Source organism: Corylus avellana, chromosome 10, assembly GCF_965113065.1.
Source record: "Corylus avellana chromosome 10, dhCorAvel1.hap1.2, whole genome shotgun sequence".
NCBI classification, from domain to species: Eukaryota; Viridiplantae; Streptophyta; class Magnoliopsida; order Fagales; family Betulaceae; genus Corylus; species Corylus avellana.
This window is the reverse complement of record NC_142499.1, coordinates 14,808,908-14,880,843: the sequence shown is the minus strand read 5'-3', so window position 1 is coordinate 14,880,843 and position 71,936 is coordinate 14,808,908. Positions and strand designations below refer to the sequence as shown.

At 35.5% G+C, this 71,936-nt stretch overlaps 5 protein-coding genes and 1 pseudogene across 7 annotated transcripts; 1 reads left to right on the top strand and 5 right to left on the bottom strand.

Moving 5' to 3' along the window:
* Window positions 1–24,914: 24,914 nt before the first annotated feature.
* LOC132162568 (putative transcriptional regulator SLK3) lies at window positions 24,915–31,340 on the bottom strand. Its single transcript, XM_088510940.1, is given in 10 exon segments — window positions 24,915–25,736; window positions 25,982–26,736; window positions 27,747–27,816; window positions 27,900–27,993; window positions 28,910–29,010; window positions 29,183–29,251; window positions 29,375–29,586; window positions 29,676–29,724; window positions 30,070–30,201; window positions 30,320–31,340. Coding segments are annotated over 10 exon segments (2,637 nt in total). The 5' UTR covers window positions 31,250–31,340; the 3' UTR covers window positions 24,915–25,511.
* A 4,281-nt stretch (window positions 31,341–35,621) lies between these two features.
* Window positions 35,622–42,042, bottom strand: LOC132191867 (uncharacterized). Of its 2 annotated transcripts, XM_088511111.1 has the most exons (12): window positions 41,754–42,042; window positions 39,307–39,445; window positions 39,039–39,178; window positions 38,865–38,931; window positions 38,490–38,542; window positions 37,709–37,763; window positions 37,536–37,610; window positions 37,276–37,302; window positions 37,106–37,180; window positions 36,839–36,956; window positions 36,058–36,104; window positions 35,622–35,915 (listed from the first exon to the last, which is right to left on the bottom strand). In XM_088511111.1, the coding sequence occupies exons 2-12, from the start codon at window positions 39,394–39,396 to the stop codon at window positions 35,811–35,813; spliced, it is 852 nt and encodes a 283-aa protein (XP_088367237.1). In that variant the 5' UTR covers window positions 39,397–39,445; window positions 41,754–42,042; the 3' UTR covers window positions 35,622–35,810. The 2 variants fall into 2 exon arrangements, with proteins under 2 accessions (XP_088367237.1, XP_088367238.1); XM_088511112.1 differs by lacking the exon at window positions 39,307–39,445.
* Window positions 42,043–44,257: 2,215 nt separating this feature from the next.
* Window positions 44,258–46,208, top strand: LOC148583389 (uncharacterized). Its single transcript, XM_088511399.1, has 2 exons — window positions 44,258–44,308; window positions 45,849–46,208. Exons 1-2 carry the CDS (start codon window positions 44,258–44,260, stop codon window positions 46,206–46,208), a joined length of 411 nt encoding a protein of 136 aa, XP_088367525.1.
* Window positions 46,209–48,301: 2,093 nt separating this feature from the next.
* On the bottom strand, window positions 48,302–51,019 carry LOC148583388 (uncharacterized). The gene is made up of 5 exons (XM_088511398.1): window positions 50,630–51,019; window positions 49,953–50,529; window positions 49,565–49,580; window positions 48,625–48,728; window positions 48,302–48,513 (listed from the first exon to the last, which is right to left on the bottom strand). The coding sequence occupies exons 1-5, from the start codon at window positions 51,017–51,019 to the stop codon at window positions 48,302–48,304; spliced, it is 1,299 nt and encodes a 432-aa protein (XP_088367524.1).
* A 220-nt stretch (window positions 51,020–51,239) lies between these two features.
* On the bottom strand, window positions 51,240–58,229 carry LOC132162349 (protein DETOXIFICATION 49-like; annotated as a pseudogene).
* Window positions 58,016–66,894, bottom strand: LOC132162567 (ankyrin repeat family protein / regulator of chromosome condensation (RCC1) family protein). Of its 2 annotated transcripts, XM_059572815.2 has the most exons (12): window positions 66,720–66,894; window positions 65,499–65,607; window positions 64,992–65,284; window positions 64,003–64,180; window positions 63,669–63,897; window positions 63,019–63,158; window positions 62,512–62,801; window positions 62,083–62,295; window positions 61,493–61,984; window positions 60,303–60,968; window positions 58,933–59,463; window positions 58,016–58,689 (listed from the first exon to the last, which is right to left on the bottom strand). In XM_059572815.2, the coding sequence occupies exons 3-12, from the start codon at window positions 65,265–65,267 to the stop codon at window positions 58,465–58,467; spliced, it is 3,240 nt and encodes a 1,079-aa protein (XP_059428798.2). In that variant the 5' UTR covers window positions 65,268–65,284; window positions 65,499–65,607; window positions 66,720–66,894; the 3' UTR covers window positions 58,016–58,464. The 2 variants fall into 2 exon arrangements, with proteins under 2 accessions (XP_059428798.2, XP_059428800.2); XM_059572817.2 differs by having other exon boundaries at window positions 63,669–63,888; window positions 64,992–65,607.
* Between the last annotated feature and the right edge of the window lie 5,042 nt (window positions 66,895–71,936).

Here is a 71,936-nt window from a genome sequence, read left to right as displayed (position 1 = left end):
GCCTTAAGCCTCATTCGCTTGTATTTTAGAGCCTAGCAAACCTTTTGTTAGATAAGGCTTAGTATCTTACTTGTAAGGGTCCTCTAGTATTACGTATAACGGTGTGTTATATTCTGTTAGAGCAGGATTTAGTGATGTCAAAGGATTCAAGCGAGCGTACGAGGTAAGTAAACACTTACGAGCTCTTTCCTTAAAACGTGGGATTTGTAAGTTGACTGACCACGAGTATGATATGGGCATGTCTACTTTTTGTAATAACTTGGTAATTGTTTTATCAACTGATTAATGAGATGCATCATATGACATAGTACACTGGTACGTGCGGTATAATGCCCATAGGCTTACTATATAGACTTCATTTTATGGTCAAATATGTGTATTGTTATGTAGGCTTTGGATCCAATGGTTTCGTGACCAAGCACAGCCATTTCCTTATGGTTGGTCACTATAGGATAGACATTATTAGTCATGTGGGCCACCCGAGATCGGACTCGGTCGTGCCACTAATGGGATGTACGGTAGCGTACAGTGGCTAGGGCACTGGCATTGTATTACAGGTCCCTCAGGATAGCGCTAACCCTATTGAGAATGAGTAATATCTCAGATAGACCATACATGAGAGTTATGACCTATAAAGCACTAGTCTTTCTGCATTAAAATACTTGGGTGATTGCTACTGGAAGTACACCGCTATTTTATTAACCAAAAAGTATATTTTTATGGTGTATTAACGAAGACAACATCTCCTTTTAATATTTACTAAAACTGCACATTTATTTCTGCTTAAATGGGTTCAATCATACATAATTGTGATGTTTACTTACTAATTCATTAGACTTACTCTGTTATTACCTTTTTAGGAAGTCTATTACTAGAACTCAAGAGTGGTACGATTGCCACTACGGACCTTGCTTTAGAATCTGCATGCTGCTATCAGGTTTGTTTTACATTGTTATTAGTCGCTCCATGCCTTTTATTTCGAGGAATATACTTGTCCTTTGATGATTTAATAGTTTCTCACTTTTTATTTCACCTTTCTATGCATTAACTTTGATATTGCTTAGAGGGGCGATTCCTCATTTAGCCACAAGTTGGTTTAATTGGGGTAATTGCCAGTAACCCTACCAGGTTAGCTAAGGCTATTTTTTGGGGCGTTACACGGCTGGGGTTTGGGATTTTCCGGGTTAGGACTTAAGGATGCGGGTAGGGTTTCTATCCCATGTAGAATCGGGTCTAGTGTTTTTGGGCCACTCGGTATGGGTTTATTTTAACCCAAGCCTGATTCAGTTAGAAAAAAAAAATGGTTTATTAATTGGTCTAACCCGATTGGGCCAACCCAATACCAAAACCAAATGCTGACCCAATAAGGAAGCCCGACCCGATAACCCATCTTCTATTTTTTTTTAAAAAAAAGGGAGAAACATTTTGGACTAATGTGGGTTTAGAACTTGGGTCCTCAAGGTACAAAGATCCAAGGCCACCTTTATTTACCATTAGGCCATGCATTTTCATATGCTTTTATATTGCAATTGAATATATCTTAAATTGTTTAGCATTGAAATTATTATTTCGTTAATGCATGGACTTAAGATTAAATATGTTCCTTTTATTTATATTATTTAAATATAAATTGTTTAATGTTTAGATTGAAAAATAATTAACTAAGCCACATATGTTGGTGAATGTTTATTGTACTATCCAAAATTGCAATGTCTAGGAAATTTCTGGCAAGGAAAAGTCATGAGATTTAAGTGTGTCATTGTGCGCCCCCTCACTTACGTGGGAATAATCCGGTTGTACTTTGGAAAATACTGTTTACCCACTTTTATGTTGGTTTTGTCTTTATTCTTGGGAACTTTAATTTGGCATCTATACAGTTATTAGATGTTAATGAAATCGTGATTATTATAATAATTTTGGGAGAGCTATAGCATCCCTATTTTGTGTGTGTGTGTGTGTGTGTGTGTACTTCATAAAGAAAATTAACATCATGTTGTAATTAATTCATAAATTTAATTACCAATCCCCACAGGAACCTTTTTATTTTTATTACTTAATTTGAATAAGATAGTAAATTTAACATTGAAAATAAAATTTCTCTTAGGCCGACAGGTACGGAAAATTTTATTTATTAATGTTTAAATTTATTAGTCATATTAATAAAGAGTAAATTTCATTCGTTATGCAACCTTTGCCCACAGATAGGTTGAAATTTACTATTAAATTAGCATTGGTTAATTTAAATAAAGTTATTTCATAGTATTAAAGTATATTTTTTTTTCTTGGTTATTAGATGCATTCCTACTATTTTAATTGGTGGTATTTTATGTTTCAATACTTCCAAGTGATAATTTTTTCTGACTAAAAGGAAAATTTGTTTTTTACTTTGGGGTGTTTGGAGACTGAATTGGCGTTTTGCATGAACGAATCACCTTCTCCCACGGAATCAAGTATGCCACATGAGATTATTAAACATGAATGGTTGTAGTGATTTAAGTCGCTTAAGTTTCAACGTTCATGAAATATCATATTAAGAAAGGCATTAGAGTTTTATTCCTTAATGTTATAGTGCCAAAGAAAGGTCGTTGAGGAACATTTAGTAAGTTCCAATAAGACTTGGCCAACACCCAAATAGAAAAGTTTTAAAGCAAAACCTTTTACAGTTTCAAAATGTGCCTAAGCACATTATAGAAATGAAGGGCGTAACAGCTCATTTTAAAGACCCCAGTGGTTGAGTTTTTTGAGTCATTTTGGTCAATTTTATTTTTTTCATCTAAATATGGTATCTTTTCAAATATCTTGTGGCACACATAAGGATAACTGATCAATAAAGAAACTTATGATCATGAGTGTTCAAGAAGATGAGAGACTAAGAAATGAGAATTCAGAAGGTACTCATGTTAAGGGAAAGACCTTGATAGGCAATCATGTTCAATAGTTAATGAATGAGAACATGGTGCCAATAAAGTGTTTTGGTAATTAAGATACTTGTTTATCTTACAATAAGGAAAATTATGGGCATATAAAGAATGCTTGTATAAAGTATCATAAATGACTTGAAATAAAGGTAATCTCATACATCTACTGTGTCATGAATCTCTTTTATTGACTCTCCTAAATACTGTGTGGATTGAATTTGGTTTAGCGATCCATGTTGTTAATATAATGCAGGGTTTTCTAAATAATACTTGTTTACAATTGGAGGTTGTTGGAACCTATAGATTAATTTTTTTTTAAAAAAAAAAAAATCAATTATGTTATTAATAATGTTTTATATATTCCACAATTTTTTGAAATTTTGTTTCTATTTTAATTTATTAAATCAAGTTTGAACATTATTGAAATTTTTTGGGTGGAATATTAAATTGATGGTTTATTTAAAATTGATCTAGATCCCAATTTTTGAAAAATTAATCCCTGCATATAAATATTGACTAAAGGAGAGTCTTATGAATTAGAAAATCCTCTATGTTATGGCATTGGAGATTGAAATATATCTCTATGAAGAATAAAAGGTCGATAAATGATAGAGTTTTTAAAACTCTTGAATTTTACTATCTTTGGTATTTATGTGGACTGCATTAAGGAAAAGCAGACCAACTATACCAGTAAAGGTGCCAACAAAAAGGTTTTTGAGATTCTTGAGATCATGTACAAGTATAGACCTTTTCCATACTTCCTGCCTAGATGGTTAGAGATATGCTATCTCTTTCGGTAATAACCAGATAAGGTTTATCTCTATCTTTTAAATCATAAGGTTGGGGCATTAAATGCTTTCAGTACCTATAAGGTAAAAGTAGAGAAACAAAGCAAAAGGAAGTCAAGATCGTAAAATCTGATAGAGGCAGATAGTATGTAGGTACATGGAAAGGGGACATGCAAGGTAATACTACTATTCTATTCTCCAAATGGAGTGAAGCCTTGAGAACCGTTGTATATACATTTAACTGGGCTTCATTCAGAGTTGTCCCTAAGACACCTAAATTAAGGGCTTGTTTGAGATTGCGTTTGAGGGGCTTAAAAATGCTTTTAACACTCAAAAAGTCTATTTGAAGAAAAAAGTATTCGTTTGGTAAAAAAAATTAAAAGCACTTTTAAGGGTCCAAAACGCATAAAAATTGCCAAAACGCACTTTTGGCAAAAGCATTTTTTGACTGAAAATCTCTATTTTTCAAACACAATCCCAAACAAACTCTAAGGAATGAATGGAACCAAGTTAAAATTGTTTACACATATAGGGTTGGCTTGCTAAAGTGAGAATTTATAAGCCACACCTAAGGAAATTAGATTCAAGGACAACTAGTGGAATTTTATAGGCTATGCAGTAAACTCCAAGGAGTTTAGTTTTTGCTGTCGTTCATTCAATCCTAGAATTGTTGAGTTTAAAAATGCAAAATTTCTAGAGGATGCTGAACCTAGTGGGAGTGCTTATTCTCAAAGGATTGAATTAGAGGAAGCACAAGAGTTGACTGAAACCCCTTCACATGAAGGGTGTTTGATTGTGATTAGGGAAAATAAAATTGATTATCTTGAACCACAATCGGTTTCAGAACAGTCAACTCATGAGAAATAAGTTCAGAATGAACCTACTCAAACTTTGTCAAATGTAAAGGAAGTAGGATTAGAAGATTCTCTAGAATAAGGTGACCAACAATCCCTAGTGATTATGTTGTATACTTTTAGGAGTCTAATTTTTATGTCGGACATAAAGATGATCCAAAAATTGTTTTCACAAAGCCATAAGTGGAGATAACTGTTGTGCAAATTTATTTAACTCGTAAGTGCACGAATCGATTGTAGTTTAATGGATTGCAAGTGTGAGGTTGAACCCACAAAGAATTGTATTTTTGAAAGATTAACTTATATCTAAACTAATTTTACCCTAATCTAGTTCCAAAATGGTTTTGATTTTGATTTTGAAAATTAAAAGACTAAACATAAAGTAAATAAAGTAAGTAAATCAATAGATAAAGGCACTAAGGATGCGAAATCTACACTCACCAAATCATAACAACATGTTTTATATTTATTAATATCAATCTGAAGTTCTCACAATTTAAATCCTATGTATGTTTTACTATGCTTGAAAGAATTAATCAAAACCATCTCATGTATCCATTCATTGACCAAATCACAAAAGGAATCCAAATTTAATTGAAACACCAGATGTATCCGTAGAACAAATCACAAGGGATATCCAATTTTTATGAGTTAAAATCCAAGTAATCAATCATATGAAATTATATCAAATCATCACATGTATCCTTGAATCACAAGAGATATCCAAGAATCACTTCACACAATTGATTAGAAGTAAAACAATTGAAATAATAAACTCAATAAAATCGGATAAATAAAGACTTACATAAAAGTGATGATGTTCTTCATCTGTGAGGCTTCATCCCCAACCTTAGTTGAGAATTTAGCTCCACATGATTATGAAACTAAAACCTAAACCTAAACCTAAAGAAAAACTAAACTAAAAGAAAAGCTGTGGATTACATTCTCTCTCCAAAATTGTATCCCAAAACTTGTCTCTGAAATTGTATATTTTTTCTTGAATGCAAAGAAGTCTATTTATAGGCTTAGGAAAGTCCTAGAAGCCTTATTAAACCTAGATAATTTGGAGGTCTATCTCCCAGTCAAAAGAGAAGTCTAAAATCGGAATAGGATTTGTCCAGATTTGTGTCAATTATTGCGAGGCAATTTTGGCATGGTAACTGTCCGAATTAGGAATATCCTATTTCACAATGAACTGTATTATCTTGAGTTAGCTTTCCAATGCTGTGTGAATAACTTAAATCAGATATTTGAGCGGAAAGTTATGGTCAAAATATTGAGATGTGTGCAAAATCTAAATTTGAATCCAATCCAAAATTTTATCCAATCTGAGCTTTAATCCAATCTGATTTTTTATCCAATTTAACCTTTTTCTTGGATTTGGTTAAACTTAACAACCACATCATCTAGGTCTTCTCAAAGTTTGCTTTCTTCCAAACTTTCATTTTTCTCTTTAAAGCTGTAGTTTTTCTTCAATGACCTACAACATACTAAAAACACAAAACTAACACAAAAGATTAAATAACGACACAACTAAAGGATTAACTAATGTAAATAAATGGGTCTAAATATGGAATATTTGGCACTTATCCAACACCTCCAAACTTACATTTTGCTAGTCCCTTAGCAAAACAAAATGAAACAAAAAATAAAAGCAAAAAACATAAATCCTCTTTCGTGGGAGAGACGATGGCATTTTGCATATACAACAAGCCTTTTAAACCTCTACGCATCCCTAGTGGACGAGTGAAGTTTCGTGAGGGCTTAACATGAATGATACCCACAAACATTGTGCACTATGTTGTTAACAAGAAAGAATTTTCACATAAACCATGGTTCTTATTCATGAGCAAACTTAAAAAGACAAACATCTTCACAGTCAATAGGAAATTCAAAATCAATTCACTCATAAATGGACAATTTAGACCTCATATGTTCTGAAAAGTGTAAAGTGTAATTAGCATACAATCATGAAGCTTTCAGTTTAAACTCAAGACAAGTTCTATAAAATTTGTAAAAATCTCTATCAAATGAAACAACCAAGGCAAGATATGCATTTTTTTTTTTTTTTTAACAAGCTCTGCAATGTCTAACTCCCTTAAGCTTTCTAATTGACCCATTTAACAAGTGTTAGGCCAATGACTCCAAAGCCAGGTGGCTTTAGGGCACTAGATGTAGAACATCCCTAAGGGCTTATTAACTTAAGTCAAAAAGGCTACGAAGCCAGACTAGCCATATCATAAATCAACACTGAACTTCACACCTTTTGACGAACACTCAATGCTTAATAAGGCAAGAGGTCTAGTTGCTTAGCAGAAAACTCATCATGATCTTTCTTTTCTTTGTCCTTCTCTTATTTATTTATTTTGTATCTTGCACGCCAATGGTTATTCATCAATAGGTCATCCAACAAATCTCAAAGAGAACAAGCTTAAGCTCAAACATCATACCTCACAGAAAACATGCTAATGAACTCATAAAAATTTATCTCAATACAAGTGAAATCTCTTTCACCCAAAAATAAGTCAAAGGACTCAGACTTCTAATGACATAATGATGTGTTCAGCCCTTTAAGCAAGCTAATGAAATGTAAACCACAGTCACAGTTTAATTCAAACTTGACAAAAACATAGCATAATTTTAAAAAAATATATATATTTTTTTTAACACAAAATGACAAATAAAAATAAACAAATAAGAATAAAAATAAACAATAAGAAAAATAAACAAATAAAAAATAAATAAACAATAAGAAAAAATAAACAAATTAGAACAAAAATAAATAGACAAAGTGTTCTTCTATACCCACGAACTTGAATTGCACATTGTCCTCAATGTATAGTATAGAAATACATTACTGGAAATAAGGAAATATCAAGGTGTGAAAAAGGGGCAGGGCATCCTCCAAACTCAAACACCAAAACACATGTCAACAAAAACTAATAGCAATATTTTTTTCCACAGAAACTAACATAAAGAGATTAATTGCTGTTAGAAACAAAAACAAATAAAAAGAAATGCAATATAATGAAGTCGCATATCAGAACAAATTCTCTCTAGGGCTCTCTGAAACCTAGAGGAGAAGAAAACTTTTCTTCCACCACAAATTTTTCAGTCTGTGTGTGGGAAGGCTAACTATCAAACCTTTTTTGTCTGATCTGCTTTGGAGTCATTGGTGATAGGGATGGTTGATGAGTTGGAGGCGCTTTGGGTAAGGTTCTTGTTGACGGAAAAGGAGCAAGATGGGCTTAAGGTGGTAGAAGAGGATGTGGAAGGGATCACAGCTAAACGTACCCATTGTTTGGTTGGAAAACTTATCTCTAATAGGTTCGTTGGGAAGAGAACCATAAAGGCTAAGTTAATAAGAGGATGGAGACCGACAGTGTCTTTAGAGTTCAAGGTTCTTGGTGAAAATATGTTTTTATTGGAGTTTGAACACGAGTGGGATAAGATCCTAGTAATGGAGGGACGTCCATGGATTTTTTAAGGCCAATTATTTTCGGTGGCGGAATATGACGGGATTACGCCGCCGAGTGAGATGAATTTTGATGCCGGGGGATGTGTGAATGAGGTATTACGGTGGAAACATGGAAAGCCAAAGGAACATGAGTACGAGCCGTGGTTGAGAGCGGGTTCTCCTAAAAGGCGAGCGGAGCCAAGAAGGGGAGGTTACAGTGAATATGATTTTTTCCAGGAAGATGACTGCTCTCACGGCTCAGCACCGGAGACAAGGCCAGCTGGTTTCCGGCCGGCGAGGGGTACAACCATGGATAGTAATGGCCAACATACAAGGAAAGAGACTCAGTGCGGGAAAAGAGGGATTTCATTAAACTCCGCAAAAATTTTTGGGGCTGTTTCAGGCGGTTTTCCTAGTGAGTCATTCGATACTTTAATGTGAGATTCACCAGTAATGGTAAATGAGGGTGATCAAGGAGATACAAGGAGTGTGTCCGTTACTTCCAAAATTGGAAACAACGTTGGACATGATGGAGAGAATAACGGGGGATATGCGCACATGGGGGAGCAGCTGCGTCAATCTGGGGAGGGAGTAAAGGAGTATAACGACAACTCAGGGAGCAAGATTCACCAAGCCGCGTCAGTCCCAAAACACGTGGGTGCTATTTCCTCTCCAACGAAGGAAACTTTTGGGCCTCAAGATCACATGGGTAGTGAATACCCATCAATGAGGGACGGTACTGGGCCAATTGCTACGAGTGGTGGGTCACTGCGTTCGTGGAAAAAAAGAGCCTGAAAGAAGAAGGGGATACTAAAAGGAATGAGAACTTGCTACTTTTAGGGAAAAGACATGCAGAGGTTGTTGTGTGTACAGAGAAGAAGAAAAAAGAAAGAAAAAAAATGGGAAGAAGGTGGTGGAGCATGAAAGGAGTACTGAGAATTTGTTGGCGGTGGCTGGTGCACAACCCCGCCAAGAGCCATGAGTATTCTTAGTTGGAATTGCCGAGGGCTTGGGAACCTCCGGATAGTTCGTGACCTTTGACGTTTGGTAAAGGAAAAGAAACCCAATTTGATTTTCCTTATGGAAACCAAACTAACAGCTTCTCGGGTGGAACGGGTGAAGTATCAATTGGGTTTTCAAAGTGTTTTTGTGGTCGATTGTGTAGGGAAGAGTGGTGGCTTATCTCTCTTTTGGAATGATGATGGAACGGTGGAAATCCAAAATTATTGTTGACGCCATATTAATGCAAAAATAAAGGGTGAGGATGGGACACAAAAATGGACTCTAACTGGATTTTATGGTAACCCCAAAGCGTCAAAAAGAAAAGAATCATGGGATCTCCTTATGCACCTCGATTCATTGTCTTGTAATGCATGGATGTGTGTGGAGGATTTTAACGAAATTTTAGGAGATTCGGAGAAGTTTGGTGCGAACAAACGGCCTAGATGGCAGATAAGGGCATTCCAACAAACCATGGACCGATGCCAACTTCATGATTTGGGTCCTGTGGGCCAAAATTTACTTGGAGTAACAAGAGGGAGGATGGACATTTTATTATGGAGAGACTAGATAGATCTATTGCAAATCAAGCTTGGATGACTTTTTCCAAAATTATGGTGTAGTGGTATTGGCAAATTGAACTTCAGATCATGCTCCAATTTATGTGCAATTTCATACAACAATGCGTGGCCAAAGACGAGTGAATAAGCGATTTTTCTATGAAGCTGGGTGGGGAAAACAAAGTAGCCACAACAACATAATAAAATCGGTAAGGAAGGAAAAAAATTTGTCTCCAACCTGTGGCAGTCTTTCTCGGCTAAGGTGGAAATGTGCAAAAAGGTGATTAAAAAGTGGCAAATCAAGGAGAAAGGACAGGCCAAACAACAAATTCAAAAGAAAACGGAGCAGTTGAAGATATTGCAAATGGTTGAGACTCAACCGGATGGGGAGAAAATTACCATGTTGCAGCAAGAGGTGAATGATCTAATTGAAAAGGAGGAGATGCATTGGCAATAGTGGGCTAAGGAACATTGGCTACAAAATGGAGATAAAAATATGAAGTTTTTTCATGCTAGAGTAAACCAAAGGCGTCGAGCAAACAAGATCGTACGTATTGAAAATGAAGAGGGGATTTTATGCTCAACACCTAAGGATATTACCAGTGCTTTCATGGGTTATTTTCAAAATATTTTTCCTTCATCTAGTCCGAGTGGTTTAAGGGAGTGCTTAATTGGATTGGAAAGGAGAGTCACTCAGACCATGAATGAACAGTTGGAGAGGGAGATCACAGTGGAGGAAATTTGCTGCGCCATCACACAGATGGATGGCCAAAAAGTTTCGGGATCGGACAACTTGCCGGCTTGTTTTTACCATGATAATTGGTCCATCATTGGGGAGGAGGTATGTAATGTTGTTAAAAAAATTTTCAATTTGGGTAACCTTAGTGATGATGTTAATTTTACCCATATTGCATTGATTCCTAAGAAGAATAATCCCTCAAAGGTCTCTGATTTTAGACCTATTAGTCTTTGTAACGTTTTATATAAAATTATTTTAAAGACCATGGCAAACAGATTGAAGATGATTCTCCATGAAATTATTTCTCCCAACCAAAGCGCGTTTATTCCAGGAAGACTCATTTCGGATAAGGTGCTGGCGGCGTATGAAACCATGCACTCCATGCACTCTGGGATGTGGGGGAAAGTCGGATATATGGCACTTAAATTAGATATGAGCAAGGCCTACGATCGGTTGGAGTGATGTTTTTTTGAAGGGGGTTATGGAAAAAATGGGTTTTGGTGAGAAGTGGATTGGTCTTGTTATGAAGTGCATTTCCACGGTGAGGTATTCAATCATCATTAATGGGAATCCTGAAGGTAGCATTCAGCCCACAAGGAGTATCCGACAAGGGGACCCCCTTTCCCCGTACCTGTTTATTTTGTGTGCTGAGGCTTTAAGTTCCCAACTTATGCATGCCGAACAATCTAGAAGTCTCCGAGGAGTCCCAACATCACCAAGTGGCCCACGGTTAAACCACTTATTTTTTGCGGAAGACAGCCTGATTTTTTGTAAAGCCACGACACATGATTGGCAACGCTTAACAGTTATTTTGGAAGGATATGAAAAAGGGTCAGGCCAACGACTGAATAGAGATAAAACGTCAATATTTTTCAGCCGTATACCCGAAGGGAGGTAAAAGAGCTCATTACTCATTTGTCAAGGGTGCCAGTCACACAAAGGTATGACAAATATTTGGAGCTCCCAGCTCTAGTGGGGAAGTCTCGCATTAGAGAATTTCAGAATCTCTCAGAAAGAGTAAGAAAAAAGGTTATGGATTGGAAGGCGAAGTTACTCTCACAAGCGGGAAAATAGATATTAATAAAAGCCATGGTCCAAGCTATTCACACATATAGCATGAGTATCTTTTTGCTCCCAAAAGCTCTATATAAAGAAATCAATGGCATCATGCAGAAATTCTGGTGGGGGAATAAGGAGAATGAAAAGAAAATACATTGGATGAGTTGGGAGAAAATGGGGCGAGCAAAGTCCCAAGGGGGTTTGGGTTTCCGAGATCTCCACGCTTTCAATAAAGCACTTCTTGCAAAACAATTATGGCGATTATTAAATCAGCCCGACAGTTTGGCCTCTAAAATTATTAAGGCCAAATATTTTCCAAGGGGTACTCTAAGGAAGGCAAAAGTGGTGAGTAGACCGTCTTTGGCTTGGAGGAGCATTCTTGCGGCTAAGGATCTGTTTTTTGTAGGGTTGATTTGGCGTATAGGGAATGGAAATTCAGTGTCTATTTGGGGGGATAAATGGATCCCAAACCCCTCTTCTTATACTATACAGTCTCCCTGTCAAATACTACAAAGAGAAGCAAAGGTTAGTGAGTTGATTGAACCAGCTTCTTCAAGGTGGAATATTCCTCTTATTAGGGAGATATTTTGGGAAGAAGAAGCTGATTTGATATGAGGGCTACCGTTGAGCAGATATAACAAGCAAGATAGGTTGATATAGAAATTTACAAGCTCTGGAGAACTTTCGGTTAGAAGTGCATATCACCTAGAGCTTGAGAGAAATGTAGTAAACTGCGGTGGAGGATCCAAACAATCGGGTTATAATGCCATCTAGAAGAATATATGGGACTTAAGGCTGCCCAATGCCACTAAAGTCTTCGTATGGAGGGCTTGTAGTAATATTCTCCCCTCTAAAGCAAACCTTAAACATTGAGGGGTGTTGGAGGATGCAACTTGCATTTTCTGCACTAGAGAAGTTGAAACGATTGCCCATACACTCTGGCACTGTCCAGCGGCTCAAGATGTTTGGAGCATAAGTGTACGTTCTCTGCAAAAAAGCGTTTGTCATGAGGAGGGGTTTTTGGAAATTTTTGAGTTTCTATCTCACAGGTGTAATACGGAGGAGATGGGAATTTTTGCTTGCACCGCTCGGGCTATCTGGAATAGGAGGAACGAAGTCACCCATGGCAGCATATTCAAACACCCAGTGAAGACAGCCCAGGACGCTGTGGCACAATGGAAATCATGGGACAAATCTTTTGAGCAACATGAGGATGTAGGCGTAACGGAACCAAGCGTAATCGCTCCTCAACTTCAGTGGAAAGCACCACCATATGTCACGTACAAGGCTAATTGGGATGTGTTGGTGAAATCTGATTCAAGGAGATTTGGAGTGGGTATCATCGTTCGGGATTTTATGGGGCAGGTATGTGCAGCCTCCTGTTCAGTGATAGATGGACGTCCGAACCCTACAGTTGCAGAGGTGATGAGACCTCTTTGTGTCGTGGAATTTCGCAGTGATCTGGGATTCCAAAATATTACGCTGGAAGGAGACTCCAAAACTCTGCAGAAAATGAAGCAACTCATGGCTTGGCGAGGGTAGTAGGTTCCACTGGGGTACCTAGAGTTTGGATGGAAGAAGTCCCAGATTTTATTCATGATGTAGTTGCTTTAGAGCAAGCAACTCTTGTTGTTTAGAGTCTCTTTGAGCTCTTGGTATTTAGAGTCCATTTGGCTCTAGATGTTTTATATATCTCTTCAGAATTTTTTTGAATAAGATTAGTCATTTAGTCAAAAAAATAAAAATAAAAAATGCATAAGTCGCATAAAATTTTACTATCATAAGGCCCTTAACTTTAATTAGTTTAATCCATATAAATTAAGACATGTTAAAATCTTTGTTCCCATATATATAGTTTAAAATGAAAAATATAAAGAAAAAAAAATAGCGAAAAGAAAACTTGGATAATTATGATTATCAAAGCATTAATAGAAAGTTAGTAAGAATCATTAATATTATTAGTGTTAATACCTATTATATTTCATACAAATTATAAAACCCATATAATTATGAGCCTCAAAAAAAGTACATAGCAAAATAATAAAAAAAATCTTTCAGCCAACAATGTAATCCAATAATCATCCCACATTATATTCAATCTTAATTATCTCTCAGGTGTTTGGAAGTTCATTTTTTGTATAATAATCAAATAAAATTTTGCATTCTTTTGCTTTAAAAAGCATAAAAAGTACTAAAAAAATAAAAAATAAAAACTAAAAAAGCATAAAAAGTACTTTTAAAAAATATCTGAAAATCTAAGGAAATCATACAAATAAACAAAAAATCTCATAGGCGAATAGGCCTTGGACAAATATCAAATAAGAAGCATGTTATATCGAACAATTAACAATTTTACAAACTAATGGACACTAAGCAAAAATATGCCCCAAGATGACCGTTGTGACTTTACACTTATAATAATCAAATAAAATTTTGCCTTCTTTTGCTTTCAAAAGCATAAAAAGTACTAAAAAATAAATAAAAAATAAAAGGCATAAAAAGTACTTTAAAAAAATATTCAAAAATCCGGGTAAATCATACAAATAAACAAAAAAATCTCATAGGCGAATAGGCCAAGAGCAAATATCAAATAAAAAGCATGTTATATCGAACAATTAACGATTTTATAAACTAATGGACACTAAACAAAAATATGATCCAAGATGACCGTTGTGATTTTACACTTTGGTTTGTCTATCTTCAGTTCTGAAGAATAAGCACTACCTATGCATTAGTTTGAGTCTGTTTGGCACAGATCTGTTTTTAATATGTAACTTAGTCATGGCTTAGTTGATTAGTTTTGGGTCTGGAATGTAATACGTCATTTGTGACGCTTGTAACCTCGTAACTTTGGCTATAGTTGCTTGTAAGAGCTTTATGCTCATGATGATTTCTATGAATGAGAATAATATGGATTCCCTTTTAAAAATAAAAAAATAAAAGATTTTATACTTTGAATTGGACATCGAATATATAATTGCTCGTAAGATGCAATTATATATATATATATATATATATATAGTTTTTTATTGATAAAGATAATTTTTGCTAATGAAATCAAAAATAAATACCAAATCATTATGTTGAGTAAAAATCCGACAATTTGATTAATAATTTTTTATTATTTGTTTTCTTATTTGATTTTGACATTAATAATACTTAATTTATTGAATAATTTATATATAGAAAACTCTTCAAACAATTAATTACGCTAATTTAATGACCGGTTTTTTAAGTAAAAACCGGTTTACACTTAAAAAATCGGTTCACAAATTATGCCTTAAAAAACCGATTTAGCATTAAAATAAAAAAAGTTCATGCCATATATGTCGCAATATTAAGGCACTTCTGAGAGTGACTCATATATATATATATATATATATATATATATATATATATGAATGATTTGACCCATCGATTAAAAAAAAATTCTGGTACCGTTCCTGCCCCCATTCTTTGTAATTTTCTATCCTCTCAATGGGATGTCATCATCAGCTCGGATGGCTTCACTCCAATCTTTAGGCACGTTGCCACCATTAATTACACTCTCGGGGACACGATTGGGTGGCACTTTCCAGCATGCTTTCTATTGATGATGGGTTACCTAACTACAAATAGAGAAATTTGTCACTGGATCCACCGATCCACGGGAGACCGGGAACACTCTATACTTAATTAAGTTAGCATATTGCTTGGAGTGAAATAAGATAATAAGGCAGAGTTTTTTTGAGAGACTGAGAGTCTCTTTTTACTTGGTGCTCTGTTCTCTTTTATAATATTTTCTCTAATTGCTCTCCATATATATAGTTGTTCCATGTTTAATGTGGTGGTAGAGGAAATCTAAGCTGGAGTATCTAGAGTATTGTACATAAAATTTCAGGCACATTGCGATTGGGTGGCACTTCCCATGGCATGCTTTCTATTGATACAATTTTTCATACATGCAGACCGGTGATGAGTTACCTACAAAATAGAAAAAATCGTCACCAAATCCGTTGGTCCTCTGCACCAAAGACACTCCGATGCTTAAGTTAAAATATTGATTGGAGTGAAATAAGATAATAAGACAAGGTTTTTGAGAGACTGATAGTCTCCTTTTACTTGGTGCTTTGCTCTCCTTTATAATATTTTCTCAAATGCTGTCCCTATAGTTGTTCCACATTTCATGTGGTAGGAGAGAGGAAATTTGAGCTGGAGTATCTAGACCCTGGGATATATTGAGAAGCGTTTGCTTCTTTATCCATATAATACTGGATCATCTTATTGTTGTTGCTTGAGTGGGACCCATAGTAAATTTTATAGCCAACACTTTGAATATTAAGTAATTTATCCATGTTTTTTCTTACTTAAGTTGTAATGCCATAAATTTTTGGAAAGGCTTCAAATAGAGAAAATTTGAAGGTGAACCACACTTCAAGTTCAAAATCATTCCTTTATCTTTGGAATGAAATGATAATTATGTATTCATAATAACATCTTTATATATATATATTACAATGATACAGCAAAATTCGAATACTAGGGAAGAGGCCGATCTTGTTAAATTCTATGCAGTATGATGCAGGAAGAAGAACAAAGATTGGATGACTCTCACTATTAAATAAACTACAAATTGCTTTAGTTACTTCTTAAACTCAATAGCGGCAGATCGATCAACTTATATTTTTATTCTGTTTGTGCAGGACAACATGCGGGAAACAAACAGATCGATGAAGAGAAAAACAAGGAACAACATATAAGTGCCAAACTCCCATCAGCTTAAAACAAGGAACAACGGATAAGTACAAACACATCTTACGTAGCAGCTTCAGAATCTTAATGCCAACTCGATCAAGTAACACCATTCTGATCAGCTTGACTCTTCTTCTAATTAAATAAAGAAAAATGCTTCTTTGCATTTTAGCTTCTATTTTTGCATTTTAGCTTCTATTTTACGTATATCATCGCTGAATTTGCATGCTCCATCTACATGCTCCATCTACCATTGGTGTTTTTATTTTTTTATTTTTAATTAATTGTAGATGAAGCATGCTAATTTAGCCGAGATATACAAGAGAAGAACATCAGAATGCAAAGAAAAATTTCTCTTAAAAAAATGTTATCCTTCTAGGCAGTTGACAGTTGGACAATACGTAATGTAGGTGGTTGATCATGGACATCGGATTCCTTCTTGTCCTGCATTAACGAGTGAGATAAATCTACTAATACCAACTCGTTTATTCTTCAAATTTACATGATTTCATGGATGGGAAAACTTAGTTTGGTGATTAATTATCTTTTTGGATCTCTAAAGAGAAATGCTAAAGGCCAATATTGTTTTCGTATTTGGCATATAATCTCATACAAATCAACCATTAGATTTGTGAAAATAAGTCAATGGTCGACCCCACAAATATAATGGTTGATCTATTGAATTTATAGGAGAATATGAGCTAAATATAATAAACTTATTAACCCCTAGCATTTCTTATCTCAAAATATTTAGTAATGTTGCTAAAGTTTTTGTTGCAAGAGATTGATAAAAGAATAGATCTAGTCATGGAAGATTATGTTAAGGATATAAATCCATCATGGTACAAATCGTTTGTGATAAATGTTGATTTGTATTCTCTAAATCAAGGAATTTAGATGATATTTGTTAACCCTGATTCAAGGGATATGTTTATATTTCAAATATTTCAAATCACATGTAAAGCTCTATAAATAAAGCTGTATACCCATATCATATATCAAGGAAATATGTAGTGATTTTAAATGACACATTACATTTGGGATGACTCTAGGAAGACTTAATGTGGATATAAGCTACATGCACACCACTTTAATCTCTATATATTTATTATTCCTCTTGATATTTATCATATTATATTATGTGTTTCTACACATGATATGATAGAATCTCGATCCTTTGGTAGTTTTTAGACTAGGTTGAGCTTACGACTGCTTGTTCTTGAGTTAAATATTAGTGGTTGTTAATGCATCGGAAAATGAGGCTAATATTGATTTGAAATTAGAATTGGTTTTGTGTTGGAACTCTAACTTGATGGGAGAAACTTTGACAAGGCAACCATGGTAAAAGGGACACTAGAGTCAGCCAATGAATTGGCTTAATTAATCACCTACCTTGCTATTTCTTCTTCTACCACGACTAAACTTTGTTAGTGCAAGTGAGTATGAATATATGTAACCAAAATCACTTGATTAATTTACTACACAATTAGTCGATGCTAGGGTTTATCAGAACAGCCTCAAAAAGAGAGAGAGAGAGAGAGAGAGAGAGAAATCCATAGCTACTGAAAAGATGAAAAGCCAAAGTGAATATCAAGTGACAATAAAATGGTGATCTTAACTATAACTTCATTGTATCACTTGCTTACCTGGAAAGTCACCGATCTTTCTACCAAGTCACATGATGTTCACAATTAGTTCTTGTTATCTCTTGATCTTGCCATGAACCTCTTGGAGAGAGAATAATTCACAATTATTTGAATGTCATAAATCTTGTTCACAGGGGTCTCCCCACCCACAGAAACAAAAAAGATGTGAAATCTTGGGGACAATAAAAATAAAAAATAAAAATAAAAATAAAAAAGAAGGATAATCCAACGGTCTACATATGTAAATGAAAACCTGGATGAGGAGTGAGGAGTACTTACCTTGAGGTTCTTCATACATAATCTACTAGGAAAAGCTTGGTGTGAGGAATGAAGCCTGGTCCGAGATCAGTCAGACCAAGAAATGCTCTCTCTTGCACCTCACATTAATAAATGGAAAGACAATGATTTCGGATCAAACTTCATTCCACACACACCTTTTCCTTTCCTTCAGAAAACTCTCTCCTCTCTCATATCATTCAACAATCAATGCACCACCAAATCATCAAATATCAAAAACAGAGGAGAGACAAAGGAGTGGCTGAAGGAAAGAGAGAGAGAGAGAGAGAGAGAGAGAGGGAGAGAGAATTAAAGAGGTAAATGTGGAAAAGCTAGCACGTGACAGACACTAGACAGGTCATTCTGAAACATAAAATAATGAAAAGGGTGATGGGTGTTTTGGAGAAAAGGATGTTGTCTTATTGTGAGGCCAAGGAAGGGAGTGGCTTTTGCAGGCTAAAACTGAGAAAAGAAGCACTGAAAATAATGGAAAGCATGGGAGGGGACATGGGGCTCACTCTCAGGAAGTGCAATCTATTATTGTATATTAGAGTTGGGCTCACATTCACAACAAAAGCAATAACGACAATGAAGGTAACTCCATCATCAAGGGAAAAGGGCACCGCCCAGATCAAAGCATGATTTTAGCACTACTTCCCCAGCTGTATGAAAGAAAGTGAGAGAGAGCATCGATCTTATATACTCTAAACCCTTTTTTCTTCCATAAGATTCCCTTTTTTTTAAGTAAAATAATTTTCATTGCAAAATGTTTTTTTCTTTGAAAACATTTTAGTGCGTTTGTAACTTTGTTGTGTATGGAAAATCACAAATAAATTATTAAACTATAAAATCAAATTTAATTCACTACATAAAAATATTAAAAAAATTAACCTAAAAGTTTGAGTTCCAACAATGGTGGTTCAAGGGATCCCAGCAGTGAGCTAGTGGTGGTTGGCTGAGGTCGGATTGTGGTTCGGCGGTGATTTGGAGATGGTTCTGATGGTGCCCCAATGTGATTCGGCAGGGCCCAGTGGTAGACCAACAATGGTCCAATGGTGGTCCAATAGTGGCCTAGCAGTCACTACAAAAAAGGAAATGGTTTCTGACGTGGCAAATAATAACCAAATTTTGCCACGTCAATAATTTTGGCACGTAAACAAATTTTTTTTTGACGTGTTGAAAATGTCATGTCAATATTTATTAACGTGTTACATTCAACACGTCAGGATTTCCTGACATGTCAATATTTGACACGTCAAGAAATTTAAATTCAATTTAATTTTTAAAAATTTTATTTAAATATTTAAATATTTATTGACGTGCTAAAATTAGACATGTCAATAATTTTTTTTTTTTATATCAAGTTTATTTATATTATATATATTTCATCTAATTTTTGTTTTTTATTAGGAAGGATTTTAAATGAAAATGAGACTCAAAAACTTTCCAGATCTTTATTAAATAACTATGTTGCTATTCTTAGCCTTTCGATCCGGATTTCTTTGATTTATTATTCTCCATGCAGTAATATAGAAATTAATAAAAAAAAAATTTAAATAAATAAATAAATATATATATATATATATATATATATATATATATATATATATATGTGTGTGTGTGTGTGTGTGTGTGTGTGTGTGTGTGTGTGTTTTCTGCTTTATTACTTTTTTTTCACGCAAAAACACTATTTATTTGCAAATAAAACAAAGAAACATGAAATGAAATTTCTGACGTAGTAAATTAACACATCAGAAAAAAGAAATTAAAAAAAAAAAAATAGCGAGACATCCGACTTTAATTTTTCCCCTTCTTTCCCTCTTTTATTATTTATTCTTTCTACCAGATCTTTTCTTTTAATTCCAGATCTTCTTTCCCTCTCTCAATCTCCCTCTTCTCTCTGCACACGTGGTGGCTAGCTCCCTCTTCTCTCTCAATCTCTCTGCACGGCAGCAGAAGAAGAAGAAAAAGAAAAGGAGAAGAGAAGAAGAGGGAGAACTGAGGAAAGAAGAGAGAGTGAGAAAATGGATTTGGGAGAAAATGGGTTTTTGATTTTTGGGTCTTTGACGTTTGGGTTTTTGATTTTTCAGGTTGATTTTTTTAAGATTTTTTGGATTTGGGTTTTTGAAAATTGAGGAAAGAAGAGAGTGAGAAAATGGAGAAAAGAAGAGAGGGAGAACTAGTTAGCTGGAGAATTAACGAAAATGGAGAAAAGAAGAGAGAGAGTGAGAAAATGGAGAAAATGGCCATGGAGAAAAGAAGAGATCAGGGAGAGAGCTGGGGGAGAAACGACGTACGGTGGTGAAAAGAATTAATATATATATATATATATATATATATATATATATATATATATATATATATATAATTGAAAAATAATTTAAATTAATAAATTTTTTAATTGAAAAAAAAAATTTTAAAAAGAAAAATTATTTTTTTAATAATTTTTAAATTACTGACGTGTCAATTTTGATACATCAGGAAATTTCTGACGTGTCAAAATTTGACACGTTAGAAAAAATTTTGACGTGCCAGAAAGTGACACGTGCCAATTTTGACAAGTCAGAAAATTCTGACGTGTTATATCTGACACGTCAGAAATTTTCCGTTTCTGACACCCAAAATTTTAACGCCTGATACACGTCAAAAATGCCACATCAAGAAAATTTTCTGACGTGTCAGACCACCTAACACGTCAGAAAACACATGTCAGCAAAAAATTCTTTTTTTGTAGTGAATGGTCCATTAATGGTTGCCCAGTAGTGGCCTAGTGATGGTCAATGGAGGTCCGGTGGTGGCCCAGTGATGGCCCAATGGTAGTCTAGCGATGGTCCAGTGGAGTCCCATTGGAGGCTCGATGGGGGTCTAGCAGTGAGTGGATTTGGTTTGATGGTGGCCCAGAGTGGTCGACAGAGGCTCGACGGTGGTCTTGTGATGGTTTGGCCGGGCCCGACAAAGGTTTGCTGGTCGTCCGACTATGTCTCAGTGGTAGTCCAGCAATGGTCTAGCGATGGTTTATCGTTGGTCTTGTTGTGGTCCGACGGGGCCAGTGATGGCCCACGATGGTCCGATGATGGCCTAACTGTGGGGTTTGACAATGGCCCCACAATGGACTGGTGATGGCTTGGTGGAAGCCAAGCGGGGGCTCAATGGTTGTCCGGTGGTGGCTCGAGGGTGGTCCAACGATGGTTTGGCATTGGTCTAGTTGTGGTTCAATGGTGGCTCGGCTGTGGTTCAGTGATGTACCGTCTATGGTCCAAAGGTGGTGGTGGTGGTCCATCGGTAGTACGTGCGACTTGCTACCCTTCCATCTCCAAATGGTTATTTTGTGAGTCTAGCCAATAGAACAACTCCACATGGTCACTAACAAGCCGAGTTTCTTGCCGATAGTTGTGATACTAGTAGTACAAGATCCGCAATTACTCTGGATCTATTCCCACCAGGCTGAAGCACCTTCGTGCAACTTGTACACCACCAACTTCACTTGTTGTACATCCAAAATCTGCATATAATAAAAGAATTAATTAGATAAAGTTATTATGTGGAATATCTTCCAAATCACATGATGTCAATTAGTCTCCTCTTTCATTCTTGGTCATCGATCCCATTGGCATTCGGCACACTAGAAATTAACTAATTAGTCTCATCGGTATTGAATGACATTGAGAGACTAGTGTCGATAGTTAAGATAACCTTGACCACATTTATTAGCAACTTGGACTGGTTCACCTTCAACACTAAAAGGTGGAGATGGATGCTAATAGTGAAGCTGTAGATGGAAGTGACATTCCACTTTTTTTTTTTTTTAAATAGGAATATTTTCTCATTCATATAAAGTTTACGAGGATCTTACAATATCAGTGATACAATCAGGAATAGTAAAAAGCCACTGGGTAGTTACATTATTCTTTATAGCCATTTTCGATAGAGTATGCGCCACGTTATTTCCTTCTCGACAAATAAAAGACATCCGCGCAGGGGATCGCTTTAAGCTCTACCTTTATATCCTCCAGTAACATTCCTATTTGGCTCCAGTCCTCCTCTGAAGAATTTATTCCATCAACTACAATCTTTGAGTCACCTTCAAAGTGGATCCGTTGAAAGCCCAGAGATTTGCACAGATTAATCGCCATAAGAACCGCCCCTGCTTCAGCCAAAGTCGGATCAAAGCAGCCCAAGAATGTTTTGCACTGTGCAGCAACAACCATGCCTTTCTCGTCCCGTAAAACGGCACCATAACCCACCCTGCCTGAGTCCTTCTCGATAGAGGCATCCCAATTCAGTTTCAACCAACCTAGGATAGGAGCGCTCCACTTCATGCAAACTTCTGTCCTTCTCGTGTTTCGGTGTATAGCACTAGATTGCAACAATTCAGTGTAAGTTGCTGCAGCAAGTAAAGCATTTTGTGCCACTGCAGTAGGATGCCGAAATGTCACCCCATGGACTACCTCATTGCGTCTGAGCCGCAAACGTCGGGTTATGCCTGCAAATTGGATTGTCTCCTCCTTCTTACATTTCCTGAAAACCTCTTCTACAATTTCAGAAAAACTCTTTCCAGAGCATGAGCTCTTTTGTAGTTTGATGCTTCCCACACTCCATACATCCCTCGCCGATGGGCATTCCCACAAAATATGCAAAGCCGTTTCCTCTTCTAAACCACAAATAGGGCATAGGGGGTCATCAATGATCTTCCTTAGTTGCAGATTTTTCTTTGTGGGAAGTATTTCATGGCAAGCCCGCCACAAAAAATTCTTTTCGACATTCGGTACCTGCAAGCCCCATATATTTCTCCAGATTGTGCTGTGCCCCTTGGCGGAAGAACTCCCAGCCATCCCCTTTGTTTCCAGTTCCCTCTGAATATAATAAGCAGAGCGGACAGAAAACAAGCCATTTTTAGTGCCGCGCCAGATACACACATCTTCCCTATTGGAATGGCTGATTGGTAGGGAGAGAATCAACTGCACCTCCTCCTTTGAGAATAAACTTTTGAAGTGACAATGCAAATGAAAAACGGAAGTACATAGCAGCAACAGGTGAGAAGGAATGATGCTTAAGCAAATTATGCTGAGTTATACATAAATAAAAAATAAATAAATAAATTATGCTTTGTTTAGCTTGAGAAAATTTCAAGGCTAGTTGCAGCTTACACATGCTGCTCTTACAGTTTCTAAATGATTAGTTTGAGTTGGACTTGGTGCATTTGTCATTGTAATTTTATAAAAAATAAAATTGCGTTTTTAAACCAAATCATAAAATATGAATTGTTTGGATTTGCATTTTAAAAAATTGTGATTTAAAAATGTAGAAAATTTGCGTTTTTAAATCGTAGGTAATGAGATGTTTTTTTTTAAAATACAAAATTTTAATAGTTAAAGTGCAGTTTTAAAGGCCAAACTGTGATTGTGTCTAGCGCTTACTGCGTTTTCAAATCGCACATTTTAAAATCGCTACTTTTTAATCATATTTTTTAAAATCGCAAATCCAAACGGACCCTTAACAAAGGAAAAACATTAAAACCAGTTGAAAACACAGAAGAAATAATTAATGCGGACTTAGAAACCTCTCTCAATAGTATGGATGAAATGAATATTTAGGCTCTGTTTGGGATTGCTGTTTTAATAACTTTGATTTTAAAAATTGTGTTTTTGAAATCGTTACTTTTTAAAATCGCAAAGGCTTTTGGTAAAACATGCTAAAAAAAATTTTTTTTATCAAATATTTGTTATACGAAATCATGATTTTAGTTTAAATTCGCGTTTTTTAAATTAGCATCCCCTAACCTATTTATAAAAATCATAAATTTTTTTCCTATTTTAGATTAAGTGCTTTTTAAATCGCAATACCAAACGTCTTGTATTTTGCGATATCTTTTAAAAACACAGATTATTCTTGCGAAATTGCAATTCCAAACGCAGTCTTAAGTTAGTTTCATCTTACTATCAATTTAAGTGTTCAAGAGCAATTTATAATGAATAACTTTTATTTATTTTTTTTTATTGTTATAATGAATAACTTATATGTGCTATAATACTAGTGCATGTAGATGAACTCACGATCCAATTAATTTCTTGGATCGTATATAGTTTTGTTGAAATTTTTCCCGAGTTGCTTCCAAAAACACGTATTAATATTTGTAACCATTGCAGGTTCCTTAGATGAGTCACGATTTGAACCCTTGCAAAACACAACGGGTTTGTTTGTTAAAGCCTTTTTTCCTGAGCATTGTAGTAGCCGTAGATTGATGTGAAAAAATGATATAGAAAAGTGAAAAAGTTTTGTTTTGTAGTGATTTTTTATTTGAATAATAATAAAAAGTGAATAATGTAATATAAAAAGTAAAAAAAAGTTAAAATGTTTTTATGTTAATTTTTTTGGGAAAATTGTGCATAAATAGTAACAAATAGAATTATAGAAGAAAAGCTTTGCCAAACAATCCCAATGTATGTTTTACTTCCAACACTCGAAACCTTGCAAAAATCCCTGTGAAGATGTTGGCTATTTAAAAGATAACATGTTATTGTGTATATTTTATCAGGTTCTTGTTCTTTATATTGTAAAAAAGTTGAGTAAAGAATTGTTCTTCTAAGTTTTCTGAAGAAGAAACGTCTTTGCAAAAATAAAGAAAGCATTTTTAAAAAAATAATTTGACTGTCTCGACAACATGCCACAATTTTAATAGATGGCATTTTTCAGGCGTTTTGATGTAAAAAACCGCCTAAATTTTTTAATTTGAAAAACTACAATTTCTTTTAAATCGCAAGAGATCCTAATCTGAAGAATTGAGCAATAACAATTCTAGTAATAGCATTAAAGGTTAATCTAAGCAGACAACTATGACATGCCGAAGCAAATAAAACAATAAAAGCAATCCTCCAATAAGCCAAAAATCAAATTGTAATGAGAAACCACTTGAATTATTGAATTTGCCGTTTCATGGGTCCAACTCTATTCTTTTCTTTTTTTGTTTTGGTCAATCATTACGCAGCCAAAAATCCAAATAATTCAACTGAAGAGTGCATGTTTATTGAATTAAAGATTCTAAAGACTAGAACAAACAACAAATACAAGATTTCCAATCTACTCTGAGCAATCTAGTATTTGCCAAGAAGGAACAAAAGACTAAGAAAAGAAAAAGGTGACCCTCTAAGAGATCATGTGAAGAGTACAACAGTATTATTAGTACATTATTATATCTACAAGAGAAACAACCATCTCTGGTAGAATTTACAACTTGCATCAACAAGAACTTATCTAAAATCTAAGATTTGCCAGACTTTGAGAAAAGAAAGGTGGCAAAAGAGAAAGAAAAAGAGGTGGGACGAAGATTGAGAACTACTCTATCAATCAAAAGAGTTGAATGTACAGATCAGCTGTACAATCAATTTTACAGCAAGAGCATTAATGAAGGGGAAAAACAAAAACAACAAAAACAACAAAGAAGAGCCGGGACTGCTACCTGCTAAAGAAAATATGACATGGCCCTCTCAGGACTGGTTCTTGACAATCTTAACGCTGCTGTAAAAACGCTTGAGGTCTTTTATAGCCTTTTCCTCGATCTGAATCGAGCAAATGGATGAGGGTGTATCGACCACCGGTTTGAACCAGCGGTTCAATCCAGGAGAATCTGATGGTGAGCCCTGACTTGAAGCAACCGAAAATCCAGTCATTCTTGTTTTGGGGCTGTGGGAGAGAATCTGCTGTTGCTTTCCCTGATTTGAGACAAAGCAAAACAAAATCAAATTCTCATCTGAGAAAATAAAAGATAACACAGACACACACATGAAATTCCAGGACACTACATGGGCAGCCTATGGTAGTCATTGGGCAAACAGTAGGCAGAAGGAATGTTTCTGAAAAGGCATTTCTAAGATAAAAATGTAATAACACCCATTTTCATAATCCAGTCCATATCACCTCTATAAATTCCCAATATTTAGGGTTTAAATTCACAAACCTCCTTCTTGTTCTCAATGTCCCTAAGCGACAGATAAGAAAGGTGGGGAGGTGTCCCAGAAGCAGCCCAAGGAGGAGTGCTTCTCTCTCTATTAAAGACAGTTCCTGAGTTGCTGATCCTCCCGGCAGTACCACCCAATGCATTTCTTGGGGCTGCGACGTTCCCAGAACTTAACGCATTTCGAACAACATCTGTTTCCTTGCCTCTTGTAGGCAAGTCAACAACAGTACTCTTGCCAACCTCACGGATAACTCTGTCCCCAGCTGTCCCATTCACTTTTCTGCTGTTGTTGACCATCTCCTACAGTATCTTTTGGATTGCCTGGTCCGGTTTATTCTGGCTGCCTTCCAAGGAATGAGAACTTGACAAACCGTCCATTGGTGAGTTTTGGATTAGCCCTGAACTTGAGGTTTTAGGACCGTTATATGGTTTAAAAGGAGCACCCTCGTTGGACACATAAGGAGAATAACTCTGCTGCTTCACTTCACCCACATCAAAGGTCAAGGAGTTCTGTCTCAGCAATTTGTGATAATAATCTGGCAGCACCAATGCCCCCTGTTCTGAGCTAGTCAAATGTACTCCATTGGTCATAACTAGACTTTCATTTACGTTGCTCCCAGGAGCAGTGGATGCAGCAATCATCTTATCCTTGTCAGTTGGCAGACCTTGAGCACTCCCAACACCCTCCTTTTCTTCTAATTCCTCTTTCCGAAGCTTCATTGTGGTCGTTTCTTGGGAATAATTCTTCAAGCTCTCTACAAATGAGCAATGGTATCAGATATTATAACTAGGATTAACTAAAGCTATCGACTCTAAACTATGGGCTCATATCTGCCCCTAAACTACAAATGTTTCCAACCAACATCCTAATTTTGAGATTAATTTGCAATCTCCATCCTCCATCCAAATCAGTGTCAACATACATAGAATAATGGGAGGAGGTGGAACAGACATTGCATATTTTTTTTGATGAATAACATTGTAAATTAATATACACTAATCTATTAATCTTGATAGATTAGTGCACCCACCACCCATTTGCCCCCTAATATGTTAATTTTGACACTGATATGGATGCTGAATTGAACATTGCAAATTAATCTCAAACTAAGATGTTAATTGCAGAAATTTGTAGATTAGCAAGGACATTCTGGATCACCCCATAGCTTAAGGTGGAGAGCTACAATTAACCCTTATATGTTAAAAAATAAAATAAAATGAAGCAACCACTATAATAGAAGTGAAGGTTCATGGCTAGAAGCATGCAACCTTTTTCTTTTCTTTTTTTCTTCATTTTTGGTAATGATCTATAATTATTGGGGGAGGCAGGGAGATGACAAATTTTCTTCAGATAACTAAATGGGTGGTACTAGCAAATAAAGGGTCCAATAAACAACAGGAACAAAAATGAAAACTTTTATGGCATCCAAATGGTTAAGGGTAGAAGTTTGATGTTGAATGTATTTGCTAGGGAATGTAAAAAATGATTTTATAATATATGAGAATGTATTAAAAAAAAAAACCGCAGGCAAGACCAATTCTGAAGCTCTTAAATACCAATTATCTATGCTCTACAAATCAAATATCTAGGTGAATCCAAAAGGCGAGCATTAATATCATCAATTGTTACTAGTGACAAGCAAGAACCATTTAAGACAAAAAACCTAAGACATTGGTAAACCACATTGAAAACCCCAACCCAAAATAAGCAAGAGTGGAGAAAGTATTGCACGCCATCAACTGCAACATCTAAGACGCTACTTACCTATTGGTCCCATGTTATTATTCCGGGAGAAAGTCATTAAATCTTTCATAATGTTGACAATCTCAGCAATCTGTTAAACAATTATAATTGGTATTTAATCAAAATATTCGATATTAGTTTCAAACTCAAACAAAGTAAATTGTTAAAATGTACCTGCAAGCACTGGGTATATCTTTTTGCAAATCCCAAGTCATCAACCAGCTGTAGGTCCAAAGTTCTTGCAAGTTGACTTCCAGCCACCAGGAACCTACAGTAAGATAAATGATCAAGACAAGATCAACTCATGAATTATTCTGAATTTACCTTCTACCTTTTAAAGTGGAAGAGGGAATAAATAATAACTGCTTTATATGGTCTTGTCTTCCCAAAGCTCAACTTTTCTAGTATACCTAGAGCAGCACATATATGTTTGAGCTTACAATAATACAAAGCAAACATATGTGGTCCTGCTGTTCTGTTAAAACCATAAATTTCACGAGGTTATGTAGGCCACATTCGTGACCAGGTTCAATTATAAGCCAGATCAAACTGAATACAGAGTTTAGTCAATGCACCATTAACACCTTCTAAGTATGACATTCTCTCATTCAACGAGCTCTGGATTACCACAAAAGGCTGGGGACCCGAAAAGAGGTATGAAATATAGCAGCTCACACGAAATATTTTCATTCACGTATATCTAAGGGGCCTTTGAGATGTCACCTGCAAATGATGGCTTAATTTGTTTAAATTAAGGCTTTGATGAGTTAAAGCATAGTCATTATTAAAATTTCAGGAAGTGACACTATTTTCTTTTATTATTGGGTGACAAATCCAATACTGTGTTCTACTCTTTTTTTATTGCAATAAAGAGTAAACCTTGCCCATGGCAGTTCCAAGAAACATAAATATATGTACCTAAATAAAGAAAATACGTTTTTTCTTTTTCTTTTTCTTTTTCTTTTTACACATGATATCCCTTTATTTGAATTTAAGGCAGGAAAATACAGTCACGGACAATTTTCAAAACACCAAATTCTTGTTCCTAATCCATAAATTTGTTGATAAACTAGAATGACGTTGAATACTCAAAGGTCCTTCAACTGGGGGCACAATGAATGAGATACAAAACTGAATAGGTTGACAATTTATTGCTTAAAATTTATCTGCCACTAATTTCTTACGTTTCACAATTTGCTTGTAAATCCTCTGGTGCCACCACAACAGACACACTTCCACCATCAGTGCTTTTACGCATCCGTGCAGCATGAACCAACTGATTAAACTGCAACCAGGCATGTGTCAAAGATTTACAGCATGGTTACACACAGCAAGATCATAAAAATCCTCAGGTATGAAAGTGAAGAATAAGCAATGGATCATATGAAAAATTCAAACACCAGGAAGAATAACTCACAACCATAAACAAAATACAGAGCACAATAAGGACCCATTACCTGAGATGCAAAGAAAGTTCGAGGCAAAAGTTCTTCATGATGCTGTGAACAAAATTCCCAGGACAATATCTAGAAAGAAAAGAAAAAGTATGTAAACATCATCATAATGCATAAGATTTTGCATTGAACATGATCAACATGAACAATACATATGCATGAACCCAACAACTTAATATGAAGGGGCCTTCTCACCTTCAAATCATGGGTGTAAATAATGCGTAGATGACCCTCACGAACAACACGAAGTTTCTCATAGACACTCTCTTGAACAGCTTTTTCATATTCCAACATCATTAATCCAGAAGGGAATCTACGCTCGCGTGGTAAATCAAGAAACAATAGTTCATCCATCACACTGTCGAATGTCATTTTATTGAGCATAGGAAGTAATTCAGAAGTCACCTCTGCCAAGCAACAAAATGTAGAAAGAAGTTATATGCAATCAACAGATTAAGATAATCAAAGCAGGGAAGAAGAACTTTGTTTTCCTTACCAAACCCCCTTCCTGATTCACAACCACATATGTTGCATTGCCATGCATCCTTCAAAAAGAAACAACAAACAATTACCATTTTACAAAGCAATCAGCAAAACATCGAAGGCAACAGGGGAAGAATAAGAACCACAAACAAACAAGAAATCATGTCAAGGACTGCATTAAAGATGAGTATTTGAAATTGTGTATGCACATCTATCTGAAGCCACAAGTACAAAATAATTCACTTATACAACAAAAATAATTTCTCTTTCATTGCAGAAGGGGTATTCAGTCGCTCAAGAGTTATGCTCAAAGTAATTCATCTACAAAAATTCAATTGTAGAAGAAATATTTTACGAAATTGGAATTATGTTCAAATAAAAAAAAAAAAAAAAGGATGAGTACTGACCATAGCTGTCTGGGGAATCATACTGAAGGCATGGTGTCCAACTTTATCATACAAAGAAAAACACCATCTTCTCCTAGCACAAGGAGCATAATACTCTGCGATAAATTTCCTCCAATAAGAAATACCGTTGTCCTATAGAGATCAAAAAAAAAAAAGAAGGGTTAGACCAACTTAAAGCTGTATCACTGAGTGCAGGGATGATATAATAATAACAAATAACATTAATTTGTCAATCAAACCGGCAACTCACAGCTGGTCATTGCCGCAGATGATATATTTGCTGCATTAACCGGCGTGAACAGATGCCTTCATTTGAGGGGTGCATAGCAGGTACTTGATGCAGGGCTTGCTGTTGCAGGTGCTGCCTCATCTGTTGTTGTTGTTGCTGCTGCTGCACGTCAACTCCCTGATACTGTGCAATAGACTGCAAAATCTTTTGCCACTTCTGGTTTTGAAACTGATGCTGCTGAAACAGTGCTTGTAATTGGGGTACACGTCCTCGCAATTGTGCTGAATCTGAATTCTGCAGTAGCTGCTGAAGAATACGTTGGTGCATAATAGCCTCTTGCTGGATGTCTAATCTAGGTTTCTTATGCATCTGCATTGGCGTGCGGTTGTCCTGCTTTATGCCATTTACAAGTGAATTTTTATGCATTTCAGCAACCTTTTGCTGATGTTTCCTTTTATGAACTTGTACACAGTTTGTGTCTAAATAGGATGTATGCTGTGCGATGGAGGAACCGTCAAGAACTGAAGAGCTTGAGCTTAGGTTACGGGAGGAGAATGATGCAGGAGATGTGGGTAACTCTAGGTAAGAATCCGTGTTGCTACCGGAACTTCTATGCAAATGAGGACCCTTTGAAAGTGCTGGTTTGGAATTTGTGACTAAGGAACTTGGCCTACCACTCAGGCCATTTGTTGTATTATTTAAGGCAGTCAGATTCATTTCCACTGAGACCCTATCTAAATTCAAATGTGCAATCATAGCTGCAGCATTTGGCAAGTTTCCAGAAGATGCATTCAAGAGGGAAGCTACCACAGCCTGGTAGTGCTCATCTTTTGGTGGCAAGTTATCAGAACTTGAGGACCCCACAAAGCACCCAGTTGGCCAAGTCGATGCCAGAGATCGTGCTGCCATTTGAAAGTTGGAATCCACAAAGGTCTCTAGAGCCATCCCCATTCCCTAATAGCCTTTCCGATGAGAATCAAAGGCTATATGGAAATCACAGATGAACCCTCAGAGAAGAACACCTACAAGCAGGAAACAAATGCACAACAAGCACGTAGAGTGTTAGTTCAGCTCTCACACCAAAGAGAATGTGTGTGTGTGTACATTTGTGTGAATCCGTGGATCATTCAAGAGAACCTAATTTAGATTACAAGAATCTCTTTTAAGTTTCTTTGTTTCTTGGCTCCAGTGTAGTATTAGGGAAAATAGTTCTTAAAAGTCCAAGGAAAAAAGTCTCCACCCCACCCCACCCCACCCACAGGGAATGTGTCGGATATCAAACAAAAATCTCCCCGGAGCTTGGCGCATTGAGTCAATCATCAAAGATATCCTCCTCCTCAAACAAAAGTTCCCCTTTGTTCTATCCTCAAAATTAATCGCAATGCAAACTGGCCTACACATAATCTTACTAGCTGGGCTGTCTCCGCCTTATCTTGTGGAATCATTTCCACCTCTACTCCGTAGTTGTTGTTTCTATTAGTAATCTGAATCCCCTCGAGTCTTTCCCCCTTGTTTCGGCTTTTGAACACTTTTTGTTTTTCTTCCTGTTTTGTTGTGTATTTGACCAGAAAAAGGAATAATAATAATATAGTCGGATCTCTACTTTGGCCAAAAAAAAAAAAAAAAAAAAAACATAGAGTGGGATACGCAGAAATATAGATGGAGCAGAAACAGGAACAAGAAGTTGAGAACATGGAGTTGAAAACAAACAGTAAAGTAAATAAAGATAAAGCTAAAGCCCAAATCCAAGAACTACCCACCAAAATAGAACAAGAATAAGGATTAGCGAAATACACGGATTAGCGAAATACAATGAACATAAAACATCGAAAACAGATTTACAAAGAACCATACGCATTGGACAAGAAAAGGCACAGCTCTTCTCTACGTGCATATTGCATAACTACCAAGTACCAAATGATATAAACATGTGTCGAAATTCACAGGTTTCAATTAAATGAACTCATCTTCAGTCTTCCCATCTCTAAACAAGATCATTACGCACAATTACTCACAAAATTAAGAGGAAAAAAAATTATATATATTAGAAAATATTTTGACAATATAAATAAGCATAAAGTATATGCAATACTGTGCACAAAAGTATGATGATCTCCAACAACAAAACTTTCCACAGCACTATATATTAACCTTCTTTTGGCCGGAAGCCACTATATTTACCTAAAAAACTCCGCTTGGCTGTTGTAAAAAAAAAATCATTTTAACAAACCCCATTTCATAAATGCTGAAGAAATTGGAAACTAACCCATTTCCCGTCCCTTTGATTTTCCTCATTCTTTCCAAAAACCAAACAAAGCCTTATTTGTTTCACATCCGTCTCTCGGTTTAAGCGGGGTTGATGGTTTTCCCGCGTCCCAAACGTTATAAACTCGAAACTTTTTTTTTTTTCTCTTTTCCTTTTCTCAGCAACCAACCACCCATCTTTCTCGTCAAAAACAGTCAAACCCATTATAAACCAAAGAAAATGTCGGTCTATTTCCCACTGTCCAAGAAAATTCATTCAAAGCAGTGTAAAAAAAAGGACAAAAGAGGTCAAAATCTGCAACAAAATTAGTTAAAAAAACAAAAGAAAAAAAGAAAAAACAACAAACTTTGTAAGAGAAAAAAAAAACACCTTTGAAAGCTGAGGAAATGGGTCTTGATATTCGTACGGAACCGCCATGGCCGTGGGCTCGTGAGGGTTTCTAGTTATAAGAGCGGGAAGTGAGTGAGAGTGCGAGACAGTGGTGACCGGCTGTAGCGGTGCTGGGTCAGCTGTAACCGGGTGGGCCAGTGAGTGTTGGGGCACGCGTCGCTTTACGACCAGCCACGTACTGCTGTGAAGATTGCATGGTGGCATATGATTTTCTCGAATAGTGATTTATATAATACCGGAGTCTAGTGCATTATATTTTTATTGTTTAAATATTATTTTAATTATATTTTATAATATTATAACACTGGCATGTATATTGTTTATGCACACCAATGTTAAATAAATTACTACTCGATTTTCTCCATCTCTTTCTTACCCTTTATTCCATCCTTACCTCTGAATAATTACGTCATAAATCTTCGGAACTTAAAAGTTATGTATTTTTTTTTTTTTTATCTAAAAGCACTCACGATGGTTTATGTAAATTTTTATACAAAATCAATATCTAAAACTCATTTTATAAAGAGATGTGGAGAGAAAAATAGTATGAGAAAATTTTAGAAAAAGAGAGATGTATAAAAGAAATAATAGGAGAAAATTTTGGGAAAAGAGATGTGGATAGAGAAATAGTATATTAATGAGATGGATATGTAAACAGTGTCTGCTACATATAGCGGTGAATTGTTCGCAAATGCAAAAAAAAAAAAAAAAAAAAAAAAAAAAAAAAAGGTATTTTGTATTTGAGATGCATAATCTAATGTAGAGGGTTTTTTAGAAATGGCTAAGCCATTATGAGAGCACTCATAAATAGTCACAATGGAGGAGCCAAATGGTATTTTTATCTAAAATAGCTAATCAGTTTTGTAAAAAATTCCAACATTAGATTAGCAAAAAAAAAAATGCAATTTATTTTTTTATTTTTTATTTTTTGACATGAATTTATTTTTTTATTGTTTATCTCATATGTTTTCTCTTTTCCCAAATTTTTCTCCTACTATTTCTCTCTACACATGTCGCTTTTCCTAAAATTGATAAATAAGATCTTTAAGAAAAATACAATCCTTTAAAAAATAAATAAATAAATGATATAGTCATATAGATAAAAATATAACTAATTGGATGTAGGAAGCCCTTAAAAACCCATTAGTTAAATTAGATAAAGTGAGTTTTGGGTATCCATTTTGAATAAAAATTTACATAAGCCATTGTGAGTGCTCCAATTATATTCAAGTTTTAATTACAAAAATGTTTGTATGGATTTATATTCCTACAAATTTAAATAAACTCTAGATTTTAAAAATTATGCAAATTTAGTTATAGGCTTTAATTTTTCGAAAGAAAAAAAAAATCAAAAAAGTAATTATATGACTCATGGCATAATGTAATTGGTGCTGACGTGGCGTTCCGTTAAGTTTTGGTCGAAATTTTAACAGATGTATCATTTTCGTCTTTATGAAAACCGCATGTACCTCCTATAATAGAAATGAAAACCTAAAGAGCAAAAAATAAAAAGTTCAAACCCTAAAAAAGTTTTTAGTATTTAACACATAATATAATCGTAATAAGTAATTATAGTTTTATGAAAATATTATTATTTTGTAGGCATTTCATATTTGGTGTTCGTATGAAGAATACATTATTCTTAAGGAACTGTTAATTTGAGTTTCTACTATTTTTTATTAATAAATTCTGACATGGAGATTTTTAATGATTTGAAAACTATTAAGGATTGAGATCTACGGCAAACTATACAGTAAACCCTGATGCAATTTGCAATTGAAACTTCATGATCTAATTTGATAATTAAGATTAAATATTTTAATTGTCTATTTATTAACACCTGTCTAATATTTTCGTGCTCTGTTTACGTCTCAAGCGTAGAGCATCCTGAGCATAGCGATGTGAAAGTTGCAACTTGCAAGGCAAAAGAAAAATAAAAATAAAGGAAAAAATATATTCTTGACTTATCATTTATTTTGTTTTAACGTAAAAATATTATGATTGAGTATCTCTAAGGCTACTTTTGTTTTAACGTAAAAGAAAATAGTTTTAGTTTGACCGAGAAAACTTATTTAATTTATGTAAAATAGTCTCTTTTTTTAAACCGCAAAACATTTTCTGAGTTTAAACTTTTCATTATCAAATTGACAAACCCCAGCCAAAACGTTGCTGGTACCCCGTCAGGACTTCATTGGGTCACCACTGGGACCCGTTGGGACTCACCATCACTTGCTAGGACCCAGCCATGCCAAATAAAATATTTTCCTTTGTCTTTGAGTCTTTGACTGATTCTCTGTTAACAATTTCAAAAGGCAGAGTTTTGTATATATATATATATATATATATAGTAATCTCAAAACATAATTAACGAAAACTCAATTTTTTAAAAATGCAATCAAACATTTGATAAAATTGGTTTAAAATCATGTGTTTTTAAAAACATGTTCCCTTACTTGTGGCTTGAAAACATGTTTTCTTTTTGGTTTCAAAATATCATTTTTGTTGAAATGCACTTTTCAAGCAAAATACTTCCAGCAATTTGCTTTAAATTGTATGTTTGGTCCACAAAATCGCAATGCCAAACACACCCAAAGCAAACAAGGGCTTGGGGTCGAAAGCCACATGCAAATAACAAATGACTCCCATCAGATTATAGAAATCAAACGATGAAGCAAAATGAAACCTAAATTGCAGTGACAAGTTCCTTTCTCCTTTTTCATGTTCTTCTGTGACATCATAAATAGTAGTACTACTCCCAAAAAAAAGGTCACCCCAACTGCCCCCACAAAGTGTAGATGTTACCACCAAGAAATATATAAACCTCTGAATCAACCAAAACTTGTGAAACCAATAATTTTACTGCTCACTGTCGTTGGACCTGCGATAAGGTATGTATCTGTGGTCCTTCGCAGCATTCTTCCTTCTTCTTTTCTCAATAAAGGCATCAAGCTTGCCTGATGCCTGAGCAAATTTTTGGGAAAAAAAAAGGTAATTAGTGAACTAAAAGCTGTAATAGTTTTTGTATCACAACAAAAGTTGAATATATGCCTTGAGATCTCCAATCAATTGAACAAAACTATAACAAACAAACAAACAACCATACCTTGAGATTTTCATATTTCTCAATAAGCCTTTGCTGCCGAAGTGCACCTGCAAATAAAAGAACCAAGTCAATGGTGAGCTCGTTTCCACACCATCAGCACGGCATCTTAGAAGTGCTAAAATATGAAAAACAGTGACTATACAAATGAATGTGAACGGCAATGCACCTTGAAAGTACTTAAGCACAACCAAAAAAGGGGAAACATGTTTCTTTAATCACATACCATAGAACCATTGTTTCAGAAAACAGAACTTACTCACTCGCCACTTCTTATCATCACTATCCCCAAAACACTACCACTAACACTTTTTCCAATACCACAGACATAAGTTTACAACAACAAACATATACACCACATCTCCACCATCACCATTAATACTAGTGCAAAGCCCCACACTGCCATTCTACCAAAACCACCACACAACTCAATCCCATGCTCGTATGCATTCTCAACGAACTATTTTGCTTGGTTATAAGGAACACAAGCTCAGACTACTCGGTGTCAGAACTTTGGTTCAGAAGCTTGAATTACCAACATAAGGCGATGGCTACAAAAGTAGCACTAAGCTCCATGTAATCCAAGGCTTAGTGCTTCTTGTTATTTTAATTCCGGATTTCCACAGGTATATGGGTCCCCTCTTATAACAAAGCTAAGACCAAGAGACTATCAATTTAAAAAGTTTATAGATAATTTGCTTTTCTTCCGTATGGGACATGCTCTCCACAAGCATAGACAAATGGTGTCACAAAGAGAGAGAGAGGGGGGGGAGGATAACATTACTTTTCGAGAGATAAAATGGCTGTTTCCCTTTCTTCGCTGCTTCTCTCTCTTTCTTCTTGTGCTCAGCCAGAATTGCTGCCTCAGTTTGCCGACTTGACTCAGGTTTTAACTGCTTGTCCTGAAAAGGTGACCCATGGGAAGAAAATTAATATTTAAACACAGTAGTATTTCCAGAGAAACAAAACAAAATGGAGAGGAATTTACAACATAGTAAGATAGATGGACAGAATCAATGTTACATTTCATTCCAAAAGGGCCAGCACTTACAATCCAAGATAAGCGGTTCTTTAATTCACCAATGACTTCGGGATCATTCAATTTCCGTAATTGCTTCCGTAGTTTCTGTTATATCCAAAATAGAGTGTACAGAAGAGAAGTTAACACAGAAGGAGAATAAATTGGAAATAAATAAATAGATCATAAATTTAAAAGCTTACCTCTTTTTCAGCAGGAAGATTGCCTCTCTTTCAGCAGGTGACCAACAGTAAAAAAATTAATAAGTAAACGCACTAATATTTCTAGGAGACGTAAACATTTAGAGGAATATATAGCATGGTGAGATAAAATAACAGGCCAATGACATTTAGGTCAAATGGCACTTCACCACCCAAAAGAATGGGGTAGTTACCAAAAAACAATGGTTAAATAAACAACTAGAATCAATATTACATTTCTTTCCGAAAGGGAAGGCACCTACCATCCAAGATATGCTGCTTTTAAATCTACTGACGGCATCTGGATCCTTGGATTTGTCTAATTTCTTCTGTTCTTCCTGTTATATCCACAATAAAGTTCACAAAAGAGAAATAAACAAACAAGTACAATAAATTCAACACAGAATTCACATACTTCATAAATTGAATAGATTACCTCAATTATCTCATGATCATATTTCTTAAATAGAAAATTATATTTGCTCCTAAACCTGTAAGATCCAATAGACGACATATTATTCATATGAAAAAAAAATTGCTTATACAAAAAATTAAAGAAACTATGGGAATATGTACAATTGTACTTAGTAGTGATGGAAGAAAACAACCAACATGTAAATGATCTACAATATTTATAGTTGGCAATCACTTAAAGCCTAACAACAGATAATTTTAACTACAGCCTCAAGAATGGATTGGTTGGAAAAGGAACAAAAAAAAAAGATGAGAGGTTTTGAACCGACACTGCAGGCCTAAATACACATAATACATACATAGACACATATATTTCTCAATAGACACTAGATTAGAAGCAATCACTTAGTCCTACACTTGGAAAAGCATAAAATATAATATTTGTGAGAATGTGAATCAGGATTCAAACCAGAGAAGAGATAACAATATTTTATCATTTGAACAAGCCACAACCTAAATATCAAGGTTTACACTTTCCTGCAAACTTGCTCTCACTAACTCCTTACTCAAGGGATACCAGATTATTATTCTAGTAAAACGTAAGGTAAAGTAGCTTCAAGATAGTTTTACAAACTTTGAGAAGACCCACCCAAAAAAAAAAAAAAAAAAAAAAAGAAGAAGAAGAAGATAGTGATCCAAAATATGGTGAATTGAGTTAAATCCCAAGAAAACAACCAAAATCATATACTTAACAAAAACCAAAAAAGTCGCACAGAGAGAGAGAGAGAGATAAGCGGACTCACTGCTTCGGATCAAATGTACCACATAAAGATTCAAAACGGGGGTCACGTATGACCTGAAAAAGAAAAAAAAAAAAATGTCATACATCAATATAAAAGAACTTATGCAGAAAGCCGCAGTTGCTTGCTATAAATTCATAAACTTCTCCACCATTACTCCCATAAACCCTTGGCAACCAAACATATCATAACCCACAAAAGAAAAAAGATACTCAATTCACAAAACCCATATATTACAAAGCAAAACAAATCTCATTCATTCAATTTCAACCGCAAAACAATTACACAAAGACTGAACACTACCCCATCAATATCCTCTAGAAAACAACCAACAACAAAGTTTTTCATGAAAAACAACATTAGCTCAATCAAACTCACCCTCTTGGGAGCTTGGATCACCTCTCTAAGCCTACTCACCGGCTTCTTGCTACTCACTTCCGTCGGCCTACACACAATTCCACAAAATCAGCCACTTCCAACACACTATCCAAAACTACTAAGCCAACAAAACCAAACAAACAAAATTACCCAAACCCACAAGCCAATAATCACCTATTCTTGTTCAACCGCCCAGATTTCTTTTCTTGATTTGGCTTTTTATACACTGAATGTGACCCGTCCAAACGCGCTTTTAGCATTTCTTCGATTGTCACATCTGCGAGCTCGCGCTCTATCTCCTCTTCCTCCTCCTCCTATTCAAAATTCAATCAAAATTTCAAATTTTAACCATTATAAATAGACAAATGTTCAGAAAAAATCCAATAACTGAACATAAACAACTTAAATTGGAAAAAAATCAACCAAAAATAGGGAAACCCACAATTTCGGAAGAGGATGATTCGTGTTCAACATCGTTGTCCTCGAATTGGGTTTTGCTTGAACTGGCAATTTGGTTGTCGCGTGTCTTCATTTTTCAACCTCTGAATCAAATTTGTTCGTTTGCCCGAAAACTTAAATTGCTGTGCAATGAAAAATCAGATTGAGGAATGCATAAGTTTGCTATTTCCTTTGATAAATATATGCAAGTTGAGAGAATATATATAATATAATTTTGAGGGTAGTGAGTGAAAGAAAGTCTTAAACTGAGCTCTGTGGCATTGCTGGAGTGAAAGGGAGGGGAAACAAAATGAAAAACCCCGAAGGTGACTGACATTGAGGGTATCGCTCGTTGAAGGCAACTAAACGTGCATAGCAATTTTAAAATGTATGATTTGAAAATGTGATTTTTAAAAACACAATTAAGGTTTTAGCAAAATGACTGGCCTTTAAAATTGTAGTTCAACTTTTAAAATTCTACGTTTTCTATCATCATTTTCAAATTGTAATTTTTTAAAAACACAGTTTCAAATAATTTTATTTTCTGCGATTTGGTTTAAAATCACCATTTTTGTCAATAAAATAATCCCAAGGATTCAACACAAACTTAACAAAATAGGATTAAGAGGCGTGACATGTTTACTTAAATGAGTTTATGTTTACTATAAGTCACATCATTTTTAGAGTGACACGAGGAATTTCTCTTGTACACCCATACTTCTACATGAGACTTGTATCATACATGTGCTAAAAGTATGGGTGTAAACCCAGCGCCAGTTATCGGTTATTGTATAAAATCGTTAACTGGAACGGAGGTAACTGCTTGGGCAACTTTTAAAAAACGAAATCGGTAATCGGCTACCAGTTATCCAGTTACCGATTGGTAGCCGGTTATCCGGACTTGTAATCGGATCTTTAAAAAATTGGATATTTTTTGTTTGTTTTGAGTATTGTGCCTACTTTTTGGGCTTAATTTAGCATTATTGGCCTTTTTAAAAAAATAATTCTAATTTTTCTGGTCAAATAAGCAGGCTTTGTTATGCTTTTTTTTTTTAAAACAAAAACAAAAGAAGTAAAATATATATATATATACTCACCCAGTTACCGGTTATAACCGGGTGTATATAAATGCAAAAACCGGTAACCAGACCGGTAGGACACTTACTGATTATTTCCAACCGCTTTTAAAAGCGTTTGGCCAGTTACCGGTTCATGGCCGGTTATAACCAACCGGATTTACACCCCTAACTTAAAGAGTTTAGTTTACTAGGTATAATAAGTCCCAATTTGAATGGTAACTATAATCCAAATATGTAGGAAAGTAATATACTTCGAACAATGTTCAACATATGCTATTAGAGCTGTACTCGAGCTGAGCTGAGCCGGGAATTAGATTTCCAGGATCAGCTCATTTAAGAAGGCAAATAAACGACCTGAGCTTGAAACCCCTGGCTCAAGCTCGGCTCGATGAGAATTTTGACACACTCGGGATCGCGAAAGGGCACTTTCGAGCCGAGTCGAGCCCTCGATTGGCTCGACTCGGCTCGAGCTCGAGTTAGAAACCAAAGTTTCAACCTCATGAAATTGAGCTCGAGCTTGGTTAAGAAGCTCGTTTGCTCGGCTCGTTTAAGGCTCGTTAAGATTAATAGGTAATTTTTTTTTCTAAAACAGTTAAAATTCAACACTGAATCAGGTAAGATTCCAAAAGCCAATTATAAAAAAGTTAAGATTCACTAAATCAGGTAAAATTCAGGACAATTATAACAGGACCATGATTCATGGGAAAACCTAAAACTAAGTAACTTACAATTGCAGAAATTATAAACACCTGAAATTAAATGTTTACAGGACAAGTATATCAAGGCCTTTCAAATTGAAGAAAACAAATTTAATTACAAACAGCCCCAGCCTCACCAACAGCAGGAGAGACAGTGTTAATAGGTTGATATGGACCAGTCTGGTCCATATCAACCTATTAACACTGTCTAGGGGTGTAAACAAGCCGAGCTTGGGCGAGCTTGGCTTGTCCGGGCTCGGCTCGTTTACTTTGAGGCCAGGAGCTCAAGCTCGACACGAGCCTAGAAATGTTGCTCGAGCTCGGCTCGATAGGGTTGGAACCCTGTTCGAGCTCGAGCTCGAGCTCGATTAATTTTGAGATGTATATGTACATGCATTTGGCAAAAATGATTCAATCCTAGAATTCAATATTATGTGAAAGACCAACACCCATCTGTTTAATAAGACGAAGATACTTTTTCTGCTCTAATTTCATCAAACACAAACCATAATTCAGTAAAAAACAGAAACCCCAATACCTATCTACCCAAAAATATTTACACATTTTTCTGGGCAACCAAACAAACACATCAAACGGCAAAACCCCAAACCACCCACTACCCCAGAAGAAACGGAGAAAAAAAAAACCCAAAAAGAAAAGAAAAACCCACAGACCTTATCACCTCCTCCGCCTCCGATCCGCGGCGTACTGCGAGAGTGAAACGACCTCCGAGAGCGGCGTGGACAGCGGGGTTGGCAGCGGCAAGTTCCTGGAAACCGGGCACGAGCCGTTCAGCTTCAGCCAGGCGTCGAGGTGTGTGGTTGCTGCGGTGGTGGTGGTGGTTGCTGTTGGGGGCACTGGGGGAGTGGTGGGAGCGGCAACTGAGATAGGAGGCGAGGAGGATGGTAGAGACTGTGAGAGGAGAGTCGAGAGAATGGAGAGATCAGAGATGATAGATTTAGGTAAAATTTGGGTTCTCTAATTTGCTCGCATTATGGAATTAATCCTGGAATAACCTGGAATTAATCCTCTGTGTACGTCTGATAGTGAGACCGGTTCCATGCAAGCATAGTAGATGATCTAGACCGTTTATTAGGATCTTGACTTTCTTATTCAATTTAGAACGTCAGATTAATGAGCTTATTATTATGTCATGTGGAGCACCATATAATTCTTTCAAATTGGTTCAGATCAAATTCAACTGCCAAGATTAAATTCAATTAAATCTAACAGCTACGATTAAATTCAATAAAAAATTCAAAATTTAGGAATTAGTAATAAAAATTGTGTTACGTAATATTATTTAGGGTCACTTTGTTATTTCAATTTCAATAATTACGATTTTAAAATTTGTGTTTTTTTCAATCGTGTATTTTTTTTTCTTCATATTTTAGATTAAGTATTTTTTAAATCACAATGTAAAACGCTTTATGTCATACACTCACACACACTAATCACTATTATCATATTACATATAGTATTATTTAGTTAATATGTTAAAATGTTAATGATTAACACGGGTCAAATATATAATGTCAATATTAATATATATTGTATCATTATACGGGTCAATATTAATTTTTATATACTTATATTTTATGATCCCATGATCACAATTCATGACATATATATGATTTAAATTCAAATTGTTAAGTTTTTACTTACTACAAATTGTGATTACTATATATATATATATATATATATATATATAGCATGGTGAGATAAAGGAACAGGCCAATGACATTTAGGTCAAATGGCACTTCACCACCTAAAAGAACGGGGTAGTGGGTGAATTCAAGTCATGTCGAGTACATGAGCTACTTACCAAAACACAACGGTTAAATAAACAACTCAAATCAATATTACATTTCTTTTCGAAAGGGAAGGCACCTACCATCCGAGATATGCTGCTTTTAATTCTACTAACGGCATCTGGATCCTTGGATTTGTCTAATTTCTTCTATTCTTCCTGTTATATCCACAATAAAGTTCACAAAAGCAAAATAAACAAACAAGTGCAACAAATACAACACAAAATTTCACATACTTCATAAATTGAATAGATTACCTCAATTATCTTAGGATCTTATTTCTTAAATAAAAAATTATATTTGCTCCTAAACCCGTAAGATCCAATACACGACATATTATTCATATGAAAAAAATTGCTTATACAAAAAATTAAAGAAACTATGGGAATATGTACAATTGTACTTAGAAGTGCTGTAAGGTTAAATTGAAAAAAAGAAATAACCAAAATCAGGGATACCCACAATTTCAGAAGAGGACCATTCGTGTTCAACATCACTGTCCTCGAATTGGGTTTTGCTTGCACTGGCAATTTGGTTGTCGTGTGTCTTCATTTTTCAATCTCTGAATCAAATTTGTTCGTTTGCCCAAAAACTTAAATTGCTGGGCAATGAAAAATTAGATTGAGGAATGCATAAGTTTGCTATTTCCTTCGATAAATATATGCAAGTTGAGAGAATATATATAATATAATTTTGAGGGTAATGAGTGAAAGAAAGTCTTAAACTGAGCTCTGTGGCATTGCTGAAGTGAAAGGGAGGGGAAACAAAATGAAAAACCCTGAAGGTGACTGACATTGCGGGTATCGCTTGTTGAAGGCAACTAAAATACTATGCAGGGGAGGAGCTTAAGGTCGAGGAGAATAGGGTTGGTCGAAATTCCAATGGCGAAATAGAACAAAATAGTACTGAAAGCTCGAAGCAATAAAATTCCTATGCGACCAAGGGACCTTACCTCTCGATCTGCTTCTCCCAAGAGCGACTCTCGTCTTATACTTCTCCTCTGAGAATGGCAGACAGCAGCGTTGTGTACGAACAACGGAAGTTCAAGAAAAGGTAGGGCAGAGGGGACGGTCGGCGAAACATAGGGGGTCCGTTTGACAACCGTTTGTGGCTCTGTGCGTGTATTGTACACTGTAGCTCAAGTTTGAAAATAACACAAAAAGCTGCAGCATGAAAGACTGGACTGCAGTGTTGGTGCTATGTTTAACCAGCCTGCATTTTGTATTCCGAAACTGCCCCGCAGCAAACCCATTAAATGTGTGTTTTTTTCCCACTTTTTTTTACTTCATTATTTGAGAGGGTTTCTTCTTTCTTCTTTCTTCAGTAAAGAAATCTGCTCTAGCTGCTGCTTGGTCCGTGACCCAGCGATGGCGTTATTTTCTTCCACCACGGCTCCACTTACTAGAGCCCAAACTCAGGTAATTTTTTGTGATTTATGCCTCTATCACTTTTTTTATTACTTGGTGGACATAAACTGAATAATGTCCGAATTTATCTGCATAATCAAGTAATCTTAACATGTAAACAAAATTTTCTGCATAATCAAGTAATATTAATGGGAGGGATAATCTTGCACCTAATAATGACGCCTCTGTCAAATCTCTTGAAATTTTCCTGCAAACAGAAAAGAATAAGTGGCTTAAACAAATTCATAAAATATCATTATAATTCACATAAAAATATTGTATTTGAACATTTACTTTGCTGCAATTTATTAAACAGAAGGGAAAGGAAAAAAGAAAAAAGACCAAAAGTTGGGTTTCTCGTCTTGTCACCTAGGTCTCTTTTCTTCTACCAGTAGGAAAACTTCAAAGAAAGAAATTAATTAATCTCCATCTCTATTCTCTATTAGTTATCTTTGTATAGATTTAATTGCTTTGTAGTCAATCACTAGATTCACTACACTACAGTGTAATGAACGTAATGCACGTTTACCCTCTTCATTTCTTTTCTTACATAATAATATATAATTTTTATTTTTATGTATTTATATATGTCATGGGTTTGATCTGATGGGATTACTGTGTTTGTTTGATGTTTTGTTTTGTAATACAATTGTCTTTTGGCACATCTGCTTGGTTACCGAGAAAATTGAAGAATAAAAAATCTCTGCTTTGCTCTGTTTCTCCCTCCAACCCTTATTCCTTCTCCTTTGACATCCTCCTCCTTCTCTGGGAGGAGCCGTTGAGGAACTGCAGTTAGCTCCCCCTCTCTCTCTCTGTTTGTGGGTCAGATTTGCAGATTTTTTTTTTACATCCGCACGCCCATTTTCATGGACTGTTTTAAATTTTGGTCAAGAGAATTTTTTTTATTCTTCAATTTTTGGTTTTTAGAGAAGCCCAGAATGGTAGGTATTTGGCTTTTGGTTTGTTGAGTATAAATAACGAAGACAGTGGGATTATTTTATTTTCATTTTTACAATTTTCCTGATTTTCTCACAGACCAAGCAGAGCTATTTGATATTTTGCTTATTGGGTCGTCAGTTTGTCCCTATATTTTTGTTTCATAGTAAAAGTTCTCTTCTTATCTTTTGCCCAATTCTGCATTTTTTTCTTTCTTATTGTTTATGGAGTTGCAGTTGCTTGGTTAAGAATGCTTTTAAAGCTTCAAGTCATTATTTTCATCTTGTGCTTCAATTTCCTGTCCTGTCTACTTGCTTTGGCATGTTTCTATTATCGAGCCTCTTAAAAAATCAATTCTGTTTCCATGGAAGAATAAAAACAACATCAGGCACCCAGTGAAGTAAAAGGTAAAAGAAATAAAACATGTCAAACATAAAGTTACAAGTTTACAGATGAAGCGTACTTAATATAAAACAAACTCTTCATTTGTTGTAAATACGAAATTAACTATAAAAGTCCCACTAGCTAATTTTAATAGATAACATTTAGTTGAACCATACATAATAGACGACATTTAATTGAAAACCCATACATGTTGTCATACCTGTGGTTGCAGATATTAGACCGTTCATCAACTGCCTCCGGCTATGGTCACCTGGAGACGCGTGTATGCTTCTGCGGACTGCCATGTCTACTTCGGACCTCATCGAGTAAAGATAACCCGGGTCGGCGATACTTTGGATGCCCTAAATTTAAGGATGGAACTGGAACACATTGTAAGTTTTTTGACTGGGTGGACGACCCTGTCAATGATCGTACCCGCGTGATGATATCTGAGCTGAAGACGAAGAATAAGTTGCTGGAGGACCAACTTCGCCATAGAGAAGCTATTGAGAGTCGACTCCATTTTCTACTTATTGCATTATGCGGTCTCTGTTTGGCTCTAGCTTCAATGCTCATGTATTTCATTTTTTGAACACCTCAGGATATTGCTCGGCGTGGGCTGCCATTGTAGGAAAATGTTTTGGCCAACAACAATTAATTGTATCTATAAGACAATCCTATATGTAATGACATAGTGTTACGAAACTGGCCTATTTTCATTAACTCAATATAGGCGGTCTATGTTTGGTGAAAGACTTCAATGCTAATGTATTTTAACTGCAGTATTCAAGTGTGAACATAATTTTTCTTCTTATGTTCCTTTTGGTTTTTATGTAATCAGTACAACCCTCTCTTTCATTATTAGTACTTAAATGAGTATTGCAGATATTTGTGACTATTAAAAAAAAAAAACAAAGCAATACTAAAATAATAGAGAAAGACAATCTTTTCTGTAGATTGTTTTTCACAACCATCATTCGCATATATAACATAAAATAAATTGTTTTTAGAATAGAAACAAAATTAAAAAATTGATTGGAAACTCGCGATATCCACTGGATCAAAATTTATCGTCAATCAACCTCGCTCAAAATGTCGTTCAATACTCTCAGATCAATGCTAACACTATATGGATATATTGTTTAAAAAGAATTGAAATTTGCATATGTATATATATATATATACGAGTCGCGCTAATAAGTGGGTGGAGCCCCCTGGAGCGAATTGAAAATCATATAGATTAAGGCCTTTGATGTATTTCACTTGAAAATACGTCGCAAATTTTTTTGTATATACGAAGAACTTTGCAATATTACTTGAACATTTTTAAGTCAAAGGGATAAGCACGACACTGCATACACTTAGTCAACCCCTATCTAGGTGTTGTATACATTCGTCAGCAATATCCATAATACACAAAAAACTAAATAAAACACGGGAAGATGAAAGGAGCCGTAAATTATCCCGAATGAATTTACGGTTTGCCACATGTGACTTGTCACAACATCCCGATATATTAACATGAATTCTTTACTTTCGTGAGATCGGTCCGGTGGTACATCACGTGCGACGTATGGAACAGGTGGCATGGTTGTCACCTGAGACACATCAATCCATTCTTGCCCGTATATAGGCCTGGGTATCGGTCAAAACGGTCCGGTTAAGGACCTTATCGGTTATTAACCGATAATTTTCGGTTAAACGGTTTATTAACCGATACCGAACCAATAAGAATTTTAACCGATAATTTCGGTTAAAACGGTACACGGTTAAACGGTCCGGTTAAACCGGTTAACCGATTTAACCGAGAGCTTTATATTGATTTATTTTGTTGGGCCAAAAACCAAAAATGAGTTTTTTTGACTTTTGAGAGCCAAAATACTTTTTGTTGGGCTAAAATAATTTATTAAAAATGAGTTGTTTTAGGGATCAAATACTTTTTGTTGGGACCCAAATATTTGTTTTTTGGGCTAAAAATTGAAACTTTTTTATATTGATCCACTTCAACCTTTTTTTTTTTTTTTTTTTTAATATTATAAAATACATTTTTTCAAAGCAAATGGACTAATTAACATAATGAATGCTAATTAGACTAGCAAAACTAGTTAATGAAAAATGCTTTTACCAAAGGCAAAGAAATCTCATCAAATGCCATCACTTAAAAAAAAAAACATCAAACCTACCCAAACTCAAATTAAAATAAAATTCATTAATGAATAATAAACAAAGTATTAACTAATTAAAGTCACTTAGCAAAAGGAAAATAAGTCATGGGCAACACCATTACACAAATTCGGAAACCTGTGTCACTTGTGGGAATTTGGAAACCTCTCTAAAAGACTAAACGGCGCCGTTTTGGGACTAGGACTTAAATAAAAAAAAAAAAAAAAAAAAAAAAAATTCCGGTTTCTTATCGGTTAACCGGTTAACCGATAAGAACCGCTTAACCGGACCGGACCGAATTCCGGTTTACTTTTTTTAACCGATAAGGATATCGGCATATCGGCTACGGTTTATATCGGTTCGGTCGAAGCCGGTAGACGGCCGGTTAAACGGTAACGGTTAATTTGCCCACCCCTACCCGTATATCTTACTTAAAGCTTTAACAAATAAAGGATCTGTTAGACCGCAATCCTTTCGAATGAAGTTGTGCACGGTACAACACGCAATCACAAAATATCGCTGTTATCGCATGGAAAATGGAGGCATACACTTTAAGATTTTGAAACGTTTCTTCAGAATTCCGAAGGATCTTTCAACAATTGAACGTAGGGAAGAGTGTCTATAGTTAAAAAATTTCATAGCATTCTGAGGCGGTATCCGAGATTGATGAAAAGTCTCTTGATGGTATCTTTCATTGCGATGTGGGGTAAGAAACCCCTTGTAGCAGCCATAGCCTGAGTCAACCAGGTAAAAATACTCTACAAAAAATTCATTGAAGACTAGCACGTTAGACTCGGCGCCAATAGTAGATTAACGAACACAAAACTTACGTTGCAAACTAGTACCTTCAGTTGGGGTGGGGAAGCGGACTTTTGGATCGTGTATGCACTTCCAAAAAACTCGGGAGTCATGTGTGCTACCCTCCCAACCAACATAGACGTAGGTGAAGCATAGGTCAAAATCAACTATACATAACACATTTTGCGATACATTCGACTTGTAATCCCGATAGGACACCTTGTTCTCCCCCGTCACGTTTGCGTCAACGTGGGTGCCATCAATGGCCCCAATACATTTCTAGAAGAAAAAAATATATATATCGTGAAATCAATTAATGGTACCAATTAACGTAAATGCTATATATTTCAGTAACAAATTTTTTCAACTAAACACTACGTTGGATTTAATATGACTTACCCCAAACCACGGATAATAATGGCTATCTGTCATGACATACGGGTGAGGCACCTGCATTGTGGATGGTCGTATGATAATTTTTCCAAGCCTGTAAAGCGCTTTCGAAACTAGGTGACAATATCGGTTTACTGTTTCCATAGATCGTTGTATTCTATCCGACACATCCCTATGCGTGTGACTGTGTGTGGCAATTAAGAGAAATGTCGCAACTTGCTCTACAATCTTAACATAACGACTGCTCTTTAAGAAACCATTTTGTTTCAATGTGTTACGTAGATTCAAGAATGTACTCGGCCCTATTCGAAATCGCTCGTAGCATGTAGTTTGGTTGTCATCGATAAGTACCCAATGTATCCACATGGCACCACTTAACATTGACGTCCTTTGATGAATTGGAATGCAGCTTATTGATGGGTGCATTAAATAGACGTAACATTCTTGCACTAACTCAAACATGCGCAGAAGAAGAATCTCCAATTCATCCCTTAGTGATGAATTCAAATTCGGTTGCTCATCGTTGTCATCCGATTCCTCAATATCGGAATCCGTAAGATCATCACAGTTTGTGAAATCACTATTCTCAGCTTCATCCATGTTGAAAAACCTACAATTTCATGTAATGCATAATGTCATGTAGGTTTACATCATATTTAAATATGCGTAATTAGATATTAAAGTCACAAAGATAACATAACATCATAACGAAGTATAGAGGATAACATAACACGATAACATAACATGATAATGAAGATAACATAAAATGTAGATCTACATCATATTGAAATATGTGTCACTTTAAAGGTAAAGCCATACATGTTAGGAAATAGGCATCCGTACAGTACTCAAGTTTAGTATTACACACAATCATAATAAGATAATAATGTTTTGCAAATGTCGCATAATAGAAAGATAACATAACACAATAATTGATTATATCAATTATTGCCGGAGGTCATGAAACTTGAGACCCAATAACGTTGTCCATCGGCATTCATGTTCAATACAAGCTCTGCCCAGTGTGGGTCCTTGAGGCTGTCACACATTTTCATATATGCTGCAGGAGGCATTGACATCTCAACAGCAAGAACATTAACTATCTTCATCACCCCTCCAACAAGACTTTTAGATGAAGGCCCCCGGGCAGAGGTAGCATCCCCAATTGACGGGAAACTGTTGGATATTTTCAGATGCTGGATGACTGAATCCTTAATTTCATTAAACTCATTAGTAATCCGAGTAAAAACTTCCTCACCCTTTGTGGAACGCTTGCTAGAATGAGGGGACTGCAAATCTACGTCACATTTCCTCTTTCCCTTTGATTTGCTTGTTGGCTTCCGTACGGGGCAGCTAGGGCCCTCAGTTAGGTCAACAATGGCCGGGGGGAGATTGAGATCTACATGATTCTCACCATCACAATCGAAGTCTGAGGGGGATTGGGTGCTAGCATGTTTGTAAGTTCCAGTAGCAGTGGACCCCATAAAGACGTAGCACATTTTCTCGAAGTTTCTGGGTAGGCCAGTACGAAATTTGTAGTACTTTTTAAGTTTCGCATCCTGTTAAAAGGAAAAAAAAAATAATTAAATTAGCACAACCTCTCTAAGTGGCAAAAGATATAACAATAAATAAACTCTATCAATAAAGGTAAAGGTATACCGTCCTGATGTGCTCCCATTGCTCTAGAGTTGCATTGATTGTCCCAAGGTCATCATCCCATCCAAACCCAGTACCATTGTTGTCCCTTTTAAGTTGCAAGTAATTGGCATGTTTTGCTCTTAGGCGGCGAATTTTCTCACCAACTTGGTAATCTGTGTACTGAGTGCTATCATCAAGTCTGTTGTTCACCCTTTGAGCAATGCGAGAAATAATGGGTTTCCCATATGGTGGTCGTGTACCTTCTTCAAGGAACTCTTTCAAAATGTCAAGCAGGCAATCCTCGTGTTCGTTTTCCCATTTCATGCAAAGGTTGACGCGGCTAATAAGTTGGGAGGGTGAGTGGGAGGAAGCATGCTTGCGGGGGGACTTGCGAGGCGTGGAAAAAAACATCTATGATTTGGGAGGATCACGTGACAACTTAATAGTTTGCATATATGCATAAATATATGAAGCATATAAATCTCAACAATAAAATTTCGTATATGAATGCAGTTGATAGTTAATGTGGACAAAGAGACCAGACAGCAAAAGATAACAAGAACAACACATTAACAAAATTTTAAACACGAACAAATGTAATGAAATGATGAATTTGATTTAACTAGAATAATCAACGAACCTTTTTGGGCAGGACGTCACGTGGTCTTAAGGCGTATCCGCCGTACTGAGAAATAAATGATAACCAAATTAGTCACAACACAAATAATTGCTTTATGTCTCCATGCACCGAAATTATACAAAACGAGAGCATGACTGCATTATGTTAGAAAAGATATTAATGAAACCGCAATGTTCACAATAACGTGAATCCAAATAGCAGCAGTTACCCAAACAACAGCAAAATATATCTTCATCAACAATCAATTTTTAAAAAGTAATCCAAATATAATAATCCACATAGATGGTTTTAGTATTAGATATTACATCTCTAAATATATCAATGTAAAATTGTAGTTACATACCTCATAATACTTCACTGAAAAAGAAAACATAGAGAAAACAACCGAAAGAAGCCAATTCTGAATTAACAAGTCAATAATATAGATTACATTCCTTATACAAGTTCAAGTAGTTTTCTATAAATGTAACCCTTAGGCTGCAAGGAGAATTATCAAATGAATTATCAACTAAGTATTTTCTTATCTTATTGTGTGGTCTCTAAGGGGAATGAAGATTTGAATTAGTAAGGTGAGCTTATAAAAAATTGAATCATTTATATAAATTTAGTAAAGGACCGGAAGGAAACTAAATGAATAGGGACATTTTCTTAATTTTACATGCTAGAAGAGGGGCATAAATATTATTTAGGGGACAAAATTATAAAAAAAATATATATATATTTTAGGAAAGATTCTAAAAAAGATTCATCCCCCCCAACCTTTCAAGTAGGTCCGCCCTTTGGCAACATTTTTAAGACAACTTTTGGCTAAGCAAAAAAATTAACAAACAATTCAACACTCGAATTAAATTATTTTTACATTTATGTTATGTTCTAATTAAAAAATCGAAAATACCCTCTAAATCGCTTTACCAGCCCAATCCTTATTGATATGTTTGGATAATAGAAATGAAACATATATAGCACTGTGGAAAGAATGGGTGAACGTGCATTACGTTCATTACACTGTAGTGTAGTGAATCTAGTGATTGACTATAAAACAATTAAATCTATACAAAGATAACTAATAGAGAATAGAGATAGAGATTAATTAATTTCTCTCTTTGAAGTTTTCCTACTAGTAGAAGAAAAGAGACGTAGGTGACAAGATGAGAAACCCAACTTTTGGTATTTTTTCTTTTTTCCTTTCCCTTCTGTTTAATAAATTGCAGCAAAGTAAATGGTCAAATACAATAGTTTTATGTGAATTATAATGATATTTTATGAATTTGTTTAAGCCACTTATTCTTTTCTGTTTGCAGGAAAATTCCAAGAGATTTGACAGAGGCGTCATTATCAGGTGCATGATTATCCCTCCCATTAGTATTACTTGATTATGCAGAAAAATTTGTTTCCATGTTAAGATTACTTGATTATGCAGATAAATTCGGACATTATTCAGTTTATGTCCACCAAGTAATAAAAAAAGTGATAGAGGCATAAATCACAAAAAATTACCTGAGTTCGGGCTCTAGTAAGTGGAGCCGTGGTGGAAGAAAATAACGCCGTTACTGGGTCACGGACCAAGCAGCAGCTGGAGCAGATTTCTTCACTGAAGAAAGAAGAAAGAAGAAAGATAGCAACCCTCTCAAATAATGAAGTACAAAAAAGTGGGAAAAAAACACACATTGAATGGGTTTGCTGCGGGGCAGTTTCGGAATACAAAATGCATGCTCGTTAAACACAGCACCAACACTGCAGTCTAGTCTTTCATGCTACAGCTTTTTGTGTTATTTTCAAACTTGAGCTACAGTGTACAGTACACGCACAGAGCCACAAACGGTTGTCAAACGGACCCAGGGTTTCACTTTTGTTTTTTTCTTTGAAAGGGAATGTTAAGATTAACAATTTTTTGACATAATTAGAGTTTGTCTGGGATTACGATTTCAAAAAGTGCAATAGATTAAGATTGACATTCCGATGACATAATTAATCTTGAACGGTTCAGTGGTTTGATTGCTTGGTGTGTTGATTCAATTGACCAATCGAATCAAATTTAACAAACCCATATCAATTTAGCTCAATCCTGCTTCAAAAATGTCAAGTTTGGGATTATTGATTGAATTTCATTAGCTTGTAAAACCTATTGGTTTTAAGGTCAGAATTAAAGCAACATCAATCAAATGATTAACAAACAGTCCCTATTAGCTAAAACAACAAGGCAAGGTAATCTTAAACAGCCCGGTGGTTTGATTGCTTGGTTTTGTTGGTCCAACCAGCCAACGGAATTGAATTTAACAAACCCATATGGATTCAGCTTGATTCTGCTTCAAAAATGACAAGTTTGGGATTTTTAATTAGTTGGTTTTCATTTGTCAAACCCATTGGTTTGAAGGTTAGAATTCAACCAACATCAACCAAAGGGTCATGACTCATGCTCAACCTTAATAGTGATAGGGTTTTCAATATTCCAAATCATTCGCTTGCTTGACACTATATTTTACAACTATACAAAACAATGATCCACATTTGAATTCGCTCACTTCTCCAAAATGCTTAAACACTTCAAATATTTAACAAAAATGAGAAGACTAAACTATAGAATTAGGGTTTGAACTTGAAATTAATTATTTGAATTAATATTCAAACCGTATTTGATTGGTCCCTTTATATGAATTTCAAAAGTGTTAACAGGTCTCTTGTGGAATAGGATTTTTTTTTTTTTTTTTCCATTTTAAGACTAATTTTATGGTCATAATTTAGATCCCGTTTAATATGCAAAATAGGTTCAAGAGATCCTTCATAAAAATAATCGTTCCATTTCAAATATATCTTCAATATTATGATGACACATAATAAATAAATTGTCACGTCATTAAAAAAAATTTAAAATAATATTAACATCATTTATACTCTAAGAGCATCATATCAAGCTCTCTATTTCTAACATTTCTTTAAACTTTTGGTGATTTTTTCCCTCCAGAGTTTCATCCCCTCTCCTTTTACTTTTTCTCTCCCTCCATTTTTCTTTTCGTCACACCACCAAGAGCAAGAGAGAACATACAGAGATGGAAATTTCTGTCCACCGTCAGCCATGGAAATTTCTGTTTCCATTGTTCTCTCCCGCTCTCACTCTCGCTCTCGGTGAAATCGATTAGGGGCTCTGATTTGATCTACTCTCAGCCTCTCTCTCTCTTCTCGGTTTTTGATCTGCTCTTAGCCTCTCTCTCCCCTCGTGTTTGATCTGCGCTTAGCCTCTCTCTCTCCGTCTCAGGTATGCTTTTCCGACGATTGAACTCTTAGATTTATTTAGGATTTTGTATACTGCAAAACTTTCGGCATTACTGTTCGCTATTAATGGGCAGTGTTAAGGACAAAAGCATGCGCGGGTATAGGCTACCCACAAGCAGCCCGGGTGTAGGCACACCCAGGAAACCCACACCCACACCCGAGCAACCCACACTCGGGTGTTATGAGCTGCAAAATCACCTAGCAAATTACACAACTACATTAATTGATGTCCATCGGTTAATAAATTAAATGCATTCATCAATGAAATCTCTTAGAATTAAAAATGCAGTTGGGCACAAAAAATAATTTCATGAATGTGAGCATGAAAGTGAGTTTCATAGTAGTTAAAGTAGTTTGGTTTCACAATAAAAAAATAATATTTAATTAAAGTAGAAAAATATTTAGAGAGTTTAATATTTCGTAGTCTTTAAAAGTAACTAGCTATATCTAAAAAAATACATTTTGAAAGTTGAATTTAACTAAATTTTCAAGAGCTTGACGTGGATGCTCTTAATTGCCACATTAAAATCAGGGAAAATTACAGTTTACCCATCTAAAGTTGACAGTATTTTTCAATTCAAATATCGAAGTTTTAATTTTTGCAATCCACCTCAACAAAATTCTAATTTTTTTTTTTTTTTTTCAATTCGATCAATATTATTTCAAAATTCCCATATTGCCCTTGATTTTTTTATTTTTTTAATTTTTTTTTTATTAAAAAAAAAAAAACAAATTTGAGGGTGTAAAAATGGCCAGATGGCCAAAGGGGTGGATACGGCCAACCTGAATTTTTATTTTTTATTTTTTATAAAAAATAATAAAAATAAAAATTATGGGCAATATGAAAAATTTTGAATGCAATTGGTCAAATTACAAAAATTTGGAACTTTGGGAAAGTGAATTGCAAAAATTGAAACTTTAGTATTTGAATTAAAAAATGCTGTTAAAAATTAAAACTTTAGTGTTCGAATTAAAAAACGCTGTCAACTTTAGAGGGTAAACTATAATTTTCTCTTAAAATCAAATCCTGACTTTAAAATATCTTATCCCAAAAAGGTTTTTGAAGGCGTGGCGGGTAAGAGAGTGGGCGGTTTGCTGAGTGACCGAGTCTAATCAACCGACCAAACGCCCATTTCCCTGACGCACATATCCAAACCAACGTGAGTCAGCAGCAGCGGGTGGTGTCAAGCTCGAATCTTTTTGTTTATTAATATTATTTATTTATTGTTTTTGCTAAGAATCATGCTGGAATCATAATATGGGCAATATTATATTCTTTATCATTGCTTTATGGTATGCGGGTAAAATTTTTTCACAAAGCATCTATATACTCAAAAGAAGTAACAAATTAAATAATATAAGCCCCCCCGCCCCGCCCCCCCCAAAATATATATATATATATATATATATATTGTTAAGGATTTGGGTAGGATGTAAAAAAATTAAATTAAATTTAACAGTTGAAAAAATTACTGTATTTTTTTTTTACATCACCTAAGCTCTCCTGTATTACAATTTTTAGAGTTTAGAGAGTAATTAAATCATGTGGGATTTTTAAATATTATTCAATGAATTTAGAACAATGAAAATTGAAATGAATAAAAACTATAGAGAAAATGAAATTTCACATAGAATTAAACTAATTTAATCTGTTGAATGTTGATATGAAAAAATGTTGGGTTCATCCGAGATCCCTAGTGATTTTTGAGCTTTGTACAAATGACTCCAAAATTGTTCAAACTAGTGAATTATCTAATGAAGTGGAAAAATCCTAAATTTTATCGTCTAATCTCTCATCTTCATCGTCATCAATGGCGGTAGAAGTGGTTCCAGTAAGCTCCTTAGCCCTCTGGGCTTGTCGATCCCAATCAGTTCTGGCCAAAACGAGCAACATGTTGACAACGCACGAGCCTTGCGTGGCCAAAAGGCCGAGCCAAAGCCCTATGAAATCAAAGCCTGCGTAAAAACTCAATCACATGGCGACTGGCATTCCCACGAGGTAAAAGCAGCTGAGGTTGATGTTGGCTCCCAATTTCGAGTGAGCCGTTCCTCTTAAAACGCTGCAGCTGGTTGTTTGCAAGCAGTTTTCGAGCTCGCAGAGGCCGATAACCGGCAAAACCGTCGCCGTCAAGGCTATGATCTCGACGTCTTGGGTGAACATGGTCGCCCATATCTTCCTCACCATTACAACGAAAAGCAATGCTGAAAATCCTAAGACGAAGCTGAAAGAGATTTCCACCGTTGCTGCAAGTTTCGTCTTCTTTGGCTGATTAGCACCCAGTTCGTTTCCAACTCTTGTTGATACACCAAAGCTCAGAGAAGACGGGAAAATGTAGATCAACGCCGTCGTTTGAATCAAAATGTAGATCAACACCATCGTTTGAATCAAAATCCCCATTGAAGCGACGGTTGCTTGTGGATTAAGCAACAACCCACATAGCAAAATCATGATTTTGTTAGGGATGCAAACCCTTGACTCAATGATTGTGCAAACTCTACAAAATAATAATGGAATGATAAATGCAAGAGATCAACACATAGTATTTATGTGGTTCGGCAATGGGCCTACATCCACGGGACTAACTCCTCAATCAACTATAAACAACTTGTTACAGTGGTGTTTACTCAAATTATGCAAAACTTGAGTTAATACAACAGTAAAATAATACAAAGAGAAACAATCTCTGTTGAAACTAATATACACTTTCAGTGGGGTATTAAAACACTCTTTTCTTAACTCTCTCTCCAGCCAACAGATTTCATACCACCACCATTCTAAACCGACTGAAATGCAGCTTGGAATGGCCAATTTCAGGAGATCTTTCCACCCATTGAAAAACGACTCGAAGGAATTTAAAATTCCTCCCCATGTTTTCTCATACACGCCGGAGATTACAATATACACGATCAATGAATAACAATGATCCTACGAGATTGAAATTAGTCCAGACGCCGCTTATAGCAACCCCTTTGATTCCGAGCTTGACCACATAAACAAGAAAGTAATTGATGGGAATGTAAAGAAGAATTGAAAAAGCTGCGCACAATGTCAAAGGCAGAGTAATTGATTGTGATCGTAGATAAATTCGTAGAGGGTGAAGAATAGATTGCGCAACGAGGTCCGGGAGAGAATAGAAAATGTGGGATTGAGCTTCGGTTGCAATATCAGCTTTCTGGCCAAAAAAGAGAAGAATTTTCTTCATGTTGAGCCACAGAAATCATATGTGAATTGAAGTTAACAGAAGCAGAATCACTCTTCTTTGCATGGTGGAGGCCAAGAAGTATGAATCTTTTGGCTCCGAAGGCTTGGCCACAGATCGGCTCCATTCCCATGGCGAGGCCGGAGAGAATGGAATAGCTGGTGAAGCTTCTTTTTTTTTAAATAAAAAAAAAAATTGTAATGAGAAACCACTTGAATTATTGAGCTTGCCGTTTCATTGGTCTAACTCTTTTCTTCTCTTTTTTTTGGTCAATCATTATGCAGGCAAAAATCCAAATAATTCAACTAAAGAGTGCATGTTTATTGAACTAAAGATTCTAAAGACTACAACAAACAACAAATACAAGATTTCCAATCTACTCTGAGCAATCTAGTATTTGCCAAGAAGGATCAAAAGACTAAGAAAAGAAAAATGTGACCCTCTAAGAGATCATGTGAAGAGTACAACAGTATTATTAGTACATTATTATATCTACAAGAGAAACAGCCATCTCTGGTAGAATTTACAACTTGCATCAACAAGAACTTATCTAAAATCTAAGATTTGCCAGACCTTGAGAAAAGAAAGGTGGCAAAAGAGAAAGAAAAAGTGGGAAGAAGAATGAGAACTACTCTTTAAATCAAACGAGTTGAATGTACAGATCAGCTGTACAATCAATTTTACAGCAAGAGCATTAATGAAGGGAAAAACAAAAAAAAAAACAAAAACAACAAAGAAGAGCCCTCTCAGGACTGGTTCTTGACAATCTTGACACTGCTGTAAAAACGCTTGAGGTCTTTTATAGCCTTTTCCTCGATCTGAATCGAGCGAATGGATGAGGGTGTATCGACCTCCGGTTTGAACCAGCGGTTCAATCCAGGGGAATCTGATGGTGAGCCCTGACTTGACACAACTGAAAATCCAGTCATTCTTGTTTTGGGGCTGTGGGAGAGAATCTGCTGTTGCTTTCCCTGATTTGAGACAAAGCAAAACAAAATCAAATTCACATATGAGAAAATAAAAGATAACACACGCACATGAAATTCCAGGACACTACATGGGCAGCCTATGGTAGTAATTGGGCAAACAGTAGGCAGAAGGAATGTTTCTGAAAAGGCATTTCTAAGATAAAAATGTAATAACACCCATTTTCATAATCCAGTCCATATCACCTCTATAAATTCCCAAAATATTTAGGGTTTAAATTCACAAACCTCCTGCTGCTTCTGAATGTCCCTAAGCGATGGACGAGAAAGGTGGGGAGGTGTCCCAGAAGCAGCCCAAGGAGGCGTGCTTTTCTCTCCATCAGACATCTGAGAAGCGCAAGCCGAGACCACAACAGGTATTGGTTTGGAGGTCAAAAACGAACTCAATAGGAGTTTCCCATCACTTCTACTATCGGACAGATCTTCCACCTGATCCTTGCTGCTGGTTGGTTTGTTCACCTTGATTTTGCTCTGCTCATCCTGTATTTCACGAAGAGAAGTGTGTCCCTTTGAAACTATAGTTCCGCCCCATGCAGGACCCTCACTTCTGGGTGTTGCAGGAGGGGGAGCAACATCTTTGGGGGTATCATCAAGAGCACCACTCAAGAACATAGAAAGGCCTCCCTTCTTGTTTTTCTTCTTGGATGACGTTGGTACAAAGTTCTTATTTTTTGCCAAGACTAAACTGTCCTGAACATGAAAAGTGGACTCTTTAGCAGCTTGGCTCGCCACAATTTCTTCACACATGACACCTCCCTCCTATCAAAAGTTACAAATCAAAACCGTTCAACAGTGATACTTAATATTCAAGTAATATGTATTTTATTTTTCTGACTTCTCAGTAGTTTGTAGAAAATATAACTAAAAGGTTCTCTTTAGTATAAGAGGACATAAAAATCATTTAGGCTACAATCCAATAGGAACCATAGTGGTGACACTTTAAAATACTAATTAGATGACAGGGTTAAGAAACAGAACGAATTTCAGAAGAAGATTTTCAGAACAGTCTGAACAGAAACACCACTAGAATCTATTTCAAACCAGTACACAAATATAAAAACTAAAATTCATTCAAGCAATCATTGTCTATAGGATGAAGAACGCATGAGCATGAGCATGCGCAAGCCAATTTTGTGCAGGTTGGAGATTTTCAGCAAATTACTAGGGTTGCACGGGACACACATATGAATGCATAAAATAATCCTAGAAGCACTAATTTCTACAAGAAGTCAAGAAATGTTCCTACCTGATTCAAGCTTCCCTCCAGAAAACCTAGATTTATTTAAAAAGTATGCATGCACAAACAAATTAACATAATGATTTTACAAAATTTGGCTGGAGCAGAATCTTGAATTTCTTCTGAACACTCTCGTTATCAAAAATTTGTGTACCCATAAGCAACCTACCACTTAAGCCCACAAACACGGTAATATTAGCTTTCAGCTGCATAAAAAATGCTCCCAACAACTCCTTACAAGATATTTTTGTGAATCCATAATCAACTAGCACCAAGTCTTTCATCAGTTAAAAATTGGGAGAATGGTGCAATCAATTAGCTATTCAAAGCAAAGGAGTGTTATAATGGTTAAAAATCTAACCTTATTCTTGGAAACCTGAAAACGTTCAACACCCAAGAAATCCTTCGTAGAGTTCGGAATGACTTCAGTGCCAGAAAAACCAGATGCAGTCTCCACTTGCGAGACCCTCTGTGCGCTCTTTCTCCGCTGTTTTTTCGTCTGAGTCTTTTTGTTGCCTTTACCATCCGGTGAAACTGAAGATGATGCTTTAGCCAGTGGTGTAACTGGAACACCAAGCTCGGCAAGCGAGCTCTCAAGGGCAGACTTGGTTTGAAGCTTTGCAATTTGTTGGTCATCAAGATGATGCCCACTAGACTGCTTTTCTTCAAGCATCTCAATCTGCTGCAACTTTTTCCTCAAAGCTCGAACTTGTTTACAGATGCCTTCATTGGGATTATCTTTGGGTTGTAGAAAAGAGTCTAATCTTTGGTCATTTTTGCCTTTTGAGGTGTTTTTCTTTGTGTGGGAGTTACGAGTCCTTATAATCTCGTTCTCAGTATCATCTTCTTCACTATTAATAATTGCAGGAAAAGTGGCTGTCGGAGTTGGGAGCCGGCGGTAACTCCATGGTTCAGATGATCTCTGGTCCAACACATTTTCAAGGTTAGCTAGAATGTCTGGTGAGGCAGTTGCAATAGCATGTGATGAGACCATAAAAATGTAGTCAAGGTTGCGGATAGCAATCTCCTGCGTACAAGTAAACAGCTTGGATAAGTAAGTTACAACAGATAGAGAATTATCTCCCCCAAATAAAGTCTACAGAACGTGCTTAATGTGTACAACATATAAACAGCACCAAGTGCCAATCTTTAAAACGATTTTTAAGATAATATGGATCTAACACACAATAACGTCTTTTTCAATCCATTAAATGATCTTCTAAGAGAAGTACGGCAGGTGGCGCCCCAAAAAAACTAAATAAAATACAACAGCAGTCCTAATAGTACTTAAGAAGACATGGGCTTCCCATAAATTGTGTGACCATGAGGGCCAAAATGGCAGTAGGGAAATGAGACTAAAAAACCTGCAGACCAATACTTGAGACATGTGAGAGAAAAGAGAGGCTGTTTGCTGTGTATGGACATAGTAGGAAAAAAAATCATAATTGACTTCTCCACAACAAAGCCACTTAGGAACACAAGTTAGGTACATTTGAAGCTTTAAAATTAGGAAAAGTTCTCCCAAATTAAGCAGGTCATATGTGAGCATACCTCACAGTGCTTTCTCAGATCATCTGCTCCAAGTGAATCTGCAATTTCAAGCAGTTGTATAGCGTTACGTGGCTCCACCATACACTCTGCTGCCACTTTTTCACAGAGGCTTTTTAAGCTTGGAATGGGTCTTCGCCCAGAATCATCTCTTTGTATGGTGGATGACAGATTGTTGGACTCCATATCATCAAAAATAAAATCCTCGTCAAACTCCTCTGACTCATCCCTGACATTCAGCTCTAGCTTATGCGGACTCTTAACCACATTGGGTGGATAGACGGGATGATACAGAGAACCAACAATCAATAGATGTGTTTCACCAACTGAAACTGAGGTAGCCCTCTTTACACCGTGTAACTGGGTCGCAATAGGTGGCTTATCCTTACCTTTCTTCCCATCCCACATGTAAACATCACCTGTTGCTGTAACTGCCGCAGTCCAATACTTTCCTGAAGAAATGCTTACTATATTTCTTCCAGACAGCGAAAATAGCTACAGAATTGGAAAAAAAAAATAGGGATGAAAAGTAAGTAACATGTTTCACTTGCAAGGATAGGAAAAAATCAACAGAGGCACTGAGAAAATAAAACCTGCTGGCATCTAAGATCAGGATCAGAGGAGACCCAATAAAATAGTGAACCATCCTCTGTAAGAGCCATGCTATGTACCATCCCTGCAGCAACAGCAACCACATGAAGCCGTTCCATGCGATGGAACTTCAAAGTGGTGCTCCCACTTTTCTTTAAGTTTCTAGCAATGACTACACGTCGAGGTGTAACAAGTCGATGACCCCAAGTGTATACCTGCCCAGATATAAAATGTAGGATTTGGCCAAAGTTAAGAGTAAACAGCAGGAAAGTATTTGAGCAACCAAACACAAACAATATTAACACAACAACAATGTAGGACACTAATATTAGTAAAGCTGAATGGCATAGAAGTATTTATGATCAAGCTGAAGTAACTGGGCGAAGCATCTGTTCTAGTTCTTACAACAATATAAATCTGCTATAAGTTACCTCTCCATCAGCTCCTAAGACGATTGTGTGATATTTCGCAGCCGAAACCCCTGTGAAAACCTTGCCTTTCAAGTATTCGACCACTCTTGGTGTGTAGTTTGATGCTGAGTTCGATGTGCCATAACCAAGCTGACCCTCCCTATTGCAGCCCCATGTGAAAACTTCACCACTCTCTGAAACTACAACAGTGTGTTTGTTTGCTGCAGCTATAGCAACAATCTTTGACCTCAGAGAACTCACTCTGCGAGGTGTGGATTGTGTATCCACAGAAGTGTAGCCAAGCTGACCCTCTGCATAAATGATATGAAAAAAGTAAATACTTCAAGAATCAATAATGTCGGGAAACACATCAACAACTAGAAGAAACATCTTTATCATTCGCCTGTACCATTGTCGCAAACACAAACTTCCAATTGAAACTGATAGGCAAGTCTCACATAGACAATGACTATCATTTGTTTAGCCAGTTCTATATTCATATGTACCCAACTTCCCCATATAATTTACCTCTATTGGATCCCCAGGTGAACACTTCCCCGCCCTCTGTAGCAACAACAGTGTGATGTTTAGCTGCTGCAACTGCCCTCACCCGTCGGGACCCTAAACCAGAAGTCACCTGACGGGGTGTGATAACTGCAGCTTGACCGCTGTAAAGAATACACTAATATCATAATATACATCTGGTTGATTTCAAAAAAACCTTAATAGCTAAGAGAAAAAACTTTGCAAGTGAAACTTTCCATTCTCACAAGTGAAAATATACAGAAATTCAATTTCTACTTTATATAGTGCACTTCAACCTCAGTGTAAAGGTCAGCTTTCTTTCTGTTTGCACCTCAACAATTTGTAATTGTGTCTTGAAGGTGAAACTCGCAAGCACACAAAACCCATTCTCATTTATTTTGCTTTTTGTATACAAACATGCAAATGTGAATCAGTGATCATATAAATATATATCACTAAGTGCAAGGCAGAGAATTCAGTTGTTGACAATATGTTGAAACCATTTAAAACAAAAGTTATAGGCCATTCAAAGTTCAGTAGAAGTGCATATGCCAAAATTATCAGATGGCTCAAATTTGGAGAATTGACTTCGGAATTATAATCAAATTTAAACAACTGTTTGCATGCAAATGAGGTAGAACTAGTAATTATACCTGTGAATATCAAAATCAGGTTGCCCAAGGCGGCCGCCCCTTCCAAATCCCCATGTATAGACTTCTCCTTGCGCAGTGACTGCTACACTATGGAACTTTGCAGCAGAAACCAACACGATTAAAGAACCATGAAGTGCGTCAACTTTGCGTGGTAATTTTTGTATGTGCTCATTCCCAGTTCCAAGTTGATAGTTTGTGCCACTTCCCCAACTATACACCTCTGTAGCAACTAAAGTCATGGACAACGTCGCAGTTATTTCCAAGCACTATTACGTTCATTTTTAGAATAACAATAAGATCTCCAGTGAACATGTCGTAATAAAGTAGTGGATACCTGAATTATGTTCATTGCAAATTGCCTGCAACACAGGCCCAGATATGAGATCAACTGGAGTTCGACCTTTAGAGTCCTCCAACGTAATAGAGGCACCAGATTGAAGAAGGATACTAGCCACCGCAAGATGACCAAAATGTAGAGCCCTGTGAAGGCTACTCCATCCTGATTCTCCATCCTAAAATGAATAATCCAAGGGTTCATGCAAAGAGGGAACACTGGTTTCAGAATTATTTAAATCAAACGCTTTTCAGTATGACTCAGAATCTAGAATCTAGAAGGACATAGACACAGAAATATATGAAACAGTGATTTCAAAAGGAAAGCAAATACAACATCAGCTACTTGTCGGTTCCAACTTCCATGAGAAACATATAGACACTATGAAAGAATCCACTATCACTGCTAATTTTATAATTCAATGCCAAGTAAAATAGTTTGATAGACTAATAATACCACATAGTTTCTCATCAAGCAAATCTCCAAGATTGTCATATTTTATCTCTTCTAATTCCACCAAAGGCATATATGTAAAGGAAATCATTGACATCAATTCATTACAAGCATGTCTACCTAAACAAGAGGAAGGACAAAATTGACGGGGAATAAAAGGGCAATCAGCATACTGTTTCCATCCAGATATAATTTGGCAACTGAAATAGGGAACAAAACTCAAACTAATATAAAGGAAATCATAGACATAAATTCGTTTATAAGCATGCTGCCTAAACAAGAGGAAAGACAAAATTGACAGGGAATAAAAGGGCAATCAGCATACCGTTTCCTTTCCATCCAGATATAACTCAGTTACTGAAATAGGAGACAAAAATAAAACTAATGCAATCCGATTTACAGCAGAACCAACTCATCAGAAATATGAGCACAGCATCTCAAAACAAGATCACAAACATCCTGGAAGCAACAACTTGAAAGGAACCATTTATAGGATAAAAACATTCAATTAAATCAAGGGACATAAAATAACACACCCTAGCATCTGGGTCTGCACCAGCTGCAAGAAGCCTCCTAACAGTGGGAATGTGGTTTCTCCAAGTCGCAATATGAAGAGGAGTCAGCCCAAATACATTTCTCGCATTGATATTACCCCCATTCTTCTTAAGTAGTGCCAAAGCCAAATCTACATCGGCAAACAACCCTTCTTGCACAACAAGCCACAAATCTTTCTGGGGTCCACTTAACAAAGATTTGCGACCAGCAGTCTGCAAATTCTGCTTTTGTCCTTGAGCGGAGACTAACGCCTCCATAAATTAAATCTTCAAGCCTTAATGCCACAACCAAAAAACAAATATGCTGTTACCAGAAACTGTCAAGAACAAGATTACTTTTTACTTCAGGCCAAGTCGCTATTGTGGCCCTTGAAGAAGCTCATTCTGTTCAGTCCACGACATAATTGATCTTCCAACCCGAAAAATCATGAAATTGATGAAAAGATGTCCATTTAAATCAATAATTAAATTAACAAGCTTCTAACCCACCATCTTCATCACCATCCTCATTGTAAACACAAACTAATTGCAGCAGCCATTCACAAACCCCCATTTCATGGTTGCATAGGAATCTCCATTAAACATGTTAAGCAACAAACTGCATTTACAATTCCTCCATCAGTATACCTCGTGGATAATAACTCGATAACAAGGGATAAACATTATAGTCCACAACAAGCAAAAAACACATATAACTGGCTCGTAAAAGATGACTCGGTACTACCTCTCAATCCTACCTCATAAATTTTAGATGTGTAAAATCATCAGAACATGGATAGCATTATACACAAATTGGTAAACAGGTTATATGTAACAAAACAAAATATTTATAGAAGTATTACGAAAAGAAGTATGCAGCACTATGCTAACATAACTCTATCTGATGTACGTATTGAGTACCAGTGACATCACTTACTTTTAATTTTACAAGAAAAGACAACGTACAGAACATTTCGGCATTATATTATCTGAATTCAAAAGAAACTCTATTTAAACTAGTGCAAATTTTCCAAAAACTTGAGCTTCCGTACAAACCTTAAGCGATACAACAACGATTCATCAAGCTTTACTAAAAAAAAAAAAAAAACCCAAAATGCCAAATGCATCTCAAATCTAAGCAATGTGGGAGTCGAACACGAATTGGCTTACGCTCAACGAGTTCTATTATTCTCCTTGTCACAGAAAACCATAAATTTCAGACACTAATACTAGTTCCATTCAATAAATTCCAAATGCAAACTTCAACATCCCTCTGGAAAAGCAAGTATTCCGATTGTAGGGAATTCCCACCGGTCCTGTTTCACCAGAACTGGTAGCATTTACCACCTAAACACCCGGATCAAGCAATAATTCTCAAAACCCAGATCAAGAATCACATGAAATTTGATCAGAACCCACCAAAATAAACCATACCCACTAGGAAAAATGGAAAATTTAAAACTAAAAAATAGCCATATGAAAAAACTACAGTCACAAAGCTAACAACTAGAACTACTTAATCACCTAAAAATGGTAGCTTCAAAACACCGCAACAAATCTCAGCAACAAAACCCATCCAAAAATAGCCCAATTTATTCACAGAGACTATGACAATCACCCAAGAAACGGAAGCCCGAAATACAAAGAATTTGAATTTATATTATTATAAAAATTACACAAATGAAAACAAAAAGAAAGAACACCCAACAAAAAACGGATATTATACATAACCTGGAACTTGTTGTGAGAGAGAAATTCACAGAAATGAAACTGCGAAGAATCTTGACAGATATAGGTGCTGGTTTCCGTTACGTAGAGTATCGAACCGGAGAATATACCCCAAACAGAAAGGCATAAGAGAGAAAGATGTGAAGAAACCGTGCGCTTTCAACTCCAAGGGCAGTGTCGGGATTTCGAAACTTTAGCTGGACTACAATGCCCTTGTTCTTTCTTTCTAGTTTCTACGGATTTGGCGTGTGCGGGCGTTGGGTCCGAAGTTTGAACTGTCGCTCGGCCACGTAAACAGAGTGTCTCTGAAGCTGACACGTGGCGATATTATTGGCATACATGGTGCTGGGACACGATCTAAAAGAACAGCAAAACTTTGTAACCGTTTAAGGAAGGTTTGGTTTCTAATAGGCATTTGCGAACTGTCCGACCCTAAAAAGTGTAGGACATTAATGAGTGGGAATAGTACTATAAACTGCTGCTCGGCAGAATCATAATTTTGATTTCCAGAAGACAAGATTAAAATGTAAGAACAAAATTTATTAAAATTCTCAAAAAGCCCATACCCAAAATTCTCAAAAATGGGTCACCAGTTGTTGTTGTTTTTTTTTTTTTTTTTTTTTTTTTGGTGTATTTTTAAAATTTTTATAGAAGTATTTTTGTCTTTTTGGTACAGAAGGGGTAAATTACAATTTTAGAGGACATTGCTTTAATTGAAAATTTGTTCTAATTTAAAAGGTTGGAGGGGGAGGCCAATTCTAGCGATCATACTTGGGCGTGACCATAGTAGGACCAACCGGCGGGATGTCGCTTAGGAAGGGTTTAGACGGTGGGAACTGCAGGCGCTCCTTCAAGACCGACCGAGCCATAGCTTTAACACTCGCCCCACCAAAGCATCAACGGGACTCAATGTAGCTAACACTAATAGGGTAAAGGATTCCCATTACGTGAGTCGAACCCAGACCCTAGTGCATACCCAACCTCATGAGAATTTCCTTGAGACCATTAAACTACCACCCTTGGTGGTGGTTAACATTGCAAATTGTCTAAGAGCATTCCCAATGGAAGAGCCAAATGTTACTTTTATCTAGAATAGCTCTTCAAATGCTCAAAAAACCTCCCACATTGGATGAGCCAAAAATATATGTAAAATAGATATTTGATTAAAAGAGCTAAAAAAAAAGTTAAATGTAGCAGCACTTTTTAAGGGAGCCATTTTATTTTTTAGTGTTTCTCTCTCCTGCTTTATCTTTTTCCCAAATCTTTTCCCACCTATTTTTTAGAAATATAGCTAATCGGATGTGTAGACACTTAAAAATAGCTTAATTAAACTAGATAAAAGTGAGTTTTGAAGAGCCATTTTACATAAAAATATGGCTCTTCCATTGGGAATGCTCTAATAGTTTAAAGGTTATGTATATTTTTGTCCTAAAAAAATATATTTAACGAAATAAATAAATAATTCAATGGAAACTTCACTTACACCGTCACATATGTCATTAGTTTTGCAATGTTGACCTCTAATTATCAAAAGTTACAACGTGAAGTATCCCATTTTTCAACCTCTTTTAATTTCATCATCACCATTAAATTTTCCATTAAATACTAACATGGGATGCCAAAATACTCCTATTTTAAAGATTATTAAAACAAAAAGAGGTATTTTAATCATTTTGGCATCGTCTCATAGGATTTAATGACAAACCTTAACGGGGTGAAATTTTAAGGAATTGATAAAATGAAATACCTACGTTGCAACTTTTTATCCCACGGGCCACAACTATTTCACAATGCTATAAGTATGTAATTAGAGAAATCAATTTTTTTATTCCACAATATTGACATAACATGTTCAATCAATCTTTTTCTTTTTTAATAATAATAGATCAAATGATTGATTGAGAAGAAATGTTAGACTTCCTAAATTATTTTTTTAAAAGTTGGTTCTTAAATAATGTGTCATCATCCCATGACACATCATTTAAGAAAAAAAAAAAAAAAAACGAAGAAGAAAGAAAGAAAGAAAGAAAGAGAGAAGAGAAAAAGAAAGAAAGAAGTGTAACACTTCTCTTGATTGAGACTACCACATCACAATGTGAAATAATTCTAAAATAAAAATATACTTCCTACCATTACTCATAGCATTGTCATTTTCATACTTTTCCTCTCAAACATGTTTGTATTGTGTTTTTTCTTCAAAAAGTTCGTTTCTTAGCTACCAATAAAATGGATTCACATTATTAAATAACATCTTGGGACTAATTAATATATGGATGGATCACGTGGAGATTGCATTAAATATTCTTATATCACATCACATGTTAAAAAATAAGAATAACAAAAGTTATGTAAACTCATATTCGTCTTGGGATTGTGAATACTTACCAAATATTTTAAGCTGAATTTGGAAATTGATTTGAGAAGAAGCTATTCAATTAGAATATTGAGTCATGGGTATAAATAATTTGATTTCAAATAATTAATTACTTGGTTCAACTTTTTTGTATTACTTTAAAGCCACGTTATTCCAGCTAATAAGAATGGACTAATTCAAATTATGGTCCTCTTACAGATTTCATACTTTGTTTGCCTTATTAAAAAAGAAAATCATATTTAGCCCTTGGGCTTTTATCTAATTTATATTTAGTTATTTAGTTTTCAATTTCAAGAATAAAAGTCCTTAGATTTGGCTAAAATTTAAAATAGGTCACTTTATAACTTTACTGTTAAATTTAACAGTTTGTTATCTATTACATGTGTCTCATTTGATACGTCAACGTTTATCTCAACACCCAAACGTAATGCCATATCAACAAAACTAAAGTCTTTAATTACCGTTTGCTCTTTTTTTTTTTTTTTTTTTTTTAGGTTTTGTGTTTTTTTAAGTTCTACATGTCAAATCGATGAATTTTTTTGAATTTATTATTATTATTATTTTTTTTTTATGAATGACTTAACATTTATTGGCATGGTATTGCAATTAAGTGTTTATGATGCATGTGTCAAATCAGATATGTAATAGATGATAAACAGTTAACTTTACCGGTAAAATAAAATATTGACCTATTTTAAACTTAAACAAAACCTAAGAGCTATATATACACTTGATATTGAATATTTAATGGCTAAATTCAAATTAGAGAAAAATCTAAAGACTAGATATGATTTTTTCCTAAAAAAAAAAATAATAATAATAAAAAGTGAGAGATTGAGATTGAGAGATTGAGACGTGATTAGTAGTTTTTACTTTCAGTTGTTTTATATTAATATAATATTCTTAATCTATATACTCCACCCCACTTCTTTATTAAGCTATGAAAACGGTCAAGATGGCTTTACAATTAGTTCTATGCCCTTTATTTTTGTTTTATTTATTTTTATATGTAATTCTATACCCTTTATTACATACACACGGTTTTATTCCACTTAGGTGCCATAAAAATAATAATAATAATAATTGATGTCAATAATTTATTCATATTTTTCTCATATTTCATACAAATTTAATAGATCAACCATTAGATTTGTAGGGTCTATCATTAACTTATGCGGGGTCCATATAAATCCACAAATATAATGGTTAATTTGTAAGATGGGATGGAGAAAATATAGGCAAAAATATTGTGTTATAGTTTTTTCAATGATAGATATTTAGTTTTAAATTTTTTATAACAAAAAAAGAGTAGAATTAAATATAAACTATTGAAAAACTACAATACGAATATTATAGTGTTTTTTTACACCACCTAAGTCAAATTTCACGATTTTTTGGTTCTTGTGGTTTAGGGTTTTGACAAAACAGCTCTATGGATTTTAGAAGGTGATTAATAACTCTCTGGGATAAGCAAAAAAGAACAAATTAGTTATTGTCAATAGAAAAGTTGATAAAGTCTAATATGCCACATCAACACGAATCAGGCTAGCCAAATCGAGTTACCAAACCACCCCCATGGTTTGGCCACCCCAGATATGCTCAGAGGAAGTAGCGGAATCACCCTCAAGGGCCAAGGTTATGGGGTGACCAAACTAACCCTATTTAGCACATTAATAGATTTTGTCAAATTTTTTAATAGAAATGACTAAATTTTTTTTACTTGCTCAGTGAGTGAGTGAGTGAGTGATTAATCACTTTTTAATTTTTTTAATTTAGAGAACTAATTGTCAAAATCAAAACCATAAAGACTAAAAGAACATTTATTTCAACATCAAAAAACAAATTGCATATCTTTTTGTCATACCCAGTTGAGTAAATTAGGGTTGGGACTTTTGAAGGATGTCTGTCTGAAGCCGTGGGTATATATCGTCCCTCCTTTCCCATCTGTTTTTTTTTTTTTTTGGTCCTCAGAAAAAATAAAAATAAAAATGCCAAACCATAAAAAAGTACTCTCATAACAATGATGATGAAAATAACAATAAGAAAGGTACGAAAACATTACCAATAATGCACGTCATTTAAGGAAACTTGTTGTGGTCATTAACGTGACATCTCAATTCCCATTGCAAAAATGAATAGGTTATATAGAATGGATAGATTATAAATGTATTTATAAGTGTTAAGTTTTATATTATTTTCATACTAGGTAAAACTATTTTTTTAGAGTATTCCTTGTAGTCTCACCAAAATTATTTTTTTGATTATTTTAGTTAGACAATTTAACAAAAGTGACTAAAATCCTCAATTTTCAGCCTCAACATTTTAACCCAAAATAAATGGTAAGTGTGTAGTAGTACTCAGTCACCAAATGAATAAGAAATAATATAACTTTTCTCTCTCATTCTATATTCTTTGAAAAAGTTAAAAAAAAAATCAGGAAGTATTTAAAAAAAGAATATTTAAATGGAATAGTGAAAGTTGGTAGTTAAAATAGTAAGACTGCTAAGTGTGCTTTAAAAAAGTGGGTAGTTAAAATATAAAAAAATGGTTATTTTGGTGAATAAAATTTGCTAAGGTTGCTAGGAATGCTCTTATAAGTGATTATAGGGATCTCTAATTGCAACTTTTTTTTTTTTTTTGAAACAAGTTATCTCTTTATTGATATAACAATCAAATGGGTCAAAATGCTCCGTACAATGCTAAAGATACAATTTGGAATCTTCACAACCCAAACATTATCTATGACACATACAATAGCCTTTCAGGCTATTACAAGAATGATATTGTCCCAATCAGTTTAAGATCTACAACAAATTGTGACGAATTACGTTTCTATCCGTTGCCAG

What these genes read in the sequence shown, in the direction of transcription:
- LOC132191867 (XM_088511111.1), bottom strand. Translation starts at nt 39,396, where the DNA reads ATGAAGACACGCGACAACCAAATTGCCAGTTCAAGCAAAACCCAATTC. An exon ending in GGGCGGTTGAACAAGAATAG is followed by an intron (nt 38,932 to 39,038) that starts GTGATTATTGGC and finishes AATTGTGTGTAG; the next exon opens with GCCGACGGAAGTGAGTAGCA. An exon ending in TGATCCAAGCTCCCAAGAGG is followed by an intron (nt 38,543 to 38,864) that starts GTGAGTTTGATT and finishes TTTCTTTTTCAG; the next exon opens with GTCATACGTGACCCCCGTTT.
- LOC148583389 (XM_088511399.1), top strand. Translation starts at nt 44,258, where the DNA reads ATGGCGTTATTTTCTTCCACCACGGCTCCACTTACTAGAGCCCAAACT. An exon ending in TTACTAGAGCCCAAACTCAG is followed by an intron (nt 44,309 to 45,848) that starts GTAATTTTTTGT and finishes CTGTGGTTGCAG; the next exon opens with ATATTAGACCGTTCATCAAC.
- LOC148583388 (XM_088511398.1), bottom strand. Translation starts at nt 51,019, where the DNA reads ATGTTTTTTTCCACGCCTCGCAAGTCCCCCCGCAAGCATGCTTCCTCC. An exon ending in AATGGGAGCACATCAGGACG is followed by an intron (nt 50,530 to 50,629) that starts GTATACCTTTAC and finishes TCCTTTTAACAG; the next exon opens with GATGCGAAACTTAAAAAGTA. An exon ending in CTTCCCCACCCCAACTGAAG is followed by an intron (nt 48,514 to 48,624) that starts GTACTAGTTTGC and finishes TGGTTGACTCAG; the next exon opens with GCTATGGCTGCTACAAGGGG.
- LOC132162567 (XM_059572815.2), bottom strand. Translation starts at nt 65,267, where the DNA reads ATGGAGGCGTTAGTCTCCGCTCAAGGACAAAAGCAGAATTTGCAGACT. An exon ending in GTGCAGACCCAGATGCTAGG is followed by an intron (nt 64,181 to 64,991) that starts GTGTGTTATTTT and finishes TATTCATTTTAG; the next exon opens with GATGGAGAATCAGGATGGAG. An exon ending in CACCTGGGGATCCAATAGAG is followed by an intron (nt 62,802 to 63,018) that starts GTAAATTATATG and finishes TCATTTATGCAG; the next exon opens with AGGGTCAGCTTGGCTACACT.